Source organism: Thalassophryne amazonica, chromosome 5 (assembly GCF_902500255.1).
Source record: "Thalassophryne amazonica chromosome 5, fThaAma1.1, whole genome shotgun sequence".
Lineage (NCBI taxonomy): Eukaryota > Metazoa > Chordata > Actinopteri > Batrachoidiformes > Batrachoididae > Thalassophryne > Thalassophryne amazonica.
In genome coordinates, this window is record NC_047107.1 from 52,075,815 (window position 1) to 52,147,903 (window position 72,089).

General features: G+C 41.7%; 2 protein-coding genes across 3 annotated transcripts in view; both read right to left on the minus strand.

The window, feature by feature from the left end:
- Positions 1-14,562: 14,562 nt before the first annotated feature.
- gal3st1a (galactose-3-O-sulfotransferase 1a) lies at positions 14,563-56,726 on the minus strand. The gene is made up of 3 exons (XM_034170223.1): positions 56,449-56,726; positions 17,949-18,096; positions 14,563-16,008 (listed from the first exon to the last, which is right to left on the minus strand). Exons 2-3 carry the CDS (start codon positions 18,074-18,076, stop codon positions 14,853-14,855), a joined length of 1,284 nt encoding a protein of 427 aa, XP_034026114.1. The 5' UTR covers positions 18,077-18,096; positions 56,449-56,726; the 3' UTR covers positions 14,563-14,852.
- Positions 56,727-67,790: 11,064 nt separating this feature from the next.
- pes (pescadillo) overlaps positions 67,791-72,089 on the minus strand; it is a 42,422-nt gene continuing 38,123 nt past the window's right edge. Inside the window, exons 13-16 of one of the 2 annotated variants that reach the window (XM_034170225.1) lie at positions 69,898-69,902; positions 68,703-68,846; positions 68,450-68,617; positions 67,791-68,198 (exon numbers count right to left, since the gene is read on the minus strand). In XM_034170225.1, the coding sequence (XP_034026116.1) occupies positions 68,124-68,198; positions 68,450-68,617; positions 68,703-68,846; positions 69,898-69,902 (392 nt within the window). In that variant the 3' untranslated portion in view covers positions 67,791-68,123. Of the gene's footprint in view, positions 68,199-68,449; positions 68,618-68,702; positions 68,858-69,897; positions 69,903-72,089 lie in introns of both variants that reach the window. The other variant, XM_034170224.1, reaches the window with a different exon arrangement.

A 72,089-nucleotide genomic window follows, 5' to 3' on the forward strand; every position in this document is an offset into this window, starting at 1 on the left:
TGCACACATTAAAAACACAGAAACCACCACCAGGACAGTTATATAATTACGACAATACCTATATACGCAATTAAATAACAAAAATGAATGACCACATAACACAGACATTGGTCTGGCCGCTGAATAGACGGGGGGTGGGGGGGGGGTGGGGTGCTCACAGCCGCGGCTGTAAAGATCTCTGCTCCTGGATGTCCCAGCTTGAGAACTCGTTCCGTGTTTGGAAGGACATGAACTAACAACATTCCTCCGTGAGGCGCATGTCTCTGCCTGCTGTCCTCACGTGGAAATACATAAAACATCTTTCACCTTTGTGCTGAGCTGTAGCAGCTGCACACGGTGTATCTCTGTCAGGTCCTATTTGATTTGAGGCATTTTTCTGCTCCAGTTACAGGCCAGCAATGGTAGTGCAGTGGTAAAGTTTGCTGTCTGGTAATCAGAGCTTGTAGGTTTGAATTCCGTGAGTAGCATTTTTTTTTCTTTTTATTTAACCAGGGTTATTTAACCGTGGGGTTCTGTATTGCATCCCCTTTTATGTATTATTTATATCAATCCAGTGATATTCACTACTTACTGTATACAGCTGTTTTTTATTTTATTTTCCTCCACATCAGCGACGCGATGTGGTGCATCACATCCCAGCTGCTCGCACTGTGTTCCTGCTCGCACAACACTATCGCACCGGGATCATGCACGCCTGCCCGTCGGCTCTATGTTTTCGTGGTGCACTCATACGAGCTGTTCCGCCATGAGTCGCCCAGATTTGTACTTAATCGTACTCTGTCTGAAGGGGCCCTTACGGTTGACGCACTGCCTCCTTCTACCCACCTCATTTATCCAGGCTTGGGACTGGCACTCAGAATGTACTGGCTGCATACCCCATGTGGCTGAGTTCTACCACATGGGAGCATTTAAATCAATTTCTTGTATGAAGCGCCTTGTGGCAGCTTTGTTGTGATTTTCCGCTTCATAAATTAAATAAAATGAATTGAATTTCAAAGGATCTAGGTTTTTTTTTTAAATAATTTTTCAAACAAAAACAACAAAAGAGGACAATACAGTCATATGAAGAAAACTGACAAAATGATAACTCTTAGGATATGAAACATTGCATGTCATTTTCATTTTATTTACACAATAAAAGCAAAAAAGATTATCATACATATCCAGGAAAGACAGGAAGAAGTTTGGATGACCGAATCAGTCAATTACAAATCTCTATATAAACTAAATTAATTAATAAATACAAAACAAAATGAGCAAAAATATTAAACACATTCATATACAGAAAGAAATCAGTGCATATAAATTTAAAAATAAAGGAGTAATTAAAAAATTAATCAAAACATTAAGAGGAAAAAAATTAAATTCTATGACTTCCAGGTTGTGAGGCTGTGGAGCACATGAGCAGGGTTTAATACTGGCTTATTGTCGTGTGTTGTGCTCAGAAGAATTTGCTTTAAGTGTTTGACAGTCTGTGGCTCATCTTGCAATGTTTTTATTTTGTTTTGTTTTTTCCTTCTCCCACATCATTAATATGCCTGCCAAGAATGTTCGAGATGTTTTCATGATTAAAGCTGCAACACAGAATCAAAAGAACGAGCTGCACTAAAAATTGTACCATACAAGGAATTTTTTATATGAATTCAGAAATACATACAGTAACAGATTAGAAACATAAGAATAAAAAAGTTTATGTTTGTTAGATTTTATTATCATTTTCATTCTGTGACAGAAATTTTTGTTATTGTATTAATATATACACAACTCCTGTTATAAGTATATAAGTATGTCTGATTCAATTTCTCCCAGCAAAAGACATCAGATGAATATCAACTTTCACCTTTCTGTTTGAACTGCAAAACTACTATATAGGAATTTATACAGACGGTGTCTGGTCATGTTTAAAAATTCAATCCCAATGGATGGACATTTTGCAGGATATGGAAAAGATACTCGGAGTGTCTTTGAAATTGGACCCTCGATCGCAACTCTTGGGACATCCAATTCTGGACATCATTATCAACATCATCTTGAAAGGACCTGGCACAACATCCTTACGGAATGCTTTCCTCTGGAATATTTGACCTGTTTGCTTCATTCCTCAAGGGACAATTTATGAGAATGTAGACTCCATATCTTTGTTTTACTCTAAGGTCACTGCTGGTTTCACCTGTTACCGCTTGATTATTTGATTTTTTTTTCTTTATCTTTGCTATATGTTTGTGCTGTGTTTGCTTTATTTTGGACCAGACAATATCCTTTTGTTCTTTTGATATCATCCAGATGTGCTGAGCTATTTGTTACAAAAATGTAAAAATTAAATAAAATAATTGAAAAAAAAAAAGTATGGCTGATTCTGTCCACCACAGACAGAAGTAAGATAATAATACTTACAAATTTCACATCTGCATTTTAGCTTGTAGTACACATGTGGTGTCTCTGGTGGGTCTGTTACATCAACTTTTTTGAAGATGGATATAGACATCAGTGTACCTTCAATATAATATTGACTTATATTAACCTTTTTTCTTCTTCTTTTTGTAAACAACAACAACAACAACAAACTGCCCGGAACGACTACTTCTGATTTTTGTTCCCAGGTAGGGACCTCAACGTGCTTATCAGGCACCAGATCTGGCCTACAAGAAATTTTATGAAAGCCTCACACAAGAATTTCTTCTTGACTGCAAACCAAAACACTACAACAATAATAACCTGTGCCTATCTGGTCAACAAACACATTCATTAAGACCAACTCTGGCTCTGACAAGGACAACATTAATTTTTTCCATTGCAATTAAGAGCCACCTGTCTCTTTGTGCAAGAAAAAAGTTTTTGTTTATTTTTTATTTTCATCATGTGATACAATCTAATATTGGATTACAAAAGCCTCTGCATTTTTTTCAGCTGAGTGATTAAGGTTTTAGAGTCATGTGAGGATTCAATCAATTTTGTCAATGGCAGTTGAAGAAACATTGCTTCACTTCTTTGTTTCATTTGGAATTGATTATTACGATGATTTATTTTCTGGCTTGCCCCGTGCCATCATTAGGGGACATGAGATGGTTCAGAACACTGCAGCAAGAGTTTGACCACAAAGAAAAAAGTTTACCCATATTACTGTGGCCTTGGTCTGCCATAGCTCTCTGTCCATGCGAGGTCTGAGATTACTGACTTCACTAACATATAAAGTTCTTCAAGTACTACTGCCCTCATACTTGGTTGATTTATTTGCACAATATGTGCCAGGCCATGCTGTGCAGTCTCTGGACCAAAGACACTTGTGTGTTCCAAGGTTGAAGATGTAGTCAGCAGATCAGACAGCCTTTTCTTACCACCCTTCTTGAATAGTTTGCCCATTGACAAAAGGCAGTCTGATTCTGTGGACTTATTTCAATCAAGTTAAACACCCACTCATTTCCTCTCTCATAATTAACATGGATCTACATGTGTTGATTGTGTAAGATTGGGTTTCCAGTCAATTTAACACTTATTTTCACAGCCCAGTCTCACGGTTTTTTCATCCTTCCATCACAAAATGATTCAAATTTTCATGATGAGTTTTTTTTAAACTCACTATTACTAACCTTACCTACCCCCAAGACAAACCTCAACCACAACCTAACCCTACTCCTTCCCCTAACCTTAACCATAACCCCCCGCCCCCCCTGCACTTTTAATTACGTGCACCCGTCACAGAATGAATTAGAATAAATTCATGCTCCCATGACAAAAACTTTGCACTTATCGTGACAATATGATGAACCAGTAGATTAATGTATATTTTGTGCTGCTGAATCACAACATGCCATGAGACTGGGTTGTATTTTCACTTTTTCCACATTTTGTTATATGGTCACCTCCCATACTAAGGCCCTTCTCCCCCGATCACTCAGTTTAGACAGGCGGCTAGCTCTAGAAAGAATCATGGTGGATCTGATCGTCTTCTATTTATGGATGATGGAGGCCACTGTGCTCACTGGGACCTTCAAAGCAGCAGAAATGTTTCTGTACCCTTCCCCAGATTTGTGCCTTGAGAGAATCCTGTCTCTGAGGTTTACAGACAATTCCTTTGACGTCATGCTTGGTTTGTGCTCTGACATGCACTGTCAACTGTGGGACCTTATATGTAGACAGGTGTGTGTCTTTCTAAATCATATCCATTTAACTGAATTTACTCCAGGTGGACTCCAATTAAGTTGTAGAACCATCTCAGGGATAATCAGTGGAAACAGGATGCACCTGAGCTCAATTTTGAGCTTCACAGCAAAGGCTGTGAATACTTACTTACGTGTGATTTCTTAGTTGTTGTTGATTTTTTTAAATAAATTTGCAAAAAATAAAAACTTTCTTCACATCGTCACTATGGGGTATTGCATGTAGACTTTAAAGGAAAAAAAATATTTAATCCATTTTGGAATGAAGCTGTAACATATACTCAACAAAAATATAAACGCAACACTTTTGGTTTTGCTCCCATTTTGTATGAGATGAACTCAAAGATCTAAAACTTTTTCCACATACACAATATCACCATTTCCCTCAAATATTGTTCACAAACCAGTCTAAATCTGTGATAGTGAGCACTTCTCCTTTGCTGAGATAATCCATCCCACCTCACAGGTGTGCCATATCAAGATGCTGATTAGACACCATGATTAGTGCACAGGTGTGCCTTAGACTGTCCACAATAAAAGGTCACTCTGAAAGGTGCAGTTTTGTTTTATTGGGGGGGGATACCAGTCAGTATCTGGTGTGACCACCATTTGCCTCATGCAGTGCAACACATCTCCTTCGCATCATCCGTGAAGAGAACACCTCTCCAACGTGCCAAACGCCAGCGAATGTGAGCATTTGCCCACTCAAGTCGGTAACGACGACGAACTGGAGTCAGGTCGAGACCCCGATGAGGACGACGAGCATGCAGATGAGCTTCCCTGAGATGGTTTCTGACAGTTTGTGCAGAAATTCTTTGGTTATGCAAACCAATTGTTTCAGCAGCTGTCCGAATGGCTGGTCTCAGATGATCTTGGAGGTGAACATGCTGGATGTGGAGGTCCTGGGCTGGTGTGGTTACACGTGGTCTGCGGTTGTGAGGCTAGTTGGATGTACTGCCAAATTCTCTGAAACGACTTTGGAGACGGCTTATGGTAGAGAAATGAACATTCAATACACGAGCAACAACTCTGGTTGACATTCCTGCTGTCAGCATGCCAATTGCACGCTCCCTCAAATCTTGCGACATCTGTGGCATTGTGCTGTGTGATAAAACTGCACCTTTCAGAGTGGCCTTTTATTGTGGGCAGTCTAAGGCACACCTGTGCACTAATCATGGTGTCTAATCAGCATCTTGATATGGCACACCTGTGAGGTGGGATGGATTATCTCAGCAAAGGAGAAGTGTTCACTATCACAGATTTAGACTGGTTTGTGAACAATATTTGAGAGAAATGGTGATATTGTGTATGTGAAAAAAGTTTTAGATCTTTGAGTTCATCTCATACAAAATGGGAGCAAAACCAAAAGTGTATCATGGATAATGGTGGGATGACTTCTGTATCAGTTGAGAAGTTATTTAGGGAAACCCAGAAGAGGAGTACTCCTTGCATTGTGAGGAAATATCATTTATGAAGTTATGACTGGATGTCTTTGGTACAAGATGTTTTTAAATAATCCTTGGATAATGGTGGATTACAATACAAGTTACAAGAGACCTCGGCCCAGTCCAAAATTCGATACTATAGCCAGGGTTGGGTAGGATTACTTTGAACTGTAATCCAAAAGTAATCAGATTACAAGTAATCCAAATGTATTTACATACATACATGTAATCCACATGCATTCTTTCAAAGTAGTCCTACCCGAACTTGACTATAGCCATGTGATGCATTACGCCGAGCATGATCCTGAGTGCTGGTGCCTCATTGCTGATGACCCCAGGAACTGGATAAGTCAAAGGGATGCCCACAATTTACTGGGCTGCAGAAGATACAGTGGTATGTAAACGTTTGAGCACCCCTGATGATTTCCATGATTTTCCTTTATAAATCATTGTTTGATTGGATTGCTGTTGGTCCTGTGCACCAACAGCAATTCTTGTATATTCTTGTATATTGAATTGTTCTGTGAATTATTTCTGTAATTTATGTTTGTAGCATGGCCCAAGCAGACGGTCACCCCTTTGAGTCTGGTCTGCTTGAGGTGTCTTCCTCAGAGGGAATTTTTCCTTACCACTGTTGCTCTGGGGGTTGGTAAGGTTAGACCTTACCTGTGTGAAGCGCCTTGAGGCAACTCTGTTGTGATTTGGTGCTATATAATGGAAAATAAATAAATAAAAAATAAATAAATAAAATCAGCAATTTCGGTTAAATTTATCATATAGCAGATGAACACACTGATATTTGAGAAGTGAAATGAAGTTTATAGGATTTACAGAAAGTGTGCAATCATTCTTTAAACAAAATTAGGCAGGTGCATAAATTTAGGCACCCCAACAGAAAAAAAATACATCAATATTTAGTAGATCCTTCTTTTGCAGAAATAACAGCCTCCAAACACTTCCTATAGCTTCCAGTGAGGTAGCTATAGGCCTTCTGGTTGAAGGTATTTTGGACCATTCTTTACAACACATCTCCAGTTCAGTCAGGTTTGTTGGTTTCCGAGCATGGACAGCCCGCTTAAAATCACACCACAGATTTTCAATAATATTCAGATGGTCAGACTGAGATGGTCATTCCAGAATGTTGTACTTGTTCCTCTGCATGAATGCCTTAGTAGATTTTGAGCAGTGTTTAAGGTCGTTGTCTTGTTGAAAGATCCAGCCCGGCGCAACTTTGTCACTGATTCTTGAACACTGCTCTCAAGAATCTGCTGATACTGACTGGAATCCACGTGACCCTCAATTTTAACAAGATTCCCAGTATCTGCACTGGCCACACAGCCACACAGCATGATGGAACCACCTCCAAATTTTACTGTAGGTAGCAAGTGCTTTTCTTGGAATGTTGTGTTCTTTTTCCGCCCCTTGTTATGTCCAAATAACTCAATTTTAGTTTCATCAGTCCACAGCACCTTATTGCAAAATGAAGATGGCTTGTCCGAATATGCTTTAGCATACCTCAAGCGACTCTGTTTGTGGCGTGTGCGCAGAAAAGGCTCCCTCTGCATTACTCTCCCATACATACATTTCCTTGTGCAAAGTATGCTGTATAGTTGAACGATGCACAGAGACACTATCTGCAGCAAAATCATGTTGTAGGTCTTTGGAGCAGTTCTTTGGGTTGACTATGAGTGTTCTCACCATCCTTCGCTTCAGCTTATCTTTTTTTTTATCAAATATTTTATTAAATTAGATTTGAGGCAGAGAAGAAAAACACTGTCATGAGTCAGATCTATTACAACAGCCAATGGTAATTATGGCATGTATCAATTGCTACAATATATACATTAATAAAAGAAAACAAAACAACCCCCCCCCCCCCCCCAAAAAAAAAAAATCTATGAAACTGACAAAAATCAAAAATTACCTTGCAACAAACACACACCCCATTCCATCCCACCCACCCCAGGACCACTGAGTAATCTATACTCGCTCTTTCAATTGCTCAATTGCTAACAACCATAAAGCAATCTTAGACTCCTTCACAATCACTCGGGCAGTGGACACCTCTAGGTAGATGACATCAAGGAATGTGAGAAACCAAATGGTCAGAGAGAGTTTATCTGGGCATTTCCATTTTGAGGCAACCAGTTTTTTAGCAGCTGTAAGCCCAGTCAGAATAAGTTTCTTTTTATGTAGAGGGGCAGATATTTTGGACAAGTCATTTAACAGTAAAACAGGTATAGATAGAGGTACATTCAAACCAAATATATCAGTTAACTGGCGGTAAATCTTCTTCCAGAAACATGCTACAGGCGGACACCCCCAGAACATATGAATAATTGTACCAGGCACACCAAGTGGACATAAGGTACAGCAAGAATATGGTAAAAGACCCATCATGTGCAACCTTTTGGGGTTCTATGAGCAAAATTGAAATGAATTTGTTGGTGATCAGGATTATGTGAGGAAAGCTGTATATAATACCAAACTAAATCCCAAACTCAGGGTCAAGCCCTGGGACATCCCTTCTCCAAACAGAGTCCAGTGGAAGATTGGTATAAGAGGACTCAAGTAATTGATGATAGATCTGAGTGACAAAACCCCTTGACGTATCCTTATCATAAAAAAATATGAAATAGGTGTCGCTGCAACGGTCTATCCAAAGGTAACCCATAAGCTTTCAATGCTGCCCAACATTGAAGAAAAAAAGAAAGAGGTACCAGGGAGGTCATACGAGCTTGAGAGATCCTGAAAAGATCACAGACCAGTAGTATTAAGATATCACCTAAGGTATGAATGCCTTTCTTCTCCCACTGAGGAAAAAAAGATAGGCAGTTGTCCTATCAATAGTTTATTATTTTTAAACAGCGGGGTGTTACAGTGCCACTTGCATCTCACAGCACAAGACTTTTGAATGTCACACCATATCTGAATAGCGTGTGACCAGGGGGCCAAACTGCAACTTGCATTGCTTAACTGAATTATTAGCATAGACAAAATCTTGGTGCCTCCTCCAAAGACCGCCAAGAAACCTTTGCCTTTGGGTCAAACCAAGTGATTAGAGGTCAAAGTGAAAACACGTAAAAATATAATTTAAAATTTGGAAACGCCAAACCGCCAGCCTTTTTCATCCTCTGAGCAGTGGACATTTTTAACCTTGACCGCTTATTGTTCCAGATAAATCTGTATGTTGCCGATTGTAGTTTTTGCCAATAACCAACAGGGGGAGACACAGGGAGCATTGAACTAATAAAATTAACCCTTAGTAATATATTAATTTTAATGATTGAAGACCGGGCCTGTAGTGAGTTGGGTAAGCCAGACCATCTGTTGAGGTCCCGATGAATATTTTCATACAATTTGAAGTAATTATACTTTATAATCTGCTTTACAGTGGGAAATATTTCAACGCCAAGATATTTCAAAATGCTCAATCATGGGGATGTTAGCAGGGAGGGTAGCTGCTCTGCCAGGCTCATTAAGAGGCAGATAGTCAGATTTCGACCAGTTGACTCTAAAGTTGGAAAGATTCCCAAAGTCCTCTACAGCTCTTAAGAGCTGAGGGACTGAAACATAAGGATTTTGACGAAAAAGGAGCACATCATCTGCATACAAATTCAAGTGGTGAACTGTACTACTAATGGGAATAGGGGAAATATTTTGAGATTGTTTAATAAATTGCGCTAATGGGTCCATGGATAGGGCAAAAAGGCCTGGACTTAAAGGACAGCCCTGTCTAGACGACCTTGAGACAGGAAAAACTGAAGAGCAGATCTGACCAGTAAGGACCATGGTGCTGCACAAAGGACTTTGATCATATGAATAAACCTCTCTCCTAGGCCCATCCTTCCAAGAACTGACCATAAATTTGCCCATTATAACCTGTCAAATGCTTTCATGGCATCCAAAGACCAGATAGCTGTGGGAGTCCCACTATCTTTGCATGCATCAATAATGTGTAGCAAACGCTTAAGATTGTCTGTTGCCAAACGACCTTTTATGAAACCACTTTGCTCACAATGAACCAGAGATGTCATATAGTTCTGCAGCCAGCTGGCTAACATCTTGGCATAGATTTTAAGGTCTGCACAGAGCAAACTTAATGGTCTGTAGCTACCACATTCAGTTGGGTTCTTGTCTTTCTTAAGTAACAAAGAGATGAGAGCTAAATTAACGTCCCTAGAAAAACAACCTTCCTCCATGTAGAATCATTGAGTGTAACAGGGGGCCCATCAGATACCAGAAAGTGAGGTAGAACTCAGGTGGCATACCATCCCATCCAAGTGCCTTACCATGCCTTATCTCAGAGACGCTCATCTAATGTAATGGGTGCAGCAAATTGCTTAGCATCATCTTCTGACAAATGTGGCAAATTAATTCTATAAAAAAAAATTCAACTTTGCATTTATCAAGGGTGACCTCTGAAATATATAAATCTGAATAAAAAAAGCAAAAGTTTCATTAATCTTTTTGGGGTCTGTGGTTATCTTTCCTTGTTGGTCTCTAACAGATGGAATATCAGCGAACTGCTGAATGGAACGAATCTTCATAGCCAACAAATGGCTGGGCCTTGAACCATAAATATAATAATGTTGTCTCGTCCTATGCATCAAAAACTCCGATTTTTGTTTAAGAACAGAGTTAATTTATTTTTTAACTACTTTAATCTGAAGATCAACCTAATTACTGTAATTAGCCTGAAGAGAATAGATAAGAGAACTGTAAAGGTTTTCTAGACCTTCCAATTTAGAGAGTCATTCTTTATGTTAATTGGATGAAAACCATGTTGTGTGGCTTCTAAATCCCAGAGTGTCCTAGGGTCCTGAACAGAGCCTGCATTAAACTCTAAAAATTCTGAAAATGTATCCCTAAATTTACAGCAAAAATCCTCATTTTTCAACAATGTTGTATTAAAGCGCCATCTAGGGGCACGGGAAGTGAGCCTGCCAAGAGAAGCCATAAGGAAAACACCTTTATGATCAGACAGAGTTATAAGTAAAACGGCAAATCAAAGCTATTAAGCAGACGAGGGGAAAAAATATATAATCAATCCAAGAAAATGTCTTATGTCTCGAGGAATAACAGGTGAAATCTTTGTGAAGGGGGTTAACTGAACACCAAAGATCAATTACACCTGTGTCACGAGACCACGCCCTCAACACAGCAGTGGCCTGCCTCTGGTTTGATGTTTCTGTTGCCCCCTATCTGTCCTAAATTGGGTCCCAGACGGCATTAAAATCAGCCCTGACAATGAATGTATATTCAGTAAGGCCTAACATTACTGTGGTGAGGTCACTGTAAAAAGTTGTCGTATGAATTGGGGGCATAGACAGATATTAAAGCAATTTTCCTATTAATGAATTCAACCTTTGCAATGGCTACCCGACCTTCTGAGTCAGCCCATATATCAATAAGTTTAAGATTTAAGTTACACTTAGCCACAATAGCAACCCCCCCAAGTTTTGGAGTCTGTAAATGATGATGCCAAGATATAATAGAATCTACTGGCCAGTCTGTGAGTATCCACCTGCAGCAGATGCCTCTCACTCAGTAATGCCATATGCATATTTTTCTTTCTCAAAAAGATTTTAAAAAACTTGTACATTTGTGTGGTATATTAAGGCCACCTGTATTCCAAACCAATGCATTCAAATTAACCATACTTCAAATTGATATGGGTTATATAGCAGTCAATAGGTGCATAATGGTGATTGAGGAGACCTCCGTGTTGAGTAAAGGTCCTTAAAAAAACCAACCACCCACAATAATCCCAAAAAGCAAGGTAAAAAATAAAAAAAGAAACACCAAAAGGTGAAGGGAGAACATGAACAAAAACAAAACCCATCCCCCCTCCCACCCAATAAGCAAAGTAGTCCGGAGCTGAAAAAAAGAAGGGCTAAACAAAGTCTAAGTCCAACAGCGTCACACCGACGTGACTGCAAACAAAACAATTTTGGGGATAACTCACATAAAGGTGAGAAAAAAGATCTAATGAGTGACAAAAGTGCATAAAGTTGTTTCCTCAGTCTGTGAAAACGAGAGGCGGCAACAACAGAACACAGCAGCCATCAGACCGAAGCTGGTAAAAGTCGGATAACAAACAGTCCAAGGTAACGTTAGTGGTTGTCAGTGAAATTGAGGTCGGAGAAATGCAAACCTTTCAGGAGTCCGCTAGCAGAGTGAATCGGGACAAAGTTGGAGTCGGTGATGCCACTCGTTCACCATCTGCTCCATTGTTGGTGCGCTCCAAAAATCGCACCGTGTCCACAAGTGATGTGACGAGATGAGTGGCTTGCCCTAGCCGGATCTTCAGTGTGGCCAGATATAGTAGAAAAGCATTGGTGCCTTTTTCCCTTGCTAGCGCCATTGCTTGTGAAAACCCTCTGCGGTGTTTAGCAGAATCGCTGAAGTCAGCCGAGAAGCGAAGCGCCCGGTTGTCGATGGAGGGAGGATGTTTCCTAGCTTTGCAAAAAATGGCTTGAAGTGTGGAGAAGTGCAGACAGCAAAATATGAAGGTCTGTGGTTGATCTCCTTCCTTCATGGTGGTCCTCCTGAATATCCTGTGAGCACGTTCAATTACCGGCTGTTTTATGGAGGGAAACCACACAGGAATCATCCGTTCCAAAAAATCAATCAGTGCATCCTTCTCCACATTTTTAGGTAAACCATACACATGAATGTTGCACCATCTGCTACGGTCCTCTAAATCAGCGAGCTTTGTTTCCAAGCCCTTTAGCTTCTCCTGTCTGTTTGAAAAGGCAGAGAAGTTTTTCTCCGTGCTGCTTTTCACGGTAGCGACCTCCCCTCCATTGTTGTGACTTTGGTGCTGACGGATGCTAGCTTTGATTGCATTGTTTCGAGCCTGCTAGTTAACTGCTGCCAGTGGCGGTCCTAGCGTGATTTACTCCCTGGGCGAAACCCCCTGCGTGCCCCCCCCCCGCGCACACTAACGTGGCCACCACCTCCGCCCCACCACCCATGAAAACACTAACTTCGTCCAGAACACCCACAGTCCCACAAATTAACTCACAACAGTTATTTTCAAGAACAAATTTCCAGTTTTAATGACTACTGCAATAACAAACACAAAGAAATTGGCATAGTCTAATGTGTCATCATCCATGGACTTATCTCCAATGATCATCTCAAAAGTTTGCAGGAGGGCATCATAATTGTTTGCCACAGTGCTCACTATCCGTGATGTGAAATTCCATCAAGTAGGAGCATTTCTGGGAAACCTTGAGCAGCCTGCAGACTCAAGAAAAGACATCCTCTTTGTGGATTTTGAGAAAAATGTGGCAAACCCAGAGAGTGATGCAAAAAATATTCTGCACTCAGATAAGCATTTAGCCCCCTGAGACAGAACCAGATTCAGTCTGTGTGCAGAGCAATGCACAAACATTGCACTGGGGGCTATTGCTTTAACTTTGGCCTGCAAACCATTGAGAGCTGAAGCCATGACAGCAGCCATGGCTTCTTCGTAAGGAAGACTATCAAATGGCTTCGCCAAAATCCGGTCCACAACATTCAAACTGTCTGCCATTATGTGCAGCTTGCTACCTAGCTAGCTTGCTAGCTGGGACTGGTGTGAGGCTAGTGTGAAGTGTGTCGCCTGTGAGTGCTTTGTGACGGTGGAGGAGCTCAGCAGCACCTGCTGCTCGGTAGGGACAGAAACTGCGATAGAAGTCAGAAAGAGTGATAGAAATCAGTCTCCAAACACAAGCAGCTACAAAAAAAAACAAAAAAACACCAGAAATAGAAGCTCTATTTGTCGCTAGTCGTTTTTAACAAAGAAAATGCCGCTAAGAGGATTAGGAAAGTCTCCGGTTCAACTCTGAACAGAATGAAAATTAAAAAATGCTCCCATGGATGTTTACACCAAAAGATCGCTGATTCGCTCATTTCGTTGTCAATCAAAAAGGGATTCAGCCTCAGACAGATCATCCAATCATCATGCAGAAACTGAGCGTCCAGGCCAGCCGAGGCCAGCCCACTGCCCCATAGACCTCCAGAGACGCTGAGCGTCCGATGGGCGGGACAAAGCCCAGCATTTATCCAATGACTCGTCTCGTTTCGCTGCACTCTTTGCTTCGCTATTGAACTCTGTGGACGCTCAGCGTCCACACTGTTTAAAGCACTGTGAAGCTGCGGGAATGAGTGAGAGAGGAAAGCCACCATGGGAAGGGGGGTGGGGGCGCCGCTCTGCCGTAACGTAACCACGAACACCCCCTGTCAGGACAACTCCCCCCCCCCCCCCGTTTTTTTTTTTTTTTTTGACCGTTTATTTTTTTCTGCACGGTCATGCCCCCCCCACCCCCCCACCCCCCCGCGATGCTGCCCCGGCCCGCCTCCAGGACCGCCCCTGACTGCTGCAAACTAGCATCCAGCTCCTCGCGCAGCAAACCTCTCACCGCATTGGCAATTGCCTGGATATCTTCGTCTTTCAGGGTCCCAGAGGACTTTGTTCCTTTAGCTTTTGACATCACGAATTAGTTTGGCTCGTTTGGCGTGTAATGAATCAAGTATAAATAAAAAGTGTGTAACTTTGTTGGAGAGCCCAAAACTAAGCAGCCATTCCATCTTCTGGAAACCGGTGGAGGAGAACATTTGCAAATGGCCACCTTAAATACCCTTTCTCATGATTGAATTCACCTGTGTAAGGAAGTCAAGGGTCAATGAGCTTTTGTGTTCCAATAATTAGTGCTAAATGTATTCAAACCAATAAAATGAAAAGGTGCCCAAATTTATGCACCTGGCTAATTTTGTTTAATTACTGCACACTTTCTGTAAATACTAGAAACTTCATTTCACTTCTCAAATATCAGTGTGTTCATCTGCTATATGATATATTTAACTGATATTGCTGATCCAGACAACCAATGATTTATAAAGGAAAATCATGGAAATCATCAGGGGTGCACAAACTTTTACATACCACTGTACGTAGATGGCTTCTTTGGGGATAGTAATGGACCATCAGTTTATATAGATGGTTGCCAGGGTGGCTGTGTCAGGTGGTGGATTGGCATGTGCATCAACAGTAGTGTATGCTCTTAGACCTGACTTGACTCATCAGGTACATTACAGCAGGCAAACACATGAAATCCAAACATGTCACAGAATAATTTAAATAAAATCAAAATAGGAGTCAGGACATACGATTGCAATGAATACAAAACAGTAACAAGCAGAAACCACTCAATCTTAGATTAACTGTTCATAAATTTGTTCTCTTTCACAGTCTAATAAGTCACCAGTTAATGATATCTCGGATATGGCCCCACAATTTGGTGATCCAGAGGTTAACCCCTAGCTCAGTTAGATACTGAATTTCAGGCATCAACATCTTACGGCAGAGCTTCCGATGTGCCTTGTCCACATTCTTCTTCAGATTGTAGCCCATTATGGAGTTTTCTCCAATGGGCTGCCAAGGCTTCATGGCTGTCTCTTCAATACTGCCTGCATCCACAGCATGACCACCCTCAATGCAGATAGATGCCATCTCTGCATTCCTTCTCCTGAGTTCTGCCACATCTTTAGCCATTCTCTGCCGTCCGTACGTATCCACCTTCTTCCAAAATGTTTCATTGAAATGCTGGTATAACTTCCAGTCAATGGCATTCCACTCAAGGGCTTTTGCCCTGAGTTCTTGTGTAAGTCTTGATACAGTTGATCCCTTGCGAGCATTGAGCTTGAAGAAGAGTAGATCATCCATCTCCCAGCAAAGAATGTCCTTGAGTAAGACTAGCGATTCCTCGAAATATTCCACCAACATGATCAGCTGAAAATGGTCACTGATGGATTTGATTCCTTCATCTACCTGCAGATCATCGGGTGGCAGAGTGTTGTCATATCCAAAATCAAAGAACAGCAAGTTCTTGAGGTAGAAAGAGTGAAAGCCTTCAGGATCAAAATAGTAATGGGGGTCACGTAGAAACTCATTAATCTTATCCTCAGCTGGTATTTTCCAAGTAAAAGGTACCAACTTGCCAAAGTAATGGAAGGATGACTCAAAGAGCTCTGCAGGGTCTCTCAGAATAGTGATATAGGACGTATCTGTAGGCAGCAGCTTGCTCACCTCAGGTGGATTGAAGCGCATGTGATTGCAGATTATATTAAAGCACATGCCAGGTCTGTAGTCTTTAACCTGTGAGCGCTGGAAAAGAGAAGGGTAAAAGAAGTCATTTCTACTGTCAGGGAAGGCAAATTTGAGTCTGTGCTTTTCTCCAAACCGAAAAAGGATGTTGAGAAAGGTGCTGCTGGCTGTCTTGTGGGTCTTCATGAACATGATGTCCACTTTTGGAGTGCACAGACTGCCTTGCCCAGCGGTTTGTTGTGAGGTGTTTATTGCTTGTTTGGTGTGGAAATGGGATGGACGATGAGCACAAGAGTAAGGCACTGGAACCCTACAGAGAGAAAATAGTTCAATCATAAATGGTGACATTGTGATTAAAATAAAATATCTTGTTGAAAAAAATGTATTTTATTGATTACATCAGTGGTTTTCAAACTGTGAGGCTTGCCCCCCCGGGGGGTGCCAGAGTTCTTGGGGGGGGGGGGGCAAAAAAATAACTGTAAGCACTGTTAACTAACAAAAGAAGAAGGGGGGAAAGGAAAAAGAAAACATTGTTAGCTACAATGCCAGGAGCAAAATGGATACATTTTTAGTGTGTAAATCTACCAGTGAGAAGACAGAGTTTGGGGCAACCAAAAAATGAAGAAAGTAGAGGACGATCTTCATTTGCTCCTCTCCACAGTCCATCCCCGCATCAGTCACCTGTGCGCGTCAAAGACCCAGACTCATTGCTCGCACTAAACAAGAGGTGAGACTAGATGAGAGACTAAATATGTATAAAAGTTGAATTAATATTATTCATGTTAAAATGTGTTAGTTATGTCAAAGGGGTTTTAAAAAAAAACACAGAGATGTTTAAATGTTAAAAAATGATATTTAAAATATGACAAAAGTAAAAATAGAAGAATTGAAAGTTTTTAAAAACATGTTTAAAATGTGTGAAAAGGGTGTAAAATGTGTGAAAGAATAGAAAGTTTGTTTAAAAATATGTTAAAAAAATTTACAAAGGCTGTAAAATGTGTAAATCCATAGACAGTTCCTTAAAAACACATACATGTTTAAAATGTGTTTAGTGTGTGTAAAATAATAAAAAGAAACACCCGAACATGTTGAAATTGTGTGTATGTGTGTCGTGGGGGAGCAGCTATTCATTTGTTCTCTGTGGGGGGGGCTCACTCTTGGAAAACCCCTGGATTACATTATTTGATAGATTATACAGTCAGATTAATAAGAAGTTGGACAGTAATTCAACTGCTGTAATCTTGCTTTTGTACCATGAGGAAATGGATTTGCGTGGATAGGGTGACCAAGAATCATTTTGCAAAAAAGACGTAATGCTGGAAGTTGCCATGACAGCTGTGTTAACACTGATGTAAATACTGTGTCCTTTAATATCTATAACTCTGCTGTTTAAAGAGTGTCCATGAACCACTGTGTATGAGGCATGAATTTAAAGTGCAGTTGTTTCAGCGGAACTTTCACATGGACCTCACCCATGCTGATGGACACTTTCCATGCACTATGTCTTAAGGTACGTTCAGAGCATTTCAGCTGTCTTTAACTGCTGTGTACTGTGTCTGAGCACTGTGAAGGAACTGGAGTGATCCTTCTTTGTTATAAGGTTGGACTTTGTTTTAAGTGTTTGTAATGTGTTTTGTATCAAAGTTTGTTCTACGTATATATGTTGTTCTATGTTCTATGTTCTTAATATATCATAATAATATATATATTTCAATATGTCACATCTGAAAAATGTCCTGTGAAAATTGAATCCTCCTCTGTTTCTCCACTTGATCTCCAAACAGCTCCAGGTGTGGGAAGGAAGAATATGGTACAAACAAGGAAGTTGTGTTTTGTTTTGTTTTTTGTTTTTTGTTTTTTTCCATTACTTGCTTTTTTGTTTTTATTTTTTAGTTCAGGTCTGTTTCTTGTTCCTATATGTCACATTGTGTGGTGAACCTGCTTCTGAGTGCTGCACTCATAAAATACCACAAAGCCATTGTGTTAGACTTTCATGCCTACCTTTAGGTCATCAAAAGTGCAAATGTTTTGTTGTGATGGATGATAGGAATGCACCGGTTTGGTGCCTGACTACACTGCACTGTATTGTTTCATGTAGTGCTCTCAACATGGTGGAACTCAGGACTATAGAATTTAGCATCAACCTCCTGTTATTGAATGTAATATTATCAAAGAACACATGCAGTTGTATGGACTTTATGATGTTGTCTTCTTCAGAATGCAGCAGTACAGCAGTGTGTTGAGTCTTACTCAGGCAGACTGAAGTGGACTTGTGGAGAAGAGAGGCAATAAAACAGGATCATGCAACTGGTAAGGAGGGTACCCAGCACCAGGCCTTTGCACATGGACCTCCACTGCTTCCCTTGCTTGAAAGTCATGGTCCAGAATCAGCGGTTTCCTTAAAAACACAGTTGTCAACATAATGATCAGCGTTGCCATCTACATTTCAATCATTTAACAACAGCAAAAAAATAAGTCAGTACAGCAAAAGTTGCCCTAAACTGTCATCGTATAAATGGGACATTCACACTCACCTGACAAAAGTCCCAAAGCTTTGTATGGTTCTCCACGAAATAAACACCAATATAACATATTTTGTATAAAACATCCTGTCCAATCGCAATGCATTTCCATTAAAACCCCTTCCATGTACAGAGCAGTCTGGATGTGCCCAGTAACAATTGTACAAAATGAAGTTCAGTACTGACACTCGCTAATTCAAGGAAAGTGGGTACCATATTTCCTTGATTAAAAAAACCGGCCATTTATTTTTTTCAAGCCATGCTCAGACCCAGCACCTAAACGAGGTGGGGTGTAATTCAAGGCTGACTATTATGAACAAAATGCTGTAATATGGTGTTTCACACATATCCCTGTGTGTGACAAACCAAACCACTTTAGATCAGAGCCCTCTGTATGGATGTGAATCCATGCACCTGCTAAATCCATGCACCTGTTAAATGACCTTTTATTGTGGCCAGCCTAAGGCATGCCTTTGCAATAACCACGCTGTGTAATCAGCATCTTGATAGGTCACACCTGCAATGTGGGATGAATTATCTCGCCAAGAAGTGCTCACTAACACAGATTTAGACAGAACAATATTTGAGAGAAATAGGTCTTTTTTTGTATATAGAAAATGTTTTAGTTTTTGAGTTCAGCTCATGAAAAATGGGAGCAAAAACAAAATTGTCATGTTTCTATGCGTGAGTGTGGGCTTTGATCACGGAGAAACTGGGGATTAACGTTGTTAGATTAACTACCATGGGCCGTTAGATGAACGGTGTTGTTAATGTTCTTGATTTATTGTGTTTTTATAGTTCAATTGGGTTAGTCAGTTTAGTTAAAGGTCATGTTGGTGTTATCATGAGTGAAAAGTGTGCTGCGTTTGATGTCTTCTGCTACCGTCTCTGTTTGTGGGTGTGTAAAAATAAAAGCACCTGCTTGCATTAGAATGAAGAAAAAACAAAAAGTTCTGCGTGCGTGCATGCATGCATTCTTGCATATAACTTTGATCACAGACAAACTGTGGAGAGCTGACATTTTCTTTTTGGTATGCTTACATATTTTGGGTAAAGGATGAACGTCGCCAAAACAAAACATTGATAGGACTAATATTTTTGGAGCAACTATGGATATTAGCTAACAACACCAAACAATGGACATTGATATTTACATTCTAGACTCACATGCCATTCCAGCAGAGGGCGGTAAATCATCTATATATTAAAAGTGTGCATGCGACTTCCAGTTATGGCGGCTTACTGAACGGGCACATGTTAACTTGCTCTACTACTGCATAACTAAATCCTGTCTAAAAACCCTTTTTCTGGGACCGCTGCATGTCTGCAGCCACCAGAAGAACTAAGGGTAATGCCTTTGTCACAAAAAAAGCCAGCCAAAGTGGTAACAAAATGCTACAATCCAAGCTGTCAAACTTTGCGTCGCCTGGCGCTTGCTCCAAGACTCCTGTTAGCACCACAGCGATGACAGAAGTGGCGGATAGCATAACTCCTGAAGATGCAACATCAGACAACCTGACGGCTAATGAGGAACTGGGTACCACATCTCAAACCATATTGGCAGCTATTAATAATATTAAAGTTGAATTTTCCACCAAATCTGATGTTATCATATCGGCAATTGATGATGTGCAGAAAGACGTTCTTGACTGTGCAACACGCATTGCATAGGCAGAAACCAGAATCTCAACAAATGAAGATAACATCACCACACTTTGAGCTCAAGTGCAATCTCTGGAAGATAAAAATAAAAATTTTGTTGTGTGAGTACCCGTCCAGCAGGCTGTACAACCTCTCACGTCCAGAGCGCGAATCAATGGAGACCTACAACCCCTGGCAAAAATTATGGAATCACCGGCCTCGGAGGATGTTCATTCAGTTGTTTAATTTTGTAGAAAAAAAGCAGATCACAGACATGACACAAAACTAAAGTCATTTCAAATGGCAACTTTCTGGCTTTAAGAAACACTATAAGAAATCAGGAAAAATAATTGTGGCAGTCAGTAACGGTTACTTTTTTAGACCAAGCAGAGGAAAAAAATATGGACTCACTCAATTCTGAGGAATAAATTATGGAATCACCCTGTAAATTTTCATCCCCAAAACTAACACCTGCATCAAATCACATCTGCTGGTTGACTTTGACCCTATGTGTCTTTTTGCAAGGAATGTTTTCACAGTTTTTGCTTTATGGCAAGATGCATTATCATCTTGAAAAATGATTTCATCATCCCCAAACATCAGAAAAGTGTCCAAAATATCAATGTAAACTTGTGCATTTATTGATGATGTAATGACAGCCATCTCCCCAGTGCCTTTACCTGACATGCAGCCCCATATCATCAATGACTGTGGAAATTTACATGTTCTCTTCAGGCAGTCATCTTTATAAATCTCATTGGAACGGCACCAAACAAAGTTCCAGCATCATCACCTTGCCCAATGCAGATCCGAGATTCATCACTGAATATGACTTTCATCCAGTCATCCACAGTCCACGATTGCTTTTCCTTAGCCCATTGTAACCTTGTTTTTTTTCTGTTTAAGTGTTAATGATGGCTTTCGTTTTAGCTTTTCTGTATGTAAATCCCATTTCCTTTAGGCGGTTTCGTACAGTTCTGTCACAGACGTTGATTCCAGTTTCCTCTCATTCGTTCCTCATTTGTTTTGTTGTGCATTTTCATATTTTGAGACATATTGCTTTAAGTTTTCTGTCTTGACGCTTTGATGTCTTCCTTGATCTACCAGTATGTTTGCCTTTAACAATCTTCCCATGTTGTTTGTATTTGGTCCAGAGTTTAGACACAGCTGACTGTGAACAACCAACATCTTTTGCAACATTGCGTGATGATTTACCCTGTTTTAAGAGTTTGATAATCCTCTCCTTTGTTTCAATTGACATCTCTCGCGTTGGAGCCATGATTCATGTCAGTCCACTTGGTGCAACAGCTCTCCAAGGTGTGATCACTCCTTTTTAGATGCAGACTAACGAGCAGATGTGATTTCATGCAGGTGTTAGTTTTGGGGATGAAAATTTACAGGGTGATTCCATAATTTATTCCTCAGAATTGAGTGAGTCCATATTTTTTTCCTCTGCTTGGTCTAAAAAAGTAACCATTACTGACTGCCACAATCTTTTTTTCTTGATTTCTTATAGTGTTTCTTAAAGCCAGAAAGTTGCCATTTGAAATGACTTTAGTTTTGTGTCATGTCTGTGATCTGCTTTTTTTCTACAAAATTAAACAACTGAATGAACATCCTCCAAGGCCGGTGATTCCATAATTTTTGCCAGGGGTTGTATATCCGGGACTCCTTAGCGGCCGGGTTGATCCGGAACTCCACCTCCCCGATGGGTGCAGGTTTCTTTTTTGTGGGCAAGAAAGACGGCGGACTCCGTCCATGCATCGATTACAGAGGGCTGAACGAAATCACGGTTCGCAACCGATACCCATTACCTCTGTTGGATTCGGTGTTCACGCCCTTGCATGGAGCCCAAATATTCACTAAATTGGATCTTAGGAATGTGTATCACCTGGTTCGGATCCGGAAGGGAGATGAGTGGAAGACGCCATTTAACACCCCATTAGGTCACTTTGAGTACCTGGTCATGCCGTTCGGCCTCACCAATGCGCCCGCAACATTCCAAGCCTTGGTTAATGACGTCTTGCGGGACTTCCTGCATCGGTTCGTCTTCGTATACCTGGACGACATCCTCATCTTCTCCCCGGATCCTGAGACCCATGTCAAGCATGTTAGTCAGGTCCTGCAGCGGTTGTTGGAGAACCGGCTGTTTGTGAAGGGTGAGAAGTGCGAGTTCCACCGCACTTCTTTGTCCTTCTTGGGGTTCATAATCTCCTCCAACTCCGTCACCCCTGATCCGGCCAAGGTTGCGGCGGTGAGAGATTGGCCCAAACCGACGAGCCGTAGGAAATTGCAGCAGTTCCTCGGCTTCGCAAATTTCTACTGGAGGTTCATCAAGGGTTACAGCCAGGTAGTTAGCCCCCTGATGGCCCTTACCTCCACTAAAGTCCCCTTCACCTGGTCGGATCGGTGCGACGCCGCGTTTAGGGAGTTGAAACGCCGGTTCTCGACTGCGCCAGTTCTGGTGCAGCCCGATCCTAGCCTCCAGTTTATCGTTGAAGTGGATGCCTCTGACTCAGGGATAGGAGCCGTGCTGTCCCAGAGCAGGGAGTCCGATAAGGTCCTCCACCCTTGTGCCTATTTTTCCCGCAGGTTGACCCCGGCAGAGAGGAACTATGACATCGGCAATCGGGAACTCCTAGCGGTGAAAGAGGCTCTCGAGGAGTGGAGACACTTGTTGGAGGGAGCTGCGGTGCCATTCACGGTTTTCACGGACCATCGGAACCTGGAATACATCCGGACCGCCAAGCGTCTGAACCCCAGGCAAGCCCGCTGTCACTGTTCTTCGGGCATTTTGACTTCAAGATCACCTACCACCCCGGGACCAAGAATCAACGATCTGACGCCCTGTCCCGGGTCCACTAAGAGGAAGTCAAAACCGAGCTGTCAGATCCACCGGATCCTATCATCCCTGAGTCCACTATCGTGGCCACCCTCACCTGGGACGTGGAGAAGACCGTCTGGGAGGCCCAGGCACGGAACCCGGACCCAGGGACCGGCCCTAAGAACAGACTTTACGTCCCACCAGAAGCCAAAGCTGCAGTCCTGGACTTCTGTCACGGTTCCAAGCTCTCCTGTCACCCAGGGGTGCGAAGAACCGTGGCAGTGGTCCGGCAGCGCTTCTGGTGGGTGTCCATGGAAGCCGACGTCCAGGAGTACGTCCAGGCCTGTACCACCTGCACCAGGGGCAAGGCAGACCATCAAAGAGCACAAGGACTCCTCCATCTGTTACCTGTGCCTCATCGCCCTGGTCCCACATTGGCCTGGACTTCGTCACGGGCCTCCCGCCGTCCCAGGGCATGACCACCATTCTCACGATAGTGGACCGGTTCTCCAAGGCAGCCCACTTCGTGGCCCTCCCGAAGCTCCCGATGGCCCAGGAGACTGCAGACCTCCTGGTCCACCATGTCATGCGTTTGCATGGGATTCCAGCCAACAACGTCTCAGACCGTGGTCCCCAGTTCTCCTCGCAAGTCTGGGAGAGTTTCTGTAGGGAACTGGGGGCCACCGCAAGCCTCTCGTCCGGGTACCATCCCCAGACGAACAGACAGGTAGAGCGGGTGAATCAGGATTTGGAGCAGGCCCTCCACTGCGTGACCTCCGTACACCCGACAGCCTGGAGTGACCATCTGGCCTGGATCGAGTACGCTCACAATAGTCAAGTTTCATCTGCCACCGGCCTCTCCCCGTTTGAGGTATGTTTGGGGTACCAGACCCCATCGTTTCCGCTCGTGGAGGGGGAGGTCGGGGTGCCCTCAGTCCAGGCCCACCTAAGGAGGTGCAGTTGGGTGTGGCGCACTGCCCGCTCTGCCCTGCTTAAAGCCCGGACGAGGGCCAAGGCCAATGCAGACCCCCGGCGTTCCCCAGTCCCTGCTTACCAGCCCGGGCAGGAGGTTTGGCTATCTACCAAGGACATCCCCCTTCAAGTAGAATCCCAGAAACTGAAAGACCGATTCATTGGACCATTCTCCATACTCAAAGTCCTCAGTCCGGCCGCAATGAAGCTGAAGCTACCAGCTTCACTGCGGATTCATCCTATGTTCCATGTTTCCCGTATCAAACCCTACCACACATCAACACTCTGCATCCCCGGACCGGCGCCGCCTCCTGCCCGGATCATAGACGGAGAGCCTGCCTGGACCGTGCGCAGGCTCCTGGACGTCCATCAAAAGGGCCCGGGGTTTCAGTATCTGGTTGACTGGGAGGGTTATGGACCCGAAGAGCGCTCCTGGGTGAAGAGGAGCTTCATCCTGGACCCGGCCCTCCTGGCCGATTTCTACCGCCGTCATCCCAACAAACCTGGTCGGGCGCAAGGAGGCGCCCGTTGAGGGGGGGGTCCTGTTGTGTGGGCTGCTGAAGAGGAGGTACTGCTGGCCCACCACCAGAGGGTGTCCTGCCTGAATGTCGGGCTTCAGGCACAAGAGGGCGCCGCCGCCTCACGGGAGCAGCTGGAAATGACAGCTGTCCCTCATCACCACCTGACAGCTGTTCCTCATCATCACCATCTCCATAAAAGCCAGGCAGCAACTCCACCTCCCTGCCAAGATATCAGTCTACCTAGAAGGTAATTCTCTCAGCCGTTTTTCTGTGCCGAACGCACGTACCTTGTCGGTTCTGAACTGTTTGCAGGAGTACTGTTTGCTGATTGTTTTGCTGGGTGTGCACACACCCACCATAAACTGTTTTTGCTTCCTGCCAGCAGTACCGATCTGACAGCTGGAGACGGTGGCCACCTGGGGATTCAGAACTTGGCGGCTCCGGTGTGTTCCAGATCCGTGGGCAGTGGAAATCGTGTGGGACCCGGCTCTTCTCTGGACAGACGTCTTCTATCCTCGAGCCTGCCCACACGTCACCTCGTATTATTGACTGTTGTTCTAAATTGCATTTGTCTGTTTTTCCGTTGTGTACATTCACAACATTAAATTGTTGTATTTCGGCTGATCCATTGTCTGTTCATTTACGCCCCCTGTTGTGGGTCTGTGTCACTACACTTTCCCCAACAAATTTGAATTTAAAATATAAAATCGAAGACTGATCTTATGACACCATCTTAATCTCAGATCATGCTCCAAATCATTTATTATATCAAGACTGTAAACTATTGAGAGATCCTCCAAGATGGTACTTTAAACAGAAATGGCTCAAGGATCCGGGCTTTGTCATTTTCCTGAATGACCAGATAAAATTCTTTTTTGTGACAAATACAATAGAAACTTCGGCTTGTATCAGGTGGGAAACAGCCTTTATAAGAGGACAAGTAATCAACATTACTAGCTCTAAAGCTAAGCTGACATTTCAAAAGGCCAAAGCATTGGAAACAAAAATAAAAAGAGTAGAAAAAGAATACTACCATTCAGGTTCACCTGAAGATCATAACCAATTACTCCTGCTGAGAGCACAATATAATGAATTATCAGCATCAAAAGCACTGGCTAGTCTTTTACGACTTAAACCTTCTATGAATGGGGAGAAATACCAGGGAAGGTGCTGGCATGGCGGATTAAGCAGTTCCAGAGCGAGAGGCTGATTACAGTTCAGAGATGAATAGCGATGTAGCAAACGTAGATGCTTTTTTAGATGGAATTCATATACCGGTAGTCTCAGAAGAGTTTAGAACGGACCTAGACAAAGTCATAACTTTAGAGGAAATACCTGCAACTATTGATAGTCTAAAAGCAGGAAAAACACCTGCTTGTGGCTTTGTCTACAATAGCGCGAGCTGCGCGGCAGTTCGCTCTTACTAGATTTGATAGAATTTTATTAATCCCTTGGGAAGACTCCCTCCGGGAAAATGAGGTTCCAAACTTTATTAGGTACACTTGTACACTTTTAAAATTCTTCAACAATATTGGAATAGGATAAACTCTTGGCTCTTAGTTCTCCCAGTAGTGGCCCAACCTAAGGCTGGCCCATATAGCAGCCCCACAATGTACTAATGTTGGTGGCATAAGCACATAGGAATCTTGGCTTGATAGGACTATCAAGAACATTGTAGAAGAAAGGTCCCGCACTTTTCCCAAGTCCGGAGCATGATGTTCCAGCCGTGGAAGGTATAGTTCTCTGATTGGATGAGCTAGTGGAGAAGGTGGAAAAGCAGCATGGAGTTGAGCAGATTGTCTGTCGATGGCTGAGCGAGGAGTGTGGACAATCTTTCCACCTGACTAATGATCTGGTATGTGCAAAGTGAGGGCTCAAACATTCTCCACAGCCTTGCACCTCCTGGCTGGGTACTGGTGGGTTTAAAAAAAAAGTAGACAGGTTCCCATTAAACAATTTGATGTTTTGGAAATGTTTCAGAAACATTTTGGTTTGGTTGGTAAAACATTTTGGGGAAACATTTTGAAAACATTAAAGTGTAGACTATCCGAAATATTTTGAAAATGTTTTGGAGAATGTTTTGTGGCAATACACCCAAAATATTTTGTAAACCTTTCCCAATCAAAATGTAAGTCTCTTTGGCTGCTCTCTTGTTTGCACTCGGAGTCGCCACAGCAAACCCAAGGTGGATCTGCATGTTAAATTGGCACAGGTTTTATACTGGCTGCTCTTCCTGACAGAACTCCACATTACATGGAGAAATGGGGCAGGGGTGGGGTTTCAACTGGGAACCTTCCACGCTGAAACCAAGTGCACTAACCACTTGGCAGCCACCCCTGCCCCAACACTCTTCTGGATCAATATTTCAGGAATAAAATCTCACTGGATTTTATATATATATATATATATATATATATATATATATATATATATATATATATATATATATATATATATATATTATAGCAATTTTTATACATCTTTACAATAGAATGCCCAATCTGCATTTGTGTGTACAGTGGGGTAAAAAAAGTATTTAGTCAGAGTATTTAGTATGATTGTGCAAGTTCTCCTACTTAGAAAAACGAGAGAGGTCTGTAATTTTCATCATAGGTACACTTCAACCATGAGAGACAAAATGAGAAAAAAAATCCAGGAAATCACATTGTAGGATTTTTACAGAATTTATTTGTAAATTATGGTGGAAATAAGTATTTGGTCACCCACAAACAAAAAAGATTTCTGGCTCTCACAGACCTGTACCTTCTTCTTTAAGAAGCTCTTCTGTCCTCCACCTGTTTCCTGTATTAATGGCATCTGTTTGAACTAGTAATCTGTATAAAAGACACCTATCCACAGCCGCAAACAGTCAGACTCCAGGAAGAAATTTGTAGACCTGCACCAGGCTGGGAAGCGTGAGTTTACAATAGTCAAGCAGGTTGATATGAATAAATCAACTGTGGGAGCAATTGTAAGAAAATGGAAGACATACAAGACCATTGATAATCTCCCTCAATCTGGGGCTCCATGCAAGATGTCATCCCGTGGGGTCAAAATGATCAAGAGAACAGTGAACAAAAATCCCAGAACTACACGGAGGGACCTGATGAATGACCTGCAGAGAGCTGGGACCAAAGTAACAAAGGCTACACACTATGTAGAGAGAGACTCAAATCCTGCAGTGCTAGGCGTGTCCCCCTGCTTAAGCCAGTACGTGTCCAGGCCAGTCTGAAGTTTGCCAGAGAGCATATGAATGATCCAGAAGATGACTGGGAGAATATCATGTGGTCAGATGACACCAAAATAGAACTTTTTAGTAAAAACTCAACTCGTTATGTTTGGAGGAAGATGAATGCTGAGTTGCATTCCAAGAACACCTTATCTACTGTGAAGCATGCGGGGTGGAAACATTATGCTTTGGGGCTGTTTTTCTGCAAAGGGGACAGGGCTACTGATCTGTGTTAAGGGAAGAATGAACATGGCCATGTATTGTGAGATTTTAAGCCAAAACCTCCTTCCATCAGTGAAAGCATTGAAGATGCAATATGGTTGGGTCTTCCAGTATGACAATGATCCCAAACACACCGCTCGGGCAACAAAGAAGTGACTCCGTAAAAAGCATTTCAAGGTCCTGGAGTGGCCAAGCCAGTCTCCAGACGTCAACCCCATAGAAAATTTGTTGAGGGAGTTGAATGTCCGTGTTGCCCAGCGACAGCCCAAAAACATCACTGCTCTAGAGGAGATCTGCATGGAGGAATGGGCCAAAATACCAGCTACAGTGTGTGCAAACCTGATGAAGACTTACAGGAAACATTTGACAAAGCATTGAGTTGAACTTTTGTTATTGACCAAATACTTATTTTCCACCATAATTTAGAAATAAATTCTTTAAAAATCCTACAATGTGATTTCCTGGATTTTTTTTCCTACTTTTGTCTCTCACAGTTGAAGTGTACCTATGTTGAAAATTACAGACCTCTCTCATCTTTCTAAGTAGGAGAACTTGCACAATCAGGGACTGACTAAATACTTTTTTATCCCACTGTATTGTGAATATTGCCTCTGCAAGGATATTAGTTTCTTTATATTTTCTATTCATTCCTCATCATCACAGTGAGACTCTGCAGGAGTGAGTGGGGGAGTCACTGCGGCCTTTCCCTGCAAAAATTAAATATAATGCAATGCTAAAATATCCTCGGCCATATGAGCATTGTGTTCTTTATAATTTGCAGTTGTTTAATTAATTATTAATATCATATTGTCTTACAATTTGTACGTGTTCAGTAAAGCCCCTCTATCAATCAATCAGTCAATCAATCAAAAACAATATTTACAAGGTCTGTTAGAAAGTATCCGACCTTATTATTTTTTTTAAAAAAACATATGGATTTGAATCACATGTGATTACATCAGCCAAGCTTGAACCCTCGTGGGCAGGCGAGAGTTTTTTCAGGCCTGTCGGTGACGTCATTCACCTGTGAGCACACCTTGTGGAAGGAGTGGTCCAGCTCCCTCGTCGGATTTTCATTGTCTGAGAAGTTGCTGAGAGACTGGCGCTGTGCTTGATCAAAATTTTTTCAAAAACTGTGAGGCACATCCGAGTGGACACCATTCGAGAAATTCAGATGGTTTTCGGTGAAAATTTTAACGGCTGATGAGAGATTTTGGATTGTTTCTATCGCTGTAAGGACTTCCCATGGAGCGGGACGTCGCGCAGCGCTCCGAGGCGACGTCGTCATCCTGTTTTAAGCTGAAAACCTCCAAATTTAAGCCTCTGTTGACCCAGGATGTCGTGAGAGAACAGAGAACTTTCAGAAGAGGTCGGAATCAGCAGTTTATCCGGACATTCCACTGTTAAAGGAGATTTTTTTAATGAAAGACGTGCGGATGGATTGGCACCTCCGTGTTGATAACCATTTGTAAAATCCAGGCGGCTTTTGGTGGCTTTCAGTTGAGTGAGTATCTGAGAAATTGTTTAACAGCAGGGCATGTTCCAACTTGTCCTTAAGGCTTCCAACGGAGGTGTTTTTTCTGTGGCAGCGTGCCACGCCGGCTGCGAGCTGACGCGCCAATCCGTCCGCATGTCTTTCATTAAAAAATCTCCTTTAACAGTGGAATGTCCGGATAAACTGCTGATTCCGACCTCTTCTGAAAGTTCTCTGTTCTCTCATGACGTCCTGGGTCAACAGAGGCTTAAATTTGAAGGTTTTCAGCTTGAAACAGGATGACGATGTCGCCTCGGAGCGCTGCGCGGCATCCCGCTCCGTGGGAAGTCCTTACAGCGATAGAAACAATCCAAAATCTCTCATCAACCATTAAAATTTTCACCGAAAACAAGCTGAATTTCTCGAATGGTGTCCACTCGGATGTGCCTCACAGTTTTTGAAAAAATTTTGATCAAGCACAGCGCCAGTCTCTCAGCAACTTCTCTGTTGTGAAAGTGTCGTGACACGGACCCACAACAGGGGGCGTAAATGAACGGACAATGGATAAGCCAAAAGTAACAATTTAATGTTGTGAATCACACAACGACGTACAGACAATAACAATATAGTGACTGTCAATCATACACCAGGTGACGTGTGGGCAGGCTCGACGATAGAAGACGCCTGGCGAGAGAAGAGCCGGATCCACACAGCTTCCACTGCCAACGGAGCTGAAGAACACCGGAGCCGCCAAGCCCTGCGCCCCAGGTGGCCGCTGTCTTCAGCAGTCAGACCCGGTACTGCTGGCAGAGAACAGAGACAGTACTGATGAGTGTGAGGTCGCACACTCAGTAATCCCACAGTCTGTATTCAGTAAGGAGGGAGAACCTCCACCTCCGATCACACACTCGTGCAGCTCCTGTCTAACCACTTATCTGGTTGGGGTGTGAAGCGAAGCCGTCGCTGATCACACCAAACGCCAATCCCACAGATAAGGACACACCACAGGAAAACGGCTGCAAAGAAGTTCAGATTATTACTCAATGTTTTGAGTCAGCAGAGAAAGTTACCTGATTGGTAGTTGATTTCCTCGGCGAGGAGGTGGAGTTGCAGTCCGGCCTTTATGGAGATGGTGATGAGTTAGCTGAGTGACAGCTGGTGCTGATGAAGAGTGACAGCTGTCACTCCCAGTGGCTCCGGCGCCCTCTCGAGCTTGAAGCCCGCACTCCAAGCAGGGCGCCATCTGGTGGTGGTGGGCCAGCAGTACCTTCTCTTCAGCGGCCCACACAACATTCTCAGACAATGAAAATCTGACGAGGGGGCTGGACGACTCCTTCCACAAGGCGTGCTCACAGGCGAATGACGTCACCGACAGGCATGAAAAAACTCACGCATGCGCACGAGGGTTCAAGCTTGGCTGATGTAATCACACGTGATTCAAATCCATATAGTTTTTAAAAAAAATAAAACTGTCGGTTTCTTTTCTCGCAGACCTCGTACATTTTAAGAGCGGAAGTTGTGCAAATCAAGGAATATTTGTAGATCACCCTCTTTGGATTTGCAGGTATTAATGAGACAAATTTAACTCCTTTCGCCCTGTTATAGATATCCCATAATCCCTTGCTCACCAGAGAGTCGCTGCAGTCTAAACAACATAGAGAAACCACGTGAAGACAATTGCAAATGAACATTATACTACCAAAATGTAATTTTTCATGCTTTATATCATGTTATTAAGAGACTGCTGCATGAGACCCTGAAAACTTGATAAAACAAATATTCCAAATAATCCGTGTCTGCTATGTTTAATCTGCGTGGATCTTCATGAACGCATACAGAATTTCAGACATCTTATATATATTGTCGTATTCTCATTATACCATCACCAAAGAGCCGGCTTTCTCTCTAGAAATCACTTTTAATACGAACTCAGGTAACATACAAAATGCACAGGAGGTGAAACATATTTCTGGATGCAGCCTAAAAGAACACTCAGGGTCACCAAACACCTCCCAGCGCCCTCTGCTGGTATGGAGTGGCGACACCAGGAAATCACTTCGTAACATCCCTCCCCTCTTAAATTGAAACATATCGCTCGTTTACATTCACTATAAATTGCAACAATCTGGTCTTAAAACAAAACTCAAATCACAGTTGTCCCAATTTCGGTTTACACTGGCTCAACCTCTAACCTTTACGTATAACCTACATATTCAACAAAATACACTACTGTCAATCCGGGGTGTGACTGATGTACAGTGAGGAAAATAAGTATTTGAACACCCTGCGGCTTTGCAAGTTCTCCCACTTAGAAATCATGGCGGGGTCTGAAATTTTCATCTTGGGTGCATGTCCACTGTGAGAGACATAATCGAAAAAAAAAATTTAAAAAATCCGGAAATCACAATGTATGACTTTTTTTAATAATTTATTTGTATGTTACTGCTGCAAATAAGTATTTAAACACCTGCGAAAATCAATGTTAATATTTGGTACAGTGGCCTTTGTTTGCAATTACAGAGGTCCAACATTTCCTGTAGTTTTTCCACCAGGTTTGCACACACTGCAGCATGGATTTTGGTCCACTCCTCCACACAGATCTTCTCCAAATCTTTCAGGTTTGGAGTTTCAGCTCCCTCCAAAGATTTTCTATTGAGTTCACGTCTGGAGACTGGCCAGGCCACTCCAGGACCTTGAAGTGCTTGTTACGGAGCCCCTCCTTAGTTCCCCTGTCTGTGTGTTTGGGGTCATTGTTATGCTGGAAGACCCAGCCATGACCCATCTTCAGTGCTCTTACTGAGGGAAGGAGGTTGTTTGCCAAAATCTCGCAATACATGACCCCATCCATCCTCCCTTCAATACGGTGCAGTTGTCCTGTCCCCTTTGCAGAAGAGCACCCCCAGAGTATGATGTTTCCACCCCCATGCTTCATGGTTGGGATGGTTTTCTTGGGGTTGTTCTCATCCTCTAAACATGGTAAGTGGAATTGATTCCAAAAAGCTCTATTCTGGTCTCATCTGACCACATGACCTTCTCCCATGTCTCCTATGGATCATCCAGATGGTCACTGGTGAACTTCAAACGGGCCTGGACATGTGCTGGCTTGAGCAGGGGGACCTTGCTGCCCTGCAGGATTTCAAACCATGACAGCATTATGTGTTACTAATGTAATCTTTGTGACTGTGGTCCCAGCTCTCTTCAGGTCACTGACCAGGTCCTCCTGTGTAGTTCTGAGCTTTCTCAGAATCATCGTTACCCCACAAAGTGAGATCTTGTATGGAATCCCAGACTGAGGGAGATTCACAGTCATCTTGTGTTTCTTCCACTTTCTAATAAATAATCATAACAGTTGTTGTCTTCTACCAAGCTGCTTGCCTGTTGTCCTGTAGTCCATCCCAGCCTTGTGCAGGTCTACAGTTTTGTCCCTGGTGTACTTAGACAGCTCTTTGGTCTTGGCTATGGTGGACAGGTTGGAGTGTGATTGACTTGAGTGTGTGAACAGGTGTCTTTTATACAGGTAACAACACTGTAAAAAAAAAAAATAGTTGAGAATACTTCAAATTTGCAGGCAACAGTCTGCACTAAGACTTTTATGTTGTGCCGATAATGAAATATATGTTATAGTATATAGTTCATCATTGGCACAACATAAAAGTCTTAGTGCAGACTGTTGCCTGCAAATTTGAAGTATTCTCAACTATTTTTTTTACAGTGAAGTTCAAACAGGTGCAATTAATACAGGTAAAGAGTGCAAAATAAGAGGGCTTCTTAAAGAAAAATTAACAGGTCTGTGTGAGCCAGAATTCTTGCTGGTTGGTACAGCCCACCTCAATAGGCTGGACTATTGTAATTCATTATTATCAGGTTGTCCTAAAAGTTCCCTGAAAAGCCTTCAGTTAATTCAAAATTCTGCAGCTAGAGTACTAACGGGGACTAGAAGGAGAGAGCATATCTCACCCATATTGGCCTCTCTTCATTGGCTTCCTGTTAATTCTAGAATAGAATTTAAAAATTCTTCTTCTTACTTATAAGGTTTTGAATAATCAGGTCCCATCTTATCTTAGGGACCTCACAGTACCATATCACCCCAATAGAGCGCTTCGCTCTCAGACTGCAGGCTTATTTGTAGTTCCTAGGGTTTGTAAGAGTAGAATGGGAGGCAGAGCCTTCAGCTTTCACGCTCCTCTCCTGTGGAACCAGCTCCCAATTCAGATCAGGGAGACAGACACCCTCTCTACTTTTAACATTAGGCTTAAAACTTTCCTTTTTTGCTAAAGCTTATAGTTAGGACTGGATCAGGTGACCCTGAACCATCCCTTAGTTATGCTGCTATAGACTTAGACTGCTGGGGGGTTCCCATGATGCACTGAGTGTTTCTTTCTCTTTTTGCTCTGTATGCACCACTCTGCATTTAATCATTAGTGATCGATCTCTGCTCTCTTCCACAGCATGTCTTTTTCCTGGTTCTCTCCCTCAGCCCCAACCAGTCCCAGCAGAAGACTGCCCCTCCCTGAGCCTGGTTCTGCTGGAGGTTTCTTCTGTTAAAAGGGAGTTTTTCCTTCCCACTGTAGCCAAGTGCTTGCTCACAGGGGGTCGTTTAACCATTGGGGTTTTTACGTAATTATTGTATGGCCTTGCCTTACAATATAAAGCGCCTTGGGGCAACTGTTTGTTGTGATTTGGCGCTATATAAATAAAATTGATTGATTGATTGATTATTCTTTGAGATGCCATTTGTGGGACAGCCTTTGTAACCCAGGTTAGCAATGTCAACTTTAAAGTAAAAGCATGTTAATAAAACATCAATAAATACATTTAAAAAAAAAAGATAATAACTATGTCAGTATGGTTATTTTGGTTTAAAATGTCTTTAGGCTTTTATTTTGAAATGCACCTTGCTGTGTGACCCGTGTAACTTGCAGCAACCAATCGCATTGTTCTAGAGTCTTCCCTGCTAGAAGAGGGAGATATGCACATAGCAGATGCGGGCTGCAGGAAAGGAGAGAAAGAAGGGAGGAAAATAGAAGTCTAAAGACGTTAAAAATATATTTTTGTTAAGAAAAACGGTACAGAGAAGAGTAATTTTTGTTTTTTCAACCTGTCGTGTGTGGGAGACGAATTGTACATTGGAGAAACGGGACTTGGTGAGTGAAAAGAAGAATTGTATTTTATTTTAATGGAGAGTTGTACAATGTGGTTATACTTTAGGGAAATATGAAGCTAAAGTATTGAATTTATGTTCTTTTGTGGTAAAATGTGAAGCATTGAAGCTAAAACTAAACTCTGTGTGTGCGAGCTCAATGTCTGGACTTGCTGCCGCCCGTCTATGTGACGTAGCCATTTTGATGGGCACAAGTTGAGACAAAGAGTAGACTTTTCTTTATTTTAGAGCTACCTGGTTATGTATTTTGTGTATTTATGCACATTTTATGTTTATGGTAGGCCATTCAGAGTTGGGTTGGAGAAATAGCCAACTTAAGTCATCTTTGAGCACGAGGTTGAAACAAGATGGCGAGCCGCCCTTTGACCTTCTGATCTGTGCATCCGTCTGAGAGTTAACGCCCTCTGCTGGACTGTACATATATTCCTTCTGAACTGGTAGGATTTACCCAAACTTCTGCAAGCTGCCGTGGACACTGAACTGCTAATTCAAAGACAGTAAAGGACTATTGAAAACTGGGAAGAAGAAAAGACTTTAGATTCATTTTTGGAAGAAAAAAAAGACTTTATATTCATTTTGATACTGTGGTATGCAGATTGTTCAGTCTTTTGCTGAATCACTTTTATTTTGACTATTAGCGAATATATTGTAAAGAGATAATTTTTACAATGCAATTGCTTTTCTTTGAATAGTGTTAAACAAGGAGTAGATTTTAAAAAGGGTAACTTGAATATTTGAACTTAAAGGTGAACTTCACTGAATTTAAACTAAACAGAGTTAACTCAAAATAAATCTAAAATTCAACTGAAAATAGAACTAAAGTGAACTAAAACTAACTAAAAGGTTGCAACCTGAAACTAAACTTGAACTAAATCTAGACTTACAACCAATATTAAATCAAACCAAAGGTTTAATTAAAAGTGTTGGATCTTAACTACCTAAAACAGGAGTTAATGTATTGTAAAATTTATGTTTATTGTTGTCCATTGTCTTTTGTCTGATTTGTAAATAATAAGCTGCCAATTTAAACTTATTCCTTGGTCTGTGGTCTTTCAACACCCTTCCTACGTTCGTTAATCCAACTTTTACTCCAGTAGACGAACTTAGTTGATTGTTTCTGGTCCATAGGATATTGATTAGCACTTTTGCTGTTTATTACCCTGTAATTACCCCTCATAGGTGTTACAGAATTGGCGAGCCAGAGCCAGGAGTAAATTAAGGCATTACATAACGTGGTTGAAATTTCATTTTGACCCAGACCCTAAAATTAGGCCAAACCCGCCAAAGACATGGACATAGTAAGAAAAGAAAATGTAAAAATCCCAAACTCAGTCATTGTTACTGAACTTTCTGATGAAACTCTTGATGAAGAGCTAACTGACTTCCTGAATAAGTATGGGTGCATACTGAGAAGCCTTAAAATTGATGATCCTGACTCTTCATACCACAATAATGTCATTGCGGAATACGAGAGTGGACCTGCTCTCGCAGCACTTGAACCCTTGCTGCATCATACATTTAAAAGTCCAAATGCATCTTGCCACATCAAAGCCCTTTCAACTGAGTACACTGAAACTGTCACCAGTAGTGCCACCAACAGTTTGTTTGCTGAACTGCAAGAAGTAGCCAAACTAACAGGCCAGTCTTTTGAAGCTGTTTTTGCATGAACACATCACTAAATGCAGTCACTCAATAATAGGTGCAACTGAGCATAGAGATTCTGAACAAAGTGAAACTGATCAAACTGAACCAAACAGCTACAGTGCTCCCCTAATTTCAAGTGAAACTCAAAGAGAAAATGAGCAAACAAATAAAACCGAACCGATCAAGCAACCCAGACACACTCAAGCTTCTAACATTCCACAGAGCTTCATAACTCATCCAGAGGTGCAAAAAGTCATTGTCGAGCACATAGTCCGAAGTGAGGCTTCTGTATCAAAAGAGTCATATTCTTTCCGCTTGAGACAATTTTCGGGTAAATTACCTTGTCCAAGTCATGAGGTAGATTTTGACACATGGCGCACCAGTGTTGAACTTGTTCTTCAGGACCCAGATCTGTCTGACTTGCAGCGCTCCCGTAAGATTTTGGACAGTCTTGTGCCACCTGCAGCGAATCTAGTCAAACCTTTAGGTCCCCAAGCCTTGCCTTCTGCTTACATTGACCTGCTCAATTCAGCTTTTGGCACAGTAGAGGATGGTGATGAGCCTTTTGCTAAGTTTCTTAACACGCTGCAAAACGCTGGTGAAAAGCCCTCCCATTATCTTCACCGACTACAGACAGCTCTTGCTAAAGCTCAGAAAAGAGGTGGTGTTTCAACCAGTGAGACAGACCGACACTTGTTACGGCAGTTTTGTCGCGGGTGTTGGGATAATGCCCTTCTAGCCGACCTTCAGCTAGAAAGAAAAAAAGATAACCCACCACCCTTCTCAGAACTACTCTTACAGTTGAGAGTGGAAGAAGATAAGCTTACTGTCAAAGAAAGCAGAATGAAAAAGCACTTTGCTGCTACCAGGCCAAAAGTCACTTCACATGCAATAGCTGCAAACACTGATCTTGACCCCTCAATGCAAACTGATTTAACTCAAATGCGAGCACAAATGACTGAGCTTCAGAATCAGCTCTCCAAAATGAAAACTAAAAAGACCGCACCACCAGTTGTTTCCCAAAGCAACTTGGTCAAAGAGCTAAAAGCACAAATCAGAGCTGCAATCTCATCTTGCCAGACTCAAACCGCCAAGTGCGAACCAGAAGAAAATTAACAGCCCAAAAGCTGACAGCAAGGTAAAAACAAAACCCAAAGTGCTGGAACAAAAACAGTCAACAAACCCAGTTCCAAAATGCAGACCAAAGCCCTGGTACTGTTTTCAGTGCGGCGAGGACGGTCATATTGTCTCCAACTGCCCCAACGAACCAAACCCGTCTCTAGTTGCTGAAAAAAGAGCACAGTTAAAAGAAAAACAGTTACAGTGGGACAAACAAAACAGTCAAAACCAACCTTTAAACTGAAACCGGCTCTCATTGCGGGACAAATGAGTGCTTCCAATGAAACTAGTCCCAACCAAAAGCCTTCCAAAAAGCGCTTCCACAACAAATCAGCCACTGCAAAACTACCAAAAGGTTTAATCGGAGCCAAGTACACTGCTCATGTGCAAATCAATGGTCAGACCTGCAGTTGTCTCCTCGATACCGGGTCTCAAGTGACCACTGTGTCCCAATCATTCTATGAAAACAATCTCTCAAACCTTGAAATCCATCCCATAAGCGAACTGCTTGAAATTGAGGCTGCAAACGGGCAAAACGTCCCTTACTCACGTTTTGTTGGTGTTGATATTACTTTCCCAAAAAGCTGTTTTGGTACTGAAATCAGTGTGTCCACCTATGCATTAGTCGTCCCTGACACACGCTCAAAAATTCAGTAATCTCTTTTAATTGGTACCAACACCCTAGACATTCTTTATGAAAGTTTATCTCAAACCAATGCCAATACCCAAGCTCTACCCTATGGTTACAAAGTAGTACTTAGTGTATTACAGCAAAGGCAGAAGCAGAAAGAAGACAGTAGTCTTGGTCTAGTCAGATTGTTGGGGAGAGAGTCAGAAATCATACCTGCTGGTCAAACTCGAGTCTTAGAGGGGTTAGTCCATGTAAACACTAAAACTCCAGACAAGTGGGTCGTAGTTGAGCCACCCTCTACTTCCTCCTTACCAGGTGGGGTTCTTGTCACAAACTGTTTACTTACCCTTCCAGACAAACCTTCTCAAAGGTTTCCAGTTGTGCTGCGCAATGAAAGTAAACATGACATCGTCATTCCTGCACGAAGCGTCATTGCTGAAATTCATGCAATTCAGGAAGTTGTGTCAGCCAACCAGATTCAAACAAGAACAAAGTCCAGCGAGCCTCCCCCACTAAATCTGAACTTTGCTGATTCACCTGTCCCAAGTGAATGGAAAGACAGAATCACACAAAAACTCAGTTCAATGCCAGAAATATTTGCACAACATGACACAGATTTTGGGTGTACAAACAAAGTAAAGCACCAAATAAAGTTGAGTGATGAGACGCCTTTTAAACACAGGCCCCATCCAATCAGGCCACATGATCTTGATGCAGTAAGAAGGCACTTACAGGAACTGAGCGAGGCAGGAATAATCCGTGAGTCCGAAAGCCCCTTCTCATCACCCATAGTGGTGGTAAGGAAGAAAAACGGTGATGTACGACTTTGCGTTGATTATCGGAGACTAAACCTCAACACGATCAAAGACGCCTATGCACTCCCTAACTTGGAGGAGGCATTCTCAGCCCTTGCAGGATCAAAGTGGTTCTCGGTCCTGGACCTTAAGAGCGGCTACTATCAGATCGAGGTCGCTGAGGAAGACAAGCACAAAACCGCTTTTGTATGTCCCATGGGTTTCTTTGAATTCAGTAGGATGCCCCAAGGCATAACAAATGCACCCAGCACATTTCAAAGGCTGATGGAAAAGTGCATGGGGGACATCAACCTTAAGGAAGTCTTAGTTTTTCTAGACGACCTTATAGTGTTTTCTGAAACTCATGAACAACACGAAGACCACCTTTTCCATGTGCTTGGTCGCCTCCGTGAATATGGTCTGAAATTGTCCCTTGAAAAGTGTTGCTTCTTTCAGACGTCTGTCAGGTACTTAGGGCACATAGTCTCTCAGAACGGAGTCGAGACTGACCCTGAAAAAGTTGAAGCTCTGAAAACATGGCCAAGTCCCAGAAATCTAAAAGAGCTCCGCCAATTTTTAGGTTTCGCCGGGTATTATAGGCGGTTTGTTAAAGATTTCTCTAAAATTGTGAAACCACTAACGAACCTTACCGCCGGGTACCCACCGTTGAGAAAGAGTCATGGGCCAAAGACCGACATTGCCCAATATTTTGAGCCTAAAGCCCCTTTTGGTGATAGGTGGTCTGAAAGTTGCCAACAAGCATTCGAGGCAATAATCAATAAACTTACCACTAGTCCAGTCTTAGGGTTTGCCAACCCCAAGCTTCCTTATGTGTTAAATACGGATGCGAGCACCTCAGGGCTGGGGGCAGCCCTGTATCAAGAGCAGGAGGGGAAGATGCGCGTGATAGCGTATGCTAGCAGAGGTCTGTCAAGAAGTGAGGCACGTTATCCTGCCCACAAACTTGAGTTTTTAGCACTTAAGTGGGCTGTAACGGAAAAGTTTTGTGATTATTTGTACGGCAGTCCCTTCACAGTTGTAACTGACAGTAATCCTCTAACTTACATTTTAACAACAGCTAAGTTAGATGCGACAAGTTACCGCTGGCTATCAGCCCTGTCCTCCTTTGACTTCCAGCTTCAGTATAGGGCAGGCAAACAGAACATGGATGCGGACGGTTTGTCTCGTCGCCCTCATTCAGAACCAATTAATGATCTTGTCTCCCTGAAAGAGCAAGAAGGAATCTGTCAGTTTGTCAAACATCACTTACCTGGCGCAGACCCTTTCGTTCATGTCCCTCCGAATGCTGTCAGTGCTATCTGTGAAAAACATCTTGTTTTCCAGCCTCTTGACTCTGAAAACGATGCTCTTACCTGTCCTCTAGTAATGTCCTTGTCAATGTCCGCCCAAGCTGTTCCAGACAGTTTTGATCAGTGTAATGGTTTCCCAGTCATTCAAAGCATTTCTGAGGAAGAGCTGAAACAAAGTCAGAGAAATGACCCTGCAATCAATGAAATAATACACCAACTTGCAACAGGTGAAACATCTCCACCAACAGTCCGCAAAGAAATCCCACAACTCTCCATCTTTCTGCGTGAGTTAAACAAACTTGAGTTGCAGAGTGGAATTCTTTATAGAAAAAGGCTAATTGGTGATGAAACACAATATCAGCTCATTCTTCCCGAAAGCCTCAGACAAATGGTCTTAAAAAGTCTTCACGATGATATGGGTCATCTTGGTGTTGACCGGACGCTTGACCTAGCACGAACCAGGTTTTTCTGGCCAAAAATGGCTTGTGATATCGAACAAAAAATAAAAACCTGTCAGAGATATGTCTGCAGAAAAACTCTGCCAGAAAAGGCAGCGCCCCTTGTAAATATTCAAGTCACCAGACCCCTCGAGTTACTTTGCATTGACTTTCTTACCATTGAACCAGATCGTAGTAATACTAAAGATGTCCTGGTAATGACAGATTTCTTTACCAAATATGCAATCGCTATTCCTACCCCAAACCAAAGGGCAAGAACTGTAGCCAAAGCATTGTGGGAAAACTTTATTATCCACTATGGGTTCCCAGAAAAGATCCATAGTGATCAAGGCGCAGACTTTGAATCGAAAACTATCAAAGAGCTTTGCGACCTTGCAGGGATACAGAAAGTAAGAACATCTCCCTATCATCCCAGGGGCAACCCTGTGGAAAGATTTAATAGGATGCTTCTAAATATGCTTGGTACTCTCAGGGACGAAGACAAAAAACATTGGCACGACTATGTCAAACCGCTTGTGCATGCGTATAACTGCACCAAACATGACAGCACAGGTTATACGCCATACGAGTTAATGTTTGGTAGACAGCCCAGACTGCCCATTGACCTAGCCTTTAATGTCCCTTTGAATCGGCGTCAGCAACAATCTCACTCGCAGTACGTCAAATCCCTCAAAACCCATCTTCAAGAAAGCTATCTGATGGCTACAAAAAGTGCTACCAAAGTTGCTGAAAGAAACAAAGTCCGATATGACAGAGACATGTTACTGAATCAGTCCTCGATGTGGGTGATCGTGTGCTCGTTAAAAATGTCAGGCTCAGAGGAAAAAACAAGTTAGCTGACAAGTGGGAATCCACCGTTCATGTTGTCGTGAGTCAAAAAGACAACTTACCTGTTTACACAGTTAAGCCTGAACGTCAAAACGGTCCCACTCGAACTCTTCACAGAGACCTGTTATTGCCGTGTGGGTTTCTGCCAACCTTGCCTGAAACAACTCCGAAAGAAAAAGAAAAGCCCCGCAGGCCTAGCACACGTCAACATCCTACAATCGATTCAGAACTCGAGCTTGAAAGTGAGTCTGAGGAGGACGATAGCTATCCACATTGTTACCCTCCAGGTCCTCTCAAAGAAATCTCAAGGACAGTTGAGGAATACAGGGTAGTCCATCCTCCAAAAACTTATCAAAATTCTTCTGTTGAGCTGCCAAATTCAGAAAAATCCGTCCCAGTTATTGTGGAAATCCCTGAAACTGCTCCAGAGGACACAGAAAACTCTGAAAAAGAAAACTTGCCTGATTATGACAATGAAACCAATGATGACAAAACACCTGAAAATGACAAAACACCTGATTGTGGTGAGAAAACTGAAACTGACAGAGAAATTGGAGGAAATGAACAAGAATTTGAAACTTTACCTGAAGTCGAATACTTACCTCAAAAGGAAAACTTACCTGCACCTGAAAAGGAAGGAACAAATGGAGAAAATACAAACAATGAAACAAATGAAAAGGAGACAATGGAAAATGAAGTAAACAAAGAAAATGATACAGACAATGATGAAGAAACAGACAATCCCGACACAGAGCAAGATATCAGAAGATCTCTTAGAGAAAGAAGGATGCCCAAACAGTTAACCTACCCTCAGCTGGGTAACCCTCTAACCATTGTTCAGTCCCTTTTCCAAAGCCTGAGTGAAGCTGTCACAGGTTCTATTGAACTACATGAAGTGAAAGTAGTTTAAACTATGCATTATGCAAAGGGACTTGCATAGAGTTAAGAGGGGAGGGTGTAACCCAGGTTAGCAATGTCAACTTTAAAGTAAAAGCATGTTAATAAAACATCAATAAATACATTTTTTTAAAAAAGATAACTATGTCAGTATGGTTATTTTGGTTTAAAATGTCTTTAGGCTTTTATTTTGAAATGCACCTTGCTGTGTGACCCGTGTAACTTGCAGCAACCAATCGCATTGTTCTAGAGTCTTCCCTGCTAGAAGAGGGAGATATGCACATAGCAGACGCGGGCTGCAGGAAAGGAGAGAAAGAAGGGAGGAAAATAGAAGTCTAAAGACGTTAAAAATATGTTTTTGTTAAGAAAAACGGTACAGAGAAGAGTAATTTTTGTTTTTTCAACCTGTCGTGTGTGGGAGACGAATTGTACATTGGAGAAACGGGACTTGGTGAGTGAAAAGAAGAATTGTATTTTATTTTAATGGAGAGCTGTACAATGTGGTTATACTTTAGGGAAATATGAAGCTAAAGTATTGAATTTATGTTCTTTTGTGGTAAAATGTGAAGCATTGAAGCTAAAACTAAACTCTGTGTGTGCGAGCTCAATGTCTGGACTTGCTGCCGCCCGTCTATGTGACGTAGCCATTTTGATGGGCACAAGTTGAGACAAAGAGTAGACTTTTCTTTATTTTATAGCTACCTGGTTATGTATTTTGTGTATTTATGCACATTTTATGTTTATGGTAGGCCATTCAGAGTTGGGTTGGCGAAATAGCCAACTTAAGTCATCTTTGAGCACGAGGTTGAAACAAGATGGTGAGCCGCCCTTTGACCTTCTGATCTGTGCATCCATCTGAGAGTTAACGCCCTCTGCTGGACTGTACATATATTCCTTCTGAACTGGTAGGATTTACTCAAACTTCTGCAAGCTGCCGTGGACACTGAACTGCTAATTCAAAGACAGTAAAGGACTATTGAAAACTGGGAAGAAGAAAAAAGACTTTATATTCATTTTGGGAAGAAAAAAAGACTTTATATTCATTTTGATACTGTGGTATGCAGATTGTTCAGTCTTTTGCTGAATCACTTTTATTTTGACTATTAGCGAATATATTGTAAAGAGATAATTTTTACAATGCAATTGCTTTTCTTTGAATAGTGTTAAACAAGGAGTAGATTTTAAAAAGGGTAACTTGAATATTTGAACTTAAAGGTGAACTTCACTGAATTTAAACTAAACAGAGTTAACTCAAAATAAATCTAAAACTCAACTGAAAATAGAACTAAAGTGAACTAAAACTAACAAAAAGGTTGCAACCTGAAACTAAACTTGAACTAAATCTAGACTTACAACCAATATTAAATCAAACCAAAGGTTTAATTAAAAGTGTTGGATCTTAACTACCTAAAACAGGAGTTATTGTATTGTAAAATTTATGTTTATTGTTGTCCATTGTCTTTTGTCTGATTTGTAAATAATAAGCTGCCAATTTAAACTTATTCCTTGGTCTGTGGTCTTTCAACACCCTTCCTACGTTCGGTAATCCAACCTTTACTCCAGTAGACGAACTTAGTTGATTGTTTCTGGTCCATAGGATATTGATTAGCACTTTTGCTGGTTATTACCCTGTAATTACCCCTCGTAGGTGTTACACCTTCATCTCATTTAATAAACTTATCAGCGGCTTATGATCTGTACAAATCACAAACTTTCGGCCATACAGGTACTTGTGAAAATACTGCACTCCAAAAATAACAGCTAATCCCTCCTTATCAAGTTGGGAATAGTTCTTTTCAGCTGCAGTGAGCATGCATGATGCAACCCCTATGGGCTTCTCCTCACCATCTGCCATGCAGTGAGCTAGCACTGCCCCAACTCCATATTGGGATGCATCACAAGAGAGTATCAGTTCCTTCTTTTCATCATAATGCACCAGCACCCTGCTTGTTTGTAACAGTTCTTTTGACTCTGTGAAGGCTTTTTCTTGCTCTTGCCCCGACACCCATGGCTCTTCTTTCGAAAGTAACTTATGCATAGGTGCCAGTACCGCAGACATATTACGTAGAAACTTGTTATAAAAGTTCAACAGTCCCAAATAAGCTTTCAACTCAGTCACTGATGTAGGTGGGGGAGCATTCTGTACTGCTTTCACTTTAGCTGGCAGTGGATGCAACCCTGTCGTGTCCACTTTGTGCCCCAAGAATGTCACTTCAATCTCCATGAACTGGCACTTACTCCTTCTTAAGCGTAGTCCAGCATTTTGCAGTCATTGTAGCACTTCATCCAGTGTTTGCAGATGGTCTTTGTCATCCTTTCTGGTCAGAATGATGTCATCCAGGTGTGACCGCAGGACCTTTGTGGCTGGGACGGCGGTGGGATCAAACCAGGGCGGCTCGCACTAAAGACCATTTCTCTACCAGGTCAGCCAAAGGGGAATTCCCCCGTTAGCCAAGCTAGCGGGAACGTCTTTTGAATCAGGACCCGGGACCTTCATCCCGCTACATATCTCCCCACCATTTTTGACTTTGTCCCGAAGTTACAGGTGCATTTAAGCATAGAGCAACAGACTCTTTTTCCAGGCTAAGTGAAGATCTTCTAAATTAGTGAGACACCATTTCCTCTCCAACTTATGGGTTATCTGCTTTAAGCTGCGAGTTTGTGAGTTATACCACGGAGTCAGGCACTTCTGATTTAAGGCTCTCTTTTTCAGAGGAGCTACAGCATCCAAAGTTGTGCTCAATGAGGATGTAAAACTATTGACGAGATAATCTATCTCACTCACAGAGTTTAGGTAGCTACTCTGCACTGTTGGTATATGGCATTGGAGATCATAAAGAAGGAATCATATCCTTAAACCTAGTTACAGCGTTTTCTGAAAGACTTCTACTGTAATGAAACTTATTGCCCACTGCTGGGTAGTCCATTAAAGTAAATGTAAATGTTAAGAAATGATCAGACAGAAGGGGGTTTTCAGGGAATACTGTTAAATCTTCAATTTCCATACCATAAGTCAGAACAAGATCTAAAGTATGGTTAAAGTGGTGGGTGGACTCATTTACATTTTGAGTGAAGCCAATTGAGTCTAATAATAGATTAAATGCAGTGTTGAGGCTGTCATTCTCAGCATCTGTGTGGATGTTAAAATCGCTCACTATAATTATCTGAGCTAAGCACTAAGTCAGGCAAAAGGTCTGAAAATTCAGAGAAACTCACAGTAACGACCAGGTGGACGATAGATAACAAACAAAACTGGTTTTTGGGACTTCCAATTTGGATGGACAAGACTAAGAGTCAAGCTTTCAAATGAATTAAAGCTCTGTCTGGGTTTTTGATTCATTAATAAGCTGGAGTGGAAGATTGCTGCTAATCCTCCCCCTCGGCCTGTGCTACGAGCATTCTGACAGTTAGTGTGACTCGGGGGTGTTGACTCATTTAAACTAACATATTCATTCTGCTGTAACCAGGTTTCTGTAAGGCAGAATAAATCAATATGTTGATCAATTATTATATAATTTACTAACAGGGACTTAGAAGAGAGAGACCTAATGTTTATTAAACCACATTTAACTGTTTTAGTCTGTGGTGCAGTTGAAGGTGCTATATTATTTTTTCTTTTTGAATTTTTATGCTTAAATAGATTTTTACTGGTTATTGATGGTCTGGGAGCAGGCACCGTCTCTACGGGGATGGGGTATCACTATCTTTCATGTGGTACATAGTGAACACTTCCTCCTCATCACTATCCTCCCCTTCTTCCTGCATAAAATTTGCTCTTTTGTTATATTTGCCAGTCTCTCCTTTTACATGCTTAGTCTTCCCCTTCTCCATATTCTTCAATCTGCAGGCTCTCTTGATGTGTCCCACTTTTCCACAGTTATGACACTTTTCTTGTGCAAACCTGCAGTCCTTAGCCAAATGGTTGTCTCCATTATATCTGTAACATGTCCCCATGTCCTGCTGTGTCTTGGTGCAGGCATCGTTCACCTTGTGCACCGCCCCTGACCCACGGTTCCATTTTACATGCTCTCTGGCTCCCTGCAAATCCTGAATGTCTGTTTGCCGCCTCCATAGCTTGAGCAAACTTCAGTGCTTTGTCAAAAGTCTACGTATCCTCCGACAGCAGGCTCCACTGTATGCCGTCATCATTTATGTCACAAACCAGCCGATCTCGCAGCAGATCCTCGTAGGTGCGGTCCCCTGGTTTATTCGGGCTTAGCAGGTTCCTCATCAGGGCATAGGTCTATGCTCCCACGCCACTCAGTAACACAGCTCTTTTCTGTTCTGCCTCCTTTGTTATTTGCCACAAAAAAATGGTCCAAAACCTCACAGTATTCCTCCCACATCTGTGAGTTGTTGTCGAATGGCGCCACTGCGCCCCCCATAGTAGCGGCCATCGTCTTCATGAGCTACTTTTTACCTAGCCTCTCCGTGGCTTTGCTTACTTGCTGAACAGACCTAACACTAGACGTCCCAGCGTTTTTATCCTCGTTGCCATATGTAGTTTCCTCCCTATACCATCACCAAAGAGCCGGCTTTGTCTCTAGAAATCACTTTTAATACAAACTCAGGTAACATACAGCTTGCACAGGAGGTAAAACATATTTCTGGATGCAGCCTAAAAACACTTGGGGTCACTCAACATCTCCCAGCGCCCTCTGCTGGTATGGAGTGGGGACACCAGGAAATCACTTCGTAACAAATACTCTGGAACAAACTGGACAAACAGTGTTGTAAAGGACAATAGACAGGACATTAAAGAGTAAACTTCACTTTGCCCCAGAATGACATGAACAAGAAGCAATTACGGCTCACAGCGATTCCCATTGAAAATAATGGAGAAACAACCTGAGCTTCTTGTTGGGAAAGTGTAGTGACACGGACCCACAACAGGGGGCGTAAATGAACGGACAATGGAAGGAGTCAAATTATAACACTTTACTGTTGTGAATGTCACAACCAAACACAGCAGATTCAGAATGTGCAACAGTCAATTAATAAAGGTGTCATGTGGGCAGGCTCGACGATAGGAGACGCCCGTCTGGAAACGAACCGGAACCACACGATTTCCACCGCCACCTGAACCCGAGGAATACTGGAGCCGCCAAGTCCCGGAGTCCCCAGGTGGCCACCTTCCCGGCGTGTCGGATCTGGTACTGCTGGCAGAAAGCAAAAGACAGTCAAATGGTGGGTGTGTGAACACCCAGTAACAATGGTGGGAATGCCACCTCCACCTCTCACTCAACACGTTGCAGCGGTCTCAGATGAAAAGGAGCGCCGTCTTGCACAGCCTCCGCAAAAACGACCGGTTCTCCTGCAGACACTCACAATAACAGATTTATAAATCAAAAAAGGCTGAGAGTATTACCTCCAGATGAAGATGATATCTCGGCAGTTTGGTGGAGGTGTCTTCCTGCTTTTATACCAGATGTGATGATTAGTGACAGCTGTCACGGATGATGGGTGACAGCTGTCACCACGGCTTGTTCCTGAGGTGGCAGCGCCCTCTCGTGCCTGAAGCCCGCACTTCAGGCAGGGCGCCTTCTGGTGGTGGGCCAGCAGTACCTCCTCTTCAGCGGCCCACACAACACTTCTCGCATGTTTATATAAAACAAACACAATAATGTCTATAAACCCAGGTAGTATATTCACAAGAGTTTTAGGCACAATATACAAAGAGTTTTTTGTTGCAATGTTAATGCTGTTGTCCATGTGTAGCGGTTAAAGTGCAGCCTGATCAGACCGACTCAGTGCAGTTCTCAATGTTAATGACATCTCACAGAGTGGTGAACTCTCCAAAGTTTTGCGAGATTTTGCGAGATTTGAAACCTCAATAGGGCGAATTGGAAGTCAGCTTTGCGTTAGCGGAAGTTAGCATGCATGCTAATGTCTGCAAAATGTCTTGGAAATGACTGCAGAGGTGTTATCAGGTTACAAAAACAGCATTTTCAATTTTATAAGCATTTATTTCTCACTAGCTTTTACATAAAATATGACAAAGAGGAGATATTTACACACAAACGAAACAGTTTTGCAGCTACCTACCAGACTGTAATGTCACCATGCAATGTCCGTGAAATGTCTTGTAAATAAGTTCAGAGGTGTTACTAGGTTCCCAAAACAGTGTTTTCAATATAGAAGTGTTTATTTTTCACTAGCTTTTACATAATGTATGAGAAACATGTATATTGACTCGGCCACACATCCAGGCACTCTGTCTATGAGGTCTCAGCAACGTACTTAGGTACGCCGGCTGGTGTGTAAACAGTCCATAGTAGGCAATGAAGTTGATGCGAGTTTTTTTTTTATTTTCACTGTTTTGTTTTGTTTTGGATTTTTTAATGCCTCAGCAATGCGAGGCAGTGGGTTGTACCAACAAAGTGAGAAAGAAAAAATTTAAATTAGAGGTGGGTGATGCAGGGAATTTTGGTATTGATCCAATACCAAGTAAATGTACGCCGATATCGATACCGATACTTTTTCATATTTAAGCTCCATAGATCCAAAGGATCCAAAAGACCTAGAATAGAATTTCACCAAACACAGTATCTGACAACAAAATACTTTATTATCACAATCAACATTTTTGTTTAAAAAATATCACTCAACACAACTTAAAATCTCCTGAGGTAGAGGGCTGACAAACCACAATACCAGGGTGCGTTGCTCCGTGTTGTGTGACACAGTGCAGCGCTGCTCTTACAGACAGAGAGAAGACTTTGATGAATCTGCGTGCGCAGCAGTCAGTGCGTGCGGGAGAGAACAAAAGCTTGAGTATCGATCTTTTTACACGAGGATCGTTCAATATCCATACCAGCGTTGGTATCGATATTATCGATATTAGGATCAATCTGCCCGCCTCTAATTAAAATCCATCACGACACACCAAGAGGATTATGCGTCACACCAATCATGCGTTACTTTGGGGGAAATAGTCAGCAGCTGCCCCCCTCCTGGGGCAGACCAGCAATTCACAATGCATACACGACATAAATGATATAAAATACAAAAATACCTGGTGTGTCTATGAGGTAGGAATAAATATCAGGATATTCATTGAACATCTGGCCATTGTGTGGGATCATTTTTCCATCATCCAGCTTCATGTTGATATGGACGAGATGCCAGTCCTGTAACTGCTAATTTGGTTTTATATCGCTCCCGGGCAATATTATACAAACCCTCTGAATAGTTGAAGGCCACACTAACGTCCCAACAAGAAAAATATAATGAAAGTCAAACAAATAATTACTTAAATCTGGAATTCAAGGGCAAATACCACTCCCACATACACAATGTATCTCTAAGGTAAAATGCACATCTGTCAAACATTTTCCTAAAACATTCTCTTGTGACCTTTGGAAAACACACATAGAACATCTTACTGCAACATTCTGAAACATTTTGTTGCGATGTTTTGGAAAGTCTACACTTTAATGTTTTCAAAATGTATTTTGTAGCAAAACCTTTCTAATTCCAAAGCAAACCATTTTGGATACGTTTTGTGTTTCCTGGGGTGCTGTGTGATGTCGTCAGTGAGTGATACTTCATAAACTCTAAAATGAGACTGCAGTTTAAATGGTATTGTGAAGTTTGCAATGGTATACTGATTACTTGAAATAGCAAACCCAGTATTTTTGGGCTGGCTCTAAAATAAATAATGCATTCCTCTGGAAAACGATACTGCAGTCTGTGGTAAGGCGAACCCCAGACTGAGTCAGCAGCATGCTAACAAATTGATCACTCCCACCTGTAGCTGAGCAGTGACCTGACCCAAAATGGCTGTAACACTGGGAGGACACTTTGTATGTGCACATTTTGACCATTTATTTTTAGTAAGTAGTTGTTGAACTGCTGCATAATATGCAACTCATGGTGCATCTGGAAAGTATTCACTGTGCTTCACTTTTTCCACATTTTATGTTACAGCCTTAATCCAAAATGAATGAAATTCTTTCCCACCCCACCCACCTCAAAATTCTACACACAATACCCCATAATGACAATGTGAAAAAATATTTTTTTTTTTGAGATTTTTGTAACTTTATTAGAAATTTAAAAACTAAGAAATCACATGTACATAAGTATTCACAGCCTTTGCCATGAAGCTCAAAACTGAGCTCAAGTGCATCCTGTCTCCACTAGCCTCATAGCCTTTGCTATGAGGCTCAACTTGATCATCCTTGAGATGTTTCTACAGCTTAACTGGAGTCCTCCTGGGGTAAAATCAGTTGATTGGACATGATTTGGAAAGGCACACTCCTGTCTACATATAAGGTCCCACAGTTGACAGTGCATGTCAGAGAACAAACCAAGCATGAAGTCAAAGGAATTGCCTGTAGACCTCTGAGACAAGACTGTCTTGAGACACAAACCTGGGGAAGGGTACAGAAACATTTCTGCTGCTTTGAAGGTCCCAATGAGCACACTGGCCTCCATCATCCATAAATGGAAGAAGTTCAGATCCACCAGGACTCTTCCTAGAGCTGGGCGCCCGTCTAAACTGAGTAATCAGGGGAGAAGGGCCTTAGTCAGGGAGGTGACCAAGAACCTGATGGTCACTCTGTCAGAGCTCCAGTATTCCTCTGTGGAAAGAGAAGAACCTTCCAGAAGAACAACCATCTCTGCAGCAATCCACCAATCAGGCCTGTATGGTAGAGTGGCCAGACAGAAAACACTCTTTAGTAAAAGGCACATGGCAGCCCACCTGGAGTTTGCTAAACGGCACCTGAAGGACTCTGACCATGAGAAACAAAATTCTCTGGTCTGATGAAACAAAGATTGAACTCTTTGGCGTGAATACTTGGCATCATGTTTGGAGGAAACCAGGCACCATCTCTACAGTGAAGCATGGTAGCAGCATCATGCTGTGGGGATATTTTTCAGCGTCAGGAACTGGGAGACTAGTAAGGATTGAGGGAAAGATGAATGCAGCAATGTACGGAGACACCCTGGATGAAAATCTGCTCCAGAGCATTCTTGACCTCAGACTAGAGTGATGGTTCATCTTTCAGCAGTAAAATGGAGTGGTTTCAGGACAACCCTGTGAATGTCCTTGAGTGCCCAGCCAGAGCTGAATCCGATTGAACATCTCTGGAAAGATCTGAAAATGTCTGTGGACCAATGCTCCCCATCCAACCTGATGGAGCTTGAGAGGTGCTGCACAGATAGGTGCACCAAGCTTGTGGCATCATATTCAAGAAGACTTGAGGCTGTAATTGCTGCCAAAGGTGCATCAACAAAGTATCAAAACTTAGGTAAAGTTAGAAAGATATTCACAGATTCGAAGTTCACGGCTCAATAGATCTTAAGAGAAACGTTGCAGAAAGACAAACACCACTAGTTTCTAACCTCAGGAAGGTAGACAACGAGGTACAACCTTATTTTTATCCATATGAGCGGTCCTCTGAGCTGAAAAAAATAACACTGATCTGAACGGGCAGGCGGCAGAGAAACGGAAGCTTAGGGACCGTCTACAAAGTGCATACATGGAAAAAAAAAAACACCAGAAAATTATTGAATAAATCATTGTAATAAGGAGTGATATCACCAAATTCACTGCACACAACAGTGGTGTCCTGCTGATTATACTACAACACTCACTTTGGGAAAAAGTCATTTTCAAAAAGGTTGGAGAATTTTTTATTGTTTAAATTTTCAATAGCATCAAAGTCATAAGGTGTAGTGACACAAAATTTACTGCACACAACAGTGGTGTCCTGCTGATTATACAACACCACTCACTTTGGGATGCTGATTATACAACACCACTCACTTTTGGGAAAAGTCATTTTAAATTGAAAATTTAAACAATAAAAAATTCTCCAAATTTTTGAAAATGACTTTCCAAAAGTGAGTGTTGTAGTATAATCAGCACGACACCAACGTTGTGTGCAGTAAATTTTGTGTCACTACACCTCATGACTTTCATGTTATTGAAAATTTAAACAATCAAAAATTCTCCAAATTTTTGAAAATGACTTTTTCCAAATGTGAGTGTTGTAGTATAATCAGCAGGACACCAATGTTGTGTGCAGTAAATATTGTCACTACACCTTATGACGTTGATGCTATTGAAAATAAATCAAAAATTCTCCAAAATTTTTAAAAATTACTTTTTCCCAAACTGAGTGCTGTAGTATAATCAACGGGACATGGCTGTTGTGTGCAGTGAATTTGGCGACACCACATCTTGTGACTTTGATGCTATTGAAAATTTAAACAATAAAAAATTCTGCAAAGTTTTTTATAATGGCATTTTTCCCAAAGTGAGTGTTGTAGTATAATCAGCAGGACACCACTGTTGTGTGCAGTAAATTTTGTGTCACTACACCTTATGACTTTGATGCTATTGAAAATTTAAACAATCAAAAATTCTCCAAAATGTTTTAAAATGACTTTTTTCCCCAAAGTGAGTGGTGTAGTATAATCAGCAGGACACCACTGTTGTGTGCAGTAAATTTTGTGTCACTACACCTCATGACTTTGATGCTATTGAAAATTTAAACAATAAAAAAATTCTCCAAAATGTTTGAAAATGACTTTTTCCAAATGAGTGTTGTAGTATAATCAGCAGGACATCAATGTTGTATGCAGTAAATATTGTGTCACTACACCGTATGACTTTGATGCTATTGAAAATAAAACAATCATAAATTCTCCAAAATTTTTAAAAATTGCTTTCCCAAACAGTGCTGTAGTATAATCAACAAGACATGGCTGTTGTGTGCAGTGAATTTTGTGTCACTACACCTTATGACTTTGATGCTATTGAAAATTTAAACAATCAAAAATTCTCCAAAATTTTTTTAAATGACTTTTTCCCAAAGTGAGTGTTGTAGTATAATCAGCAGGACACGACTGTTGTGTGCAGTAAATTTGTGTCACTAATCAACGGACATGGCTGTTGTGTGCAGTGAATTTGGCAACACACATCTTGTGACTTTGATGCTATTGAAAATTTAAACAATAAAAAATTCTGCAAAGTTTTTTATAATGGCATTTTTCCCAAAGTGAGTGTTGTAGTATAATCAGCAGGACACCACTGTTGTGTGCAGTAAATTTTGTGTCACTACACCTTATGACTTTGATGCTATTGAAAATTTAAACAATCAAAAATTCTCCAAAATGTTTTAAAATGACTTTTTTCCCCAAAGTGAGTGGTGTAGTATAATCAGCAGGACACCACTGTTGTGTGCAGTAAATTTTGTGTCACTACACCTCATGACTTTGATGCTATTGAAAATTTAAACAATAAAAAAATTCTCCAAAATGTTTGAAAATGACTTTTTCCAAATGAGTGTTGTAGTATAATCAGCAGGACATCAATGTTGTATGCAGTAAATATTGTCACTACACCGTATGACTTTGATGCTATTGAAAATAAAACAATCATAAATTCTCCAAAATTTTTAAAAATTACTTTCCCAAACAGTGCTGTAGTATAATCAACAAGACATGGCTGTTGTGTGCAGTGAATTTTGTGTCACTACACCTTATGACTTTGATGCTATTGAAAATTTAAACAATCAAAAATTCTCCAAAATTTTTTAAAATGACTTTTTCCCAAAGTGAGTGTTGTAGTATAATCAGCAGGACACCACTGTTGTGTGCAGTAAATTTTGTGTCACTACACCTTATGACTTTGATGCTATTGAAAATATAATCAATAAAAAATTCTCCAAATTTTTTTTAAATTACTTTTTTCCAAACTGAGTGCTGTAGTATAATCAGCAGGACCCCACTGATGTGTGCAGTGAATTTGGTGATATCACTCCTTATTACAATGATTTATTCAATAATTTTCTGGTGTCTTTTTTTTCCATGCACTTTGTAGACGGTCCCAAAGCTTCCGTTTCTCTGCCGCCTGCCTGTTCAGATCAGTGTTATTTCTTTCAGCTCAGAGGACATATGGATAAAAATAAGGTTGTAGCTCGTTGTCTACCTTCCTGAGGTTAGAAACTAGTGGTGTTTGTCTTTCTACAATGTTTCTCTTAAGATCTATTGAGCCGTGAACTTCGAATCTGTGAATATCTTTCTAACTTTACCTAAGTAGTATCAAAGTACGTTCATGTAATTTCTTAGTTTTTGTTTTTTTCTTAAATTTGCAAAAAGTTCAAAAGAAAATTTTCCGTGTTGTCATTATGGTGTGTTGTGAGTAGAATTTTGAGGGAAAAAATGAATTTGCTCCTTTTTGGAATAAGGCTGCAACATAACAAAATGTGGAAAAAATGAAGCACTGCAAATACTTTCTGGATGCACTGTGTTTGCATTTTTACTCAATTCTGCTTTTATTTACTGTCAGCAAGAGCATATTTTGTGCTGTGAGAAGAGTCATTTTACAATAAATCTCTTCATTCTTTCTTGACATTCCAACAATATGGGTTCAAGTCAGTTGTTCTCCAAAGGGGAATTATTTATTTATTTAATTATAAAGTTTAAAAAAAAAAACTGAAAAGAATTTTAGTTATGTGCTATAAGACATAGTGTATTTTCAGACTTTACAAAGCGAACATATTGCTGCACTACTAATGGTTGTAATTTCCAAAAATGATGAATTTCTGGTCACACACTATTCTGATGTTTCAATATTGATTATTCATGTTCATACTAATAATTATGTCATTTCACTACAATCACAAAAGGAATAATTTGAAATTACTCCTTGTGTGATTGCTGTACAGAAGAAATCTGTCATCAGGTGCATAAAATGTCTTTGAACTTGCTGTCACTGAAACAGTAATGTGCACATTGTACAACTTCAGTTCTGTTACAGTACATTATGTAATTATTTTCTGTACTTAGCTGTAAAACTTTTTCACATTATTTTTTTCATTTTAAGCCACAACTGTCAAACTACAGTATTTTCTTATGTCTAATTTATTACTACGTTAGAATTTATTACTACAATGCCAGATCATTGTGACCCACAACAGCACTGTTTTGTCCCAAAAAAAATCCAATTTGAACCAAACAAAGTGAGTTGATTTTTTTGATATAAATCAGTCAACAGTCATGATCGCAGACCAAAGTCAATCTGCAAAACTAATCTTTGATTTGGACATTCCTAAATCCTTATAATTAAATGGATCTCTCAAAAGCAAAGATCTACAGTATCTGTCACAGCACGGTGAAACGTGTACATCTCCTCAGTCTTCTCTAGTCATTGGGATTCTCAACACTGAGGCACCTACGAGCTGCTTCATGCCCAGAGAAACACATCACATGGCCAAAACATCATAGCTGATATTCCCTAACACTGTAAGGGATACTCCTTATGCAATATATATTTACATCATATTAAAGTGAAAGGTTGAAGAAAATCTTATAAATGAATGAAGCAGTTCTACTATTGTAAGAAAACCTTCAATTAGTGTAACGAATGTGCACAGAGAGCCATATATTATGGAATCAGTGAGGCACAAAGTATTAATTTTCAGGAATTGGGCTCAAACATGTAATGCATAGGTGCTGCACATTCTAGTTAACCCTGGTTACCAGCGACAGCAAAGCTTATAATCACTCATCTTTATACAAAATATCTCTCAAAGGAGTGATTTTTCAACAACTTAATAGGAATATTCATTTACGTTTTTGGACCAGATTGGTCAAAGGTCAAACCCCCAACACACACACACACATTTTCCAGGATATCAGTAAAAACAATAGTGCTAGAGAGACTATATTACCTTTCAATCATTAAATTATCTGTAATCAAAGGGTATGAATGACATGATTATGCCTCACAAAATATTATACTGTGTAGTATTATGTTCTTATGCAAGGTATACCTTTCATTTATGAATTTTTGGAATTGGGCAGATTTGTGGTTATGGTTTTACCCATTTCAGATCTATGTATTTAACACAACTGTACAGTTACTGTTTGTATACAGTCTTATCAATGTAGTACAAACACTCCTCATCAAACAGCCACAAGGTCCATTGCTGCTCTATGTTCTCTGTGTGACTCAGTTCAGATTTGGGCAGGATTTGCACCCAATACTAAACTGAAAGGACACAATAAATTTTAAAAGATAATTTACATGACATTTTCTACATTTATTAGATGGAAATCCTGCCCAAAACAAAAGTGAGTTTATTCTTTTTTTTTTCCTTTCAGTGAAGATCATATTACAGGAGCATCTTTGTTTTCTCTTCTCTGTTCAGATAGTCTTTAATAGAAATAACATTTAATAAAAATACTTTAGAAAAGGCATCCAATCACAAGCACAGGATTGTATAGGACAAATGAAAGGTAATGGAATTTTGAAAGTGGGTTGATACTGTACTCTTATCTGAAAAAGGGTCAGTGAATGTCTTTGTGAGATTAGTACTTCAAACACTACTCAAAATCTGTAGTTAGGACTTTTAATATAATGTATGTCTGTGCAGACTTCAGAAATTAAAAAAAAAATACTTTAACAGAAGCAATTTCAGTATTTCCAAACTGTACCAAAGCTTTTATGTCTGTAACTCATTATATGTCTTAAATAAAGCCTTACCCTCATGCATATATCCAGATTCTAAAGGAAACACTCATCCAAGTGCATCATCCTCAGTGCCTCTGTGCAGCTCCAGACGACTAGGACCTCTTGCTCTTCTCTCTGATCTTGACATGCACATACTCTTGCCGACAGAGTGCACACAGTCCAGCACTCCCCTTATCACATGTCCAGGATGAGGAAACTCATCTGCCAACTTCTTTCCTACTTGTGCATGCACACTTGATGCCTCACAGCTGCACAGCTTCATTAACTTTCCAGTCCCAAAAGTGATCTTGCTGAATGCAGCACTGCAGGGAGGCTGATCTCACCCCCTGTGACGTCAGGACCAATGCCAGAAAACATGGACTTGTCAGTGTTATAAAAAAAAGGGGGTGGGGGGTGGGGGGTAGGCTGTATAGTCCCTATTCTGTGTCGGCATACAGAGGGCTATTGAGCGCAGACACTGGAGTCTGAGCTGCAAGCCGATAGGAGGGGTGGAAAACGGCAGCAAAAAGAACAAACGTAGAAAGCCAAAGCACAAAGGATGGAATTGTACCACTTGATCAAGAATGTTCTGTCTCTATTGTTGCAAAAGCTTATTTCCATGCAGATAAGTCACATCGAAACAACCTTGGTATGCAATAATTACTAAATATGACAGGTACACTTTTCTAAAGCTTCATAGAACTGCTCCAGCAAATCATCAACACGGGGCATCCAGAAAGTATTCACAGCGCTTCACTTTTTCCACATTCTGTGTTACAGACTTATTCTAAAATAGAATAGAGCCTTTGTCATTGTACATAGATACATACATACAACTAAATTTTTCCTCTGCATTTAACCCATCCTCATTACAGTTAGACACAATCCAACACTAGGAGCAGTGGGTAGCCACAGCCTGGCACCCAGGGATCAACTGTAGAGATGCTGCTTTGGTCAGGGGCAGAGAAATAAGCAGACCCTAAATTAAGGGTCACCAACCCTGTTCCTGGAGGGCACCTATCCTGCATGTTTTCCAAGTCTACCTACTCAAGTCACACCTGTTGTTTTTTTTTTTTTTTTAAGTGGTGTTTTCCAGCTCTTGATTGGCTGAGCACACCTGACAGTGCTAATTGCCTGGGAGTGGAACAGGGAGTTAGAAAACATGCAGGGCAGGTGCATTCCAGGAGCAGGGTTGGTGACCCGTGGCCTAAATAAACATGTTTTCATTGTGATAGGAAACCGGTGCACCCAGAGGAAACCCACACAGACACGGGGAGAACATGCAAACTCTGTACAGAAAGGGCAGGAAGCTATCCCACAACCTTTTTTCTGTGAGGTACTAATGCTAACCACAAAGCCACTGTGCTGCGGAAAAAAATGGAGGAAATTCATTTTTTTCTCAAAATTCTACCCACAATATCCCATCATTACAATGTGGCGTTTTTTTGTTTTTGTTTTTTTTTTTGTTTGTTTGGTTTTTTTTTTTTGGTTTTTTTTGTTTGTTTGTTTTAGATTTTTGCAAATTTATTAAAAATAAAAGACTAAGTAATCACCTGTACGTAAGTATTCACAGCCTTTGACATGAAGCTCAAAATTGAGCTTGATAGCTTGGGACTCCGGCAAGGAAGGTTGTATTCCTCCCCTCTCCTCCTTTCTGCTCTCTATCTCTGCCCCGACCTTCAAAGTCCCAGCTTCACCAGACTGAATTCTTCAAATTATGATTTGGATTAACTATGGAATTGATCAGCTGGTCTCTCAACGCCGTTGACACCATTTGTTTTCGACAAGGAGATCAGGGTTTGGGGACCCTGCGTGCCCTGATGGAACCTACCCAGCGGGCTTTGCTCTTGACGCCTGAGAGAATGGAGTGTGACATGCGGCTCCACTCTCTGTGGAAGACGTTGAGGATTCATTCGTATTCACTTTTATGGTGGGAGGTTTGGTGCTGATTGGTTTGTGCGCTGCCCTGACCCACAGGAATATTAGCAAGATGGCTGCTTCCAGAATTTTGTCCCCTCATCAGTCCGTCATGATTAATGAGCTGGACAATGCTGTGTAATCTCAGACTGCGTGAACTCTTGAACTCGGACGCAAAATGGATTCAATCTCAGAGCAAATAACTGCATTGCAAAGGAATTGTACTGCTGAGGACCAGAGAATATCCTTCATAAATTTGGACTCTCGACGGTCAGGGGTGCAGTAAATAGAATTCTGTATCTCTCCGCCAAACATCAACATGGCAGCCTTATCGGCTCCTGAAGGCCAAATTCCCTGCTCTTCCCCCAGAAGGATCTACAGCCATGATGAAGGAATTCGGCTCCCCACTTTCTCATCTACCCCCCCCCCCCCCCCCCCCCCCCAGCCTGCTGTTGCCTAGTAACATCAGACTTTACACACACACACATGGACAGAAACTGTCAGACTTTACACACACACACGGACAGAAAATGACAGAAATTTAACTCATCTGCACACGACGCATGTCTCCCTCCCTCCATCCCTATTACCCCCCCCCCCCCCCCCGTGTCTCTCCACTCCCCTCACCCTGGCTTCCTCTTTGCCACCTCGAAGGCAGCGCGGTTTTTACTGCTGCAGCCTTCAACCCCCAGGCTGGGTGGCACGGGCCCCTCCTGCTGCGGCCTTCACCCACTTTGCCTCAATTCGGAAGACGGACTACTTCAAGTTCAGTGCACATAAACAATGTCAAATGTATATGTGTTGTCTTTAATTCTGATGTGTGCCATTATTACGGTAAACAAGTAATAATTGTGGATTAATTGCTGTATCTTGTCTGAGGTAATTAGAGTGTAAATGTAATTGCCCTTTTTGGGATCAAAGTTGTCTGAAGTCAGGTGCATCCTGTTTCCACTGATCATCCTGTAGATGTTTCTACAGCTTAATTGGAGTCCACCTGGGGATTGACGATTTGAAAAGACACACACCTGTCTACATATAAGGTCCTACAGCTGACAGTGCATGTCAGAGCACAAACCAAATATGAAGTCAAAGGAATTGTCTGTAGATTTAAGACAGGATTGTCTCGAGGCACTAATCTGGGAAAGGATTTCATTTCTGCTGCTTTGAAAGTCCCAGTGAGTACAGTGGCCTCCATCATCTGTAAATGGAAGAAATTCAGTTCCACCAGCACTGTTACTAGAGCTGGCCACCCGTCTAACCTGAGTGATCAGGAGAGAAGGGTCTTAGCCAGAGAGGTGACCAAGAACCCAATGGTCATTCTGTCAGAGCTCCAGCAGTCTTCTGTGGAGAGAGAAGATCCTTACCAGCAGGACAATAATCTCTGCAGCAATCAGGCCTGTTTGGGAGAGTGACCAGACAGAAACCACTCCTTAGTAAAAGGCACATGGCAGCCCGCCTGGAGTTTGCCAAAAGGCACCTGATGGACTCTAAGACCATGAGAAACAAAATTCTCTGGTCTGATGAGACAAAGATTGAACTCTTCAGCGTGCATACCAGGCATCATGTTTGGAAGAAACCAGGCACCATCCCTACAGTGAAGTGTGGTGGGGGCAGCATCATGCTATGGGGATGTTTTTTAGTGGCAGGAGTTGGGAGAGTCAGGATTGAGGGAAAGATTAATGCAGAAATGTACAGAGACATCCTGGATGAAAACCTGCTCAAGAGCACTCTTGACCTCAGACTGGGGCGACGGTTCGTCTTTCAGCGGAATAATGACCCGAAAAGGAATGGGCAAAACTGGCCAAAGATAGGTATGCCAAGCTTGTGGCATCATATTCAAGACTTGAGGCTGTACAGTGAGGCAAATAAGTATTTGATTCACTGTTGATTTTGCAAGTTTTCCCACCTACAAAGAATGGAGAGGTCTGTAATTTTTATTGCAGGTACACTTCAACTGTAAGACAGCATCTTAACAAAAATCTAGTCACACTGTAAGATTTTTAAACAATTAATTTGCATTTTATTGCATGAAATATGTATTTGGGGCAGCACAGTGACTTAGCTTTTTGGTATCAACTCCAGAGGATGAGAACAACACCAAGAACACCGTCCCAACCATAAAGTGTGGGCGTGAAAACATCATTTTTGGGCAAATTGGACAGGACGACTGCACCGTACTGAAGGGAGGATGGATGGGGCCATGTATTGTGAGATTTTGGTAAACAACCTCTTTCCCTCAGTGAGAGCACTGAAGATGTGTCGTGGCTGGGTTTTCCAGCATGACAATGACCTCAAACACACAGCCAGGGCAACTAAGGAGGGGCTTCGTAAGAAGCATTTCAAGGTCCTGGACTGGCCTGGCCAGTCTCCACACCTGAACCCAATAGAAAGCCTTTGGAGGGAGCTGAAACTCAAAATACTTATATGAATATTTATGTACATGTGATTTCTTGTTTATTTTTAATAAAAACCCAAAAAAAAAATTTTTCATGTTGTCATGAGGTGCTGAGTAGAATTTTGAGAGGAAAAATGAATGTGCTCCATTTTGTAATAAAACTAATATAAAATGCAGAAAAAGTGAAGCTTTGTGAATTTTCCAGATGCACCATATTTTACAGCCTTATCCCAAAATGGGATAAGGCTGTAACATACACTCAACAAAAATATAAAAACACTTGGTTTTGCTCCCATTTTGTATGAGATGAACTCAAATACTTTTTCCACATACACAATATCACCATTTCCCTCAAATATTGTTCACAAACCAGTCTAAATCTGTGATAGTGAGCTACTTCTCCTTTGCTGAGATAATCCATCCCACCTCACAGGTGTGCCATATCAAGATGCTGATTAGACACCATGATTAGTGCACAGGTGTGCCTTAGACTGTCCACAATAAAAGGCCACTCTGAAAGGTGCAGTTTTGTTTTATTGGGGGGGGGATACCAGTCAGTATCTGGTGTGACCACCATTTGCCTCATGCAGTGCAACACATCTGCTTCGCATAGAGTTGATCAGGTTGTCAGTTGTGGCCTGTGGAATGTTGGTCCACTCCTCTTCAATGGCTGTGCGAAGTTGCTGGATATTGGCAGGAACTGGTACACGCTGTCGTATACGCCGGTTCCAAACATGCTCAACTGGTGACATGTCCGGTGAGTATGCCGGCCATGCAAGAACTGGGACATTTTCAGCTTCCAAGAATTGTGTACAGATCAATCAATCAATCAATCAATTTTTTTATATAGCGCCAAATCACAACAAACAGTTGCCCCAAGGCGCTTTATATTGTAAGGCAAGGCCATACAATAATTATGTAAAACCCCAACGGTCAAAACGACCCCCTGTGAGCAAGCACTTGGCTACAGTGGGAAGGAAAAACTCCCTTTTAACAGGAAGAAACCTCCAGCAGAACCAGGCTCAGGGAGGGGCAGTCTTCTGCTGGGACTGGTTGGGGCTGAGGGAGAGAACCAAGAAAAAGACATGCTGTGGAGGGGAGCAGAGATCGATCACTAATGATTAAATGCAGAGTGGTGCATACAGAGCAAAAAGAGAAAGAAACAGTGCATCATGGGAACCCCCCAGCAGTCTACGTCTATAGCAGCATAACTAAGGGATGGTTCAGGGTCACCTGATCCAGCCCTAACTATAAGCTTTAGCAAAAAGGAAAGTTTTAAGCCTAATCTTAAAAGTAGAGAGGGTGTCTGTCTCCCTGATCTGAATTGGGAGCTGGTTCCACAGGAGAGGAGCCTGAAAGCTGAAGGCTCTGCCTCCCATTCTACTCTTACAAACCCTAGGAACTACAAGTAAGCTTGCAGTCTGAGAGCGAAGCGCTCTATTGGGGTGATATGGTACTACGAGGTCCCTAAGATAAGATGGGACCTGATTATTCAAAACCTTATAAGTAAGAAGAAGAATTTTAAATTCTATTCTAGAATTAACAGGAAGCCAATGAAGAGAGGCCAATATGGGTGAGATATGCTCTCTCCTTCTAGTCCCCGTCAGTACTCTAGCTGCAGCATTTTGAATTAACTGAAGGCTTTTTAGGGAACTTTTAGGACAACCTGATAATAATGAATTACAATAGTCCAGCCTAGAGGAAATAAATGCATGAATTAGTTTTTCAGCATCACTCTGAGACAAGACCTTGATTTTAGAGATATTGCGTAAATGCAAAAAAGCAGTCCTACATATTTGTTTAATATGCGCTTTGAATGACATATCCTGATCAAAAATGACTCCAAGATTTCTCACAGTATTACTAGAGGTCAGGGTAATGCCATCCAGAGTAAGGATCTGGTTAGACACCATGTTTCTAAGATTTGTGGGGCCAAGTACAATAACTTCAGTTTTATCTGAGTTTAAAAGCAGGAAATTAGAGGTCATCCATGTCTTTATGTCTGTAAGACAATCCTGCAGTTTAGCTAATTGGTGTGTGTCCTCTGGCTTCATGGATAGATAAAGCTGGGTATCATCTGCATAACAATGAAAATTTAAGCAATACCGTCTAATAATACTGCCTAAGGGAAGCATGTATAAAGCAAATAAAATTGGTCCTAGCACAGAACCTTGTGGAACTCCATAATTAACTTTAGTCTGTGAAGAAGATTCCCCATTTACATGAACAAATTGTAATCTATTAGACAAATATGATTCAAACCACCGCAGCGCAGTGCCTTTAATACCTATGGCATGCTCTAATCTCTAATAAAATTTTATGGTCAACAGTATCAAAAGCAGCACTGAGGTCTAACAGAACAAGCACAGAGATGAGTCCACTGTCCGAGGCCATAAGAAGATCATTTGTAACCTTCACTAATGCTGTTTCTGTACTATGATGAATTCTAAAACCTGACTGAAACTCTTCAAATAGACCATTCCTCTGCAGATGATCAGTTAGCTGTTTTACAACTACCCTTTCAAGAATTTTTGAGAGAAAAGGAAGGTTGGAGATTGGCCTATAATTAGCTAAGATAGCTGGTTTCAAGTGATGGCTTTTTAAGTAATGGTTTAATTACTGCCACCTTAAAAGCCTGTGGTACATAGCCAACTAACAAAGATAGATTGATCATATTTAAGATCGAAGCATTAAATAATGGTAGGGCTTCCTTGAGCAGCCTGGTAGGAATGGGGTCTAATAAACATGTTGATGGTTTGGATGAAGTAACTAATGAGAATAACTCAGACAGAACAATCGGAGAGAAAGAGTCTAACCAAATACCGGCATCACTGAAAGCAGCCAAAGATAACGATACGTCTTTGGGATGGTTATGAGTAATTTTTTCTCTAATAGTTAAAATTTTGTTAGCAAAGAAAGTCATGAAGTCATTACTAGTTAAAGTTAATGGAATACTCAGCTCAATAGAGCTCTGACTCTTTGTCAGCCTGGTTACAGTGCTGAAAAGAAACCTGGGGTTCTTATTTTCTTCAATTAGTGATGAGTAGAAAGATGTCCTAGCTTTACGGAGGGCTTTTTTATAGAGCAACAGACTCTTTTTCCAGGCTAAGTGAAGATCTTCTAAATTAGTGAGACGCCATTTCCTCTCCAACTTACGGGTTATCTGCTTTAAGCTACGAGTTTGTGAGTTATACCACGGAGTCAGACACTTCTGATTTAAAGCTCTCTTTTTCAGAGGAGCTACAGCATCCAAAGTTGTCTTCAATGAGGATGTAAAACTATTGACGAGATACTCTATCTCCCTTACAGAGTTTAGGTAGCTACTCTGCACTGTGTTGGTATATGGCATTAGAGAACATAAAGAAGGAATCATATCCTTAAACCTAGTTACAGCGCTTTCTGAAAGACTTCTAGTGTAATGAAACTTATTCCCCACTGCTGGGTAGTCCATCAGAGTAAATGTAAATGTTATTAAGAAATGATCAGACAGAAGGGAGTTTTCAGGGAATACTGTTAAGTCTTCTATTTCCATACCATAAGTCAGAACAAGATCTAAGATATGATTAAAGTGGTGGGTGGACTCATTTACTTTTTGAGCAAAGCCAATAGAGTCTAATAATAGATTAAATGCAGTGTTGAGGCTGTCATTCTCAGCATCTGTGTAGATGTTAAAATCGCCCACTATAATTATCTTATCTGAGCTAAGCACTAAGTCAGACAAAAGGTCTGAAAATTCACAGAGAAACTCACAGTAACGACCAGGTGGACGATAGATAATAACAAATAAAACTGGTTTTTGGGACTTCCAATTTGGATGGACAAGACTAAGAGACAAGCTTTCAAATGAATTAAAGCTCTGTCTGGGTTTTGGATTAATTAATAAGCTGGAATGGAAGATTGCTGCTAATCCTCCACCCCGGCCCGTGCTACGAGCATTCTGACAGTTAGTGTGACTCGGGGGTGTTGACTCATTTAAACTAACATATTCATCCTGCTGTAACCAGGTTTCTGTTAGGCAGAATAAATCAATATGTTGATCAATTATTATATCATTTACCAACAGGGACTTAGAAGAGAGAGACCTAATGTTTAATAGACCACATTTAACTGTTTTAGTCTGTGGTGCAGTTGAAGGTGCTATATTATTTTTTCTTTTGAATTTTTATGCTTAAATAGATTTTTGCTGGTTATTGGTAGTCTGGGAGCAGGCACCGTCTCTACGGGGATGGGGTAATGAGGGGATGGCAGGGGGAGAGAAGCTGCAGAGAGGTGTGTAAGACTACAACTCTGCTTCCTGGTCCCAACCCTGGATAGTCACGGTTTGGAGGATTTAAGAAAATTGGCCAGATTTCTAGAAATGAGAGCTGCTCCATCCAAAGTGGGATGGATGCCGTCTCTCCTAACAAGACCAGGTTTTCCCCAGAAGCTTTGCCAATTATCTATGAAGCCCACCTCATTTTTTGGACACCACTCAGACAGCCAGCAATTCAAGGAGAACATGCGGCTAAACATGTCACTCCCGGTCCGATTGGGGAGGGGCCCAGAGAAAACTACAGAGTCCGACATTGTTTTTGCAAAGTTACACACCGATTTAATGTTAATTTTAGTGACCTCCGATTGGCGTAACCGGGTGTCATTACTGCCGACGTGAATTACAATCTTACCAAATTTACGCTTAGCCTTAGCCAGCAGTTTCAAATTTCCTTCAATGTCGCCTGCTCTGGCCCCCGGAAGACAATTGACTATGGTTGCTGGTGTCGCTAACTTCACATTTCTCAAAACAGAGTCGCCAATAACCAGAGTTTGATCCTCGGCGGGTGTGTCGTCGAGTGGGAAAAACGGTTAGAGATGTGAACGGGTTGGCGGTGTACACGGGGCTTCTGTTTAGGGCTACGCTTCCTCCTCACAGTCACCCAGTCGGCCTGCTTTCCCGGCTGCTCGGGATCTGCCAGGGGGGAACTAACGGCGGCTAAGCTACCTTGGTCCGCACCGACTACAGGGGCCTTGCTAGCTGTAGAATTTTCCACGGTGCGGAGCCGAGTCTCCAATTCGCCCAGCCTGGCCTCCAAAGCTACGAATAAGCTACACTTATTACAAGTACCATTACTGCTAAAGGAGGCCGAGGAATAACTAAACATTACACACCCAGAGCAGAAAAGTGCGGGAGAGACAGGAGAAGCCGCCATGCTAAATCGGCTAAGAGCTAGTAGCTACGCTAAGCTAGCGGATTCCTAAAAACACGCAAAGTGAATAATGTGTAAATAATTTAGAGGTGATTCAGCAGAAGGAGTGCTTTAGTTAAGGCACGTAAAGATTACACTGGGAAACAAATCGTAATCTAGATAACTAGATCAATCTAACTGCGCAGATTAAACAGCTGACAGATACAGAAAAACACCGCTGTGCTCCGGAACAGGAAGTGATACAATACCGCAGTGAGAGCCAACCACCAGTAGAGGCAAGCAAGAGGTGCAACGAGGTGTTCTTGATGTATAGCACAACAATGGGCCTCAGGATCTCGTCATGGTATCTCTGTGTATTCAAAATGCCATCAATAAAATGCACCTGTGTTCATCGTCCATAACAGACACCTGCCCATACCATAACCCCACCGCCACCATGGGCCACTCGATCCACAACACTGACATCAGAAAACCGCTCACCCACACGACACCACACACACCGTCTGCCATCTGCCCTGGACAGTGTGAACCGGGATTCATCCATGAAGAGAACACCTCCAACGTGCCAAACGCCAGCGACTCAAGTCGGTTACGACGACGAACTGGAGTCAGGTCGAGACCCCGATGAGGACGACGAGCATGCAGATGAGCTTCCCTGAGATGGTTTCTGAGAGTTTGTGCAGAAATTCTTTGGTTATGCACCCGATTGTTTCGGCAGCTGTCCGAGTGGCTGGTCTCAGATGATCTTGGAGGTGAACATGCTGGATGTGGAGGTCCTGGGCTGGTGTGGTTACACGTGGTCTGTGGTTGTGAGGCTGGTTGAATGTACTGCCAAATTCTCTGAAACGCCTTTGGAGACGGCTTATGGTAGAGAAATGAACATTCAATACACGAGCAACAGCTCTCGACATTCCTGCTGTCAGCATGCCAATTGCACGCTCCCTCAAATCTTGCGACATCTGTGGCATTGTGCTGTGTGATAAAACTGCACCTTTCAGAGTGGCCTTTTATTGTGGGCAGTCTAAGGCACACCTGTGCACTAATCATGGTGTCTAATCAGCATCTTGATATGGCACACCTGTGAGGTGGGATGGATTATCTCAGCAAAGGAGAAGTGCTCACTATCACAGATTTAGACTGGTTTGTGAACAATATTTGAGGGAAATGGTGATATTGTGTATGTGGAAAAAGTTTTAGATCTTTGAGTTCATCTCGTACAAAATGGGAGCAAAACCAAAAGTGTTGCGTTTATATTTTTGTTGAGTGTACAAAACGTACGTGGACAGAATGCCTCGTCCATTACAGTGGGTGGGAGCTGTCTCCATAGAGGGCATTGATTCTTGCAGAGCATTGTGGGGCAGTGCCGCTCATCCTACATTTGTCCTGCTTAGGCACGACACTAGCGCTTTTGTTGAGCTGTGTGGCCTCCCCCATTTCACCCAGAGTGTCAGGCTCAGACCCAGACTGGGTCAGCATGCTTAGACAGCTCACGGTGAGTGCTGTGGAGGTGGAGAAGCAAGCTGCACTGAAATGAGCAGAACTGGAGTCCAGTCTGACTCTTAACACACTATCATCACTACAGCATCTCATGGGCCAAAGAGGCTTACGCTCTATCATCAACACCCACTCCCTGTGTCGACCAACTGGACATTTCATCCACAACAGCACTGACTTCAGCTTCTGCCCACTGCAAATATGTGAACTCTGCCCTTCTGGCTTGTAATGCCGCGCTTTTCACCATTTCTTTTGATCCATTTTCAGCCACCACTGTCAAATATCACTGAAAACCTGAATGAAAAATGTGCAGGCCAGCAGTACTGTGTGGAATACAAACATGTTTCATGTCTGGGCAAAATTCACAATTACAAAAATATTCTTGATTGACGTAAATGTTTTTATTTCAGAATAAAGCGTGTTTAATGTATACATTTTAGAGCACAGCAGAAAGTACTTGTGTACAGTGAATCAAACGTAGTCGTTTGATTCACATCCAGAAACTGGATGTAGTACTTCCCTTACCAAAAAATAGTACTGATAAGTATATAAAAAGTAAACTAGAAGTATACTTGAAACATACTTGCATATACTATTTTTTGGTAAGGGTTGTAGTCCTAAAATACACTGAGATGTGTGAAAATGTGGCTATGTAAAACATTGCAGCTCATCAAGTTAAATACAGTATCAGTCTTGCATCATCATAATAATCAGGCGAGTCATTTTCGTGACTTCTTCCTCTTTGCTTTTTCAGCATCGTCATGCACCTTCCTCTTGGCAGCAAGCTTGTTTGCCTACAAGAAGAGAATCAATGCAGTCAATCGACAGGTGAGATGATGAAACCTTTTAGCATACCACTAACAGGGGCTCATCACTGGGCGTGACTATTGTCAAGGTCATAAATGTGCAGTACAGTTAAACATTACCAAGCAGAGATAAGAAGGCAGATACAGAAAACAAAGGATCCACAGTGGTTAAGAGCTCTTCCTATGTGCCAGCAGTCTAATCAACACATGGATCCATATTCATTTAATAACAAACCTACCTCTCGAATTTTTCTTTTCTTCCCAAACATAATCTTGTCGTAAAGGTACTTTTCCTTTTTCTTCATCATCATGATGGCAAGACGTTTTTCTTCTGCTTGCTCCTCTTGCTCCAAGCGAACTGGATTTTCTATTTTCACTTTTCCAGGTGTCACTTTCACTGGAAGAGACTAGAAAGAAGTGAAACAACAAGGTGTCACCTAACTGGAGTAACACGAGATAACAGAGAGGGTAATGAAAGGGATCAGGTTCTACCTTGCCCCGGGATCGCTGCTCTTCCATTTTCTTAAGATTTGTCTCTTCTACTGCTTCTTCCTCCTCATCCTCCTCCTGGTCCTCTTCCTCCTCATCCTCATCCTGGTCCTTGTCATCATCATCCTCCTGTTCCTCATCCTCATCTTCTTCATGAGCTATTATTGAATAAAAATCAGTTCATTAATAATCTCTGAATACAAATTGCTCCAAAAGTTACTTTAATTTCTGATTATATTAATCACAGTAGACTGGATTATGATCTATTGACACCGATAACCAGAAAAATTTGTGTCAACCCAGACAAACATTCACCATGACACCCTGAGGAAAGGACTAGACAATGATGTGATTTTTGTGGAATCAATGGACAGACACCCTGATTGCAGCACTTGAGAAGATGAGTGAGGAATAAGTGTCTGGGTTTGCAATTGTCCTGGACCACGACGACCTGTATTTCCTTGGTTAAACACCTGACCTTAAATACTGGCCTGCTTCATTTAATTGCCGGGTCAAAACCTCACCAGGGGAAAAAAACTCAACGCCTGCCTTAAATAAGCACCGGTCTTGTTTAAAGGCCGGGTCACTTATGCTAGCTGCCAGACATCTCTGCCTGGCCGACTGTCCATGTGAGCAGCCGCAGGTCCAAATGGCAGCCTCCTGTTCCAGTGCATGTGCCGACGTACAATATGCCAGTAATTTGACTCCTGTGCGACTCCTACTAGTGATGCTAGAGAAAGGAAATACAGATCATACACCGTTGAGACAAAGCTGCAAGCGGTTGCGTTTGCCAAAAAAAAAAAAAAAAAAAAAAACAGCAATGTAGGTACAGTTTACAATTAATTTTTTATAATCCTGCTGCAGCGTGGTACCTTAAAATCCTAAAATTAAACGGCATGCCATGGTGAAAGTTGCAGAGGAACAACGGTAGGTGACGCACTGTCATGGGTTTGATTTAGCACTGCATTGATTTCTTACTATCTCATTAGAAGATACTGAGTATGTCTATCTAGACACTACATGACAGATACAAAGCGGTTGTCTTTGGTTTGCCACACACAGGGATATGTGTGAAACCTATAAATTACAGTGCAGGCAGCAACCAACATTTTGTTAATACTCGCCAGCTTTGAATATTCACGTGCCTCGTTTAGGCGCCGGGCCTGCACGTTTGAAGAAGGGAGAAAAAAAACAACACCTGGGCTATCAAGGAAATATGGTAAGTAGTGCAGCAGATAACAATATTTGCAGAGGAATCCTTCAAATCTGGTTACAAGCACCAAAGTTCGACTGTGTAGACCTTTTGGTACATATTTTAGAAAAATAACGTTAGCCATTTGAATTTTCAATAGGGGCCCAAGTAGGGGTCAATTGAAGAACTGCATAGCGGGTCAAAAAAAATGTTCCAATCATATTGAAAGCTATACCACATTGTGTCTGATCACAAAGATTCCAAAAAGGCATAGTTTGGACTATCTGTGACTGAATGTTCTGGAGTTATGGGGTAAAAACAGCAAGCATGGTGACAAAGGTCACTTTCAGTTTGTACAATAATTTGCACCACATTTTACCCAAACTGGAGCAACTTTAACTTTTGACCCCTGTACAAACTGAAACTTTGTCTTCCATTCTTGCTGTTTTTAACCCCATAACCCCAGAACATTCAGTTATAGATAGTCCAAACTATACCTTTTTGGAATCATTGTCATCAGATACATAATGTGGTATCACTTTCAATATGACTGGAACATTTTTTTTTAATTGTGACCCTGTGCAATTCTTCAGTTGACCCCTACTTGGCCCCCTATTGAAAATTCAAATGGCTAAAGTTATTTTTCTACACTATGTACCAAAAGGTATACACAGTAAAATTTTGGTGCTTGTAACCGGATTTGAATGATTCTTAGTTATCTGCTGTACTAAAAATCCAGGCTTTCAGCGACTTCATGAACTACGCCATCAGAAGTGTATCTGTATGTAGTAAAAGTGTCAAACTAGTAGAGACATCAAGTTATCTCTGCATTTATGTTATTGTCTCTGGATACTCGGTATTTGAGATCAGGAGACGCATGGGAAAAAAATCATGGAATCATGAGGTCCCTGGACAGAGGCATGTGATGAAACATATCTTTGCAGGAGACGGAAGGTCAAAGTCTTTGGAGTTTTGGGCCCTCATTTATAAAATGTTATAAATGCTTTTGGGTGCAAGTACAAAACAATCCATATTTATCAAAGAGGTGCATGCCGGTCATATGCACAATAGTAAAAATCAACTTTTGCATTCAGAAATGCCCCCGGTTAACCACACATAAATCAAAAACATTTGTTTGTTACTTGTGTTTCTCACAAGGAATAAAAGCTAAGAGCGTGAAGAAAATCAATGTTTGAGAAACGGAGATCAAAGTGTTTGTGTGAGATCACAGCAGTGAGATGAAACATAAAAATAATATGCCACTAGGTGGTGACAACCCATCCACAAGTAGTTTTAAACCCCACTATTGGTAGGATTATTCATGTTGTCATGTTCTTTCTTAATTTAGACATCAAAATCACTTATGGTCAATTTTAGCAATCTTTAAGAAGGTGTAACACTCTCATCACAACTATCATAAAACTTTCCAATTAAAAGAATAAGTAGAAAATTACTTAATCGCTAGAGGTTTCGAAGAATCCTTCGCACTCCTGTGACATTAAAGACTTGTGGCTGTCTTTAAGATAAACTCCACCCTCATAAAATTTGACCAGTGAAAATAACATGGACATATTTTAAATAGAAAACTGCAAAAGAGGGCAGGTATTTAATACTTATGTACAAGCGACTTTAATTTTTTCATTTTTAATAAATTTGTAAAAATCTCAAAAGTGCTTTTTCACATCGTCATTGTGGGGTGTTGTGTGTGGGGTTTTGAGTAAAGATTAATTTCATCCATTTTGGAGTAGGGCTGTAACACAGCAGGATGTGGACAAGTGCTGTAAATACTTTCTGAATGCACTACACTTATTTATAATGCAAACATTGCTACAGCAGTCAGAGGCTACAAGCTAATTAATGTTATTGTATCAAGTGCAAAATTTGAGTAAACTCCTTTAGCTGCGAGGTGAATGTGCACATTAGCCTCTACCCCTGCCTGTTGGTGAAGGTAGTAATTATGGAATGGTCATATTGGTGCCAGAATTTGGCTTTTGTTACGTTTGTGTAAACTGGTATGAATTTAAAAATATTTTATTTTATTCAAGATTTTACAAGTTATGCATACATTGCTCTCTGCATAAAACATTTGTTTCATTGACTATCACTCCCACGCCAAGCCTTCTGAAGGTGCACCTGCAGATTCGAGGATTCAGCATCTTCACTGATGTGGAGAGGTTGGCAGACAGTAAATTTGAGGA

Coding starts and splice junctions, on each gene's coding strand:
- gal3st1a (XM_034170223.1), bottom strand. CDS start 18,076: ATGACTTTCAAGCAAGGGAAGCAGTGGAGGTCCATGTGCAAAGGCCTG. Junction 16,009..17,948: donor GTCCACTTCAGTCTGCCTGA/GTAAGACTCAAC, acceptor TTCTCTCTGTAG/GGTTCCAGTGCCTTACTCTT.